At 32.4% G+C, this 72089-nt stretch overlaps 6 protein-coding genes across 8 annotated transcripts in view; 5 read left to right on the top strand and 1 right to left on the bottom strand.

Annotated features, from left to right (window-relative positions):
* Window positions 1-575, bottom strand: part of LOC11429865 (ferrochelatase-2, chloroplastic) — a 4219-nt gene extending 3644 nt beyond the window's left edge. The window contains exons 1-2 of the mRNA XM_003603087.3: window positions 323-575; window positions 1-86 (exon numbers count right to left, since the gene is read on the bottom strand). The exon at window positions 1-86 is cut by the window's left edge and continues 209 nt beyond it. Coding sequence (XP_003603135.1) covers window positions 1-86; window positions 323-396 — 160 coding nt within the window. The 5' untranslated portion in view covers window positions 397-575. The remainder of the gene's footprint in view (window positions 87-322) is intronic.
* A 642-nt stretch (window positions 576-1217) lies between these two features.
* On the top strand, window positions 1218-5080 carry LOC11435222 (uncharacterized). 3 transcript variants are annotated; one of them, XM_024779257.2, is made up of 3 exons: window positions 1220-2063; window positions 2336-2534; window positions 4322-5080. In XM_024779257.2, exons 2-3 carry the CDS (start codon window positions 2448-2450, stop codon window positions 4859-4861), a joined length of 627 nt encoding a protein of 208 aa, XP_024635025.1. In that variant the 5' UTR covers window positions 1220-2063; window positions 2336-2447; the 3' UTR covers window positions 4862-5080. The 3 variants fall into 3 exon arrangements, 2 of the variants coding, with proteins under 2 accessions (XP_024635026.1, XP_024635025.1); XR_003010378.2 differs by lacking the exon at window positions 4322-5080 and adding an exon at window positions 2910-3914 and having other exon boundaries at window positions 1225-2063; XM_024779258.2 differs by having other exon boundaries at window positions 1218-2534.
* Window positions 5081-40095: 35015 nt separating this feature from the next.
* Window positions 40096-46693, top strand: LOC11432331 (vacuolar-processing enzyme gamma-isozyme). The gene is made up of 9 exons (XM_003603073.4): window positions 40096-40455; window positions 40625-40789; window positions 40888-41044; window positions 41752-41837; window positions 41924-42123; window positions 43938-43986; window positions 44196-44405; window positions 45555-45761; window positions 46236-46693. The coding sequence occupies exons 1-9, from the start codon at window positions 40258-40260 to the stop codon at window positions 46416-46418; spliced, it is 1455 nt and encodes a 484-aa protein (XP_003603121.1). The 5' UTR covers window positions 40096-40257; the 3' UTR covers window positions 46419-46693.
* A 5222-nt stretch (window positions 46694-51915) lies between these two features.
* LOC11429864 (transcription factor ICE1) lies at window positions 51916-57278 on the top strand. Its single transcript, XM_003603071.3, has 4 exons — window positions 51916-52596; window positions 54892-55116; window positions 56344-56514; window positions 57204-57278. Exons 1-4 carry the CDS (start codon window positions 51916-51918, stop codon window positions 57276-57278), a joined length of 1152 nt encoding a protein of 383 aa, XP_003603119.3.
* Window positions 57279-59808: 2530 nt separating this feature from the next.
* LOC11435218 (ruvB-like protein 1) lies at window positions 59809-66531 on the top strand. Its single transcript, XM_003603069.4, has 13 exons — window positions 59809-59964; window positions 60664-60796; window positions 61035-61223; window positions 61298-61429; window positions 61550-61699; window positions 62847-63002; window positions 64383-64517; window positions 65002-65067; window positions 65153-65259; window positions 65596-65695; window positions 65792-65883; window positions 65959-66028; window positions 66118-66531. Exons 2-13 carry the CDS (start codon window positions 60707-60709, stop codon window positions 66205-66207), a joined length of 1377 nt encoding a protein of 458 aa, XP_003603117.1. The 5' UTR covers window positions 59809-59964; window positions 60664-60706; the 3' UTR covers window positions 66208-66531.
* Window positions 66532-68551: 2020 nt separating this feature from the next.
* LOC11435217 (uncharacterized) lies at window positions 68552-71389 on the top strand. Its single transcript, XM_039832110.1, has 6 exons — window positions 68552-68739; window positions 69048-69134; window positions 69917-70183; window positions 70636-70693; window positions 70775-70917; window positions 71006-71389. Exons 1-6 carry the CDS (start codon window positions 68575-68577, stop codon window positions 71387-71389), a joined length of 1104 nt encoding a protein of 367 aa, XP_039688044.1. The 5' UTR covers window positions 68552-68574.
* The last annotated feature ends 700 nt before the right edge of the window (window positions 71390-72089 follow it).

The following is a 72089-nucleotide window of genomic DNA, read 5'->3' as shown; positions in this document are numbered from 1 at the left end:
ACAAAAACAAGGATGCCTGAGATGTAGACTTGTTACAATCCGAGTAGCAAGTAACACGGGTAAGATTTTGAATATCAGAACATGACCTGAAAAGCACAAACCAAATATTTTAATTAGCACATACATATATTAGATTGGTAAATTGAAAACAAAGGGTTTGTTGAATTGCTGCTCCTGCAGGTATATAGATATTAAAAAAAGAACAATACAGACAGACACAAACACCATGCGATTTGGTCTAAAATTGAGAGAATTTGGAATGAAGAAAAGTAAAAATGAAATGAAATGCAGAAAGCGAAAAATGGTAAAAGTGTAGAGTTACAGTGAAAATCGGCGGCGATGAAGGGATTGAGGGTATCGGTTGGGAAGAAGAGAAGAATGTGAAAGTGCGTTCATAACTGAGATGGACGACGACGGAAAGAGTTGGTCGGCGTGCGTGAGGAAGAAAGGAAGATTAGGTGAAAGAAAGTATTATTAAAAGGAAAATAGTTTGCGTGTACGTCAAAGATGGTGAGCTAAACCAAAATAAAAGTCAATACCAAATCACGAATCTCTGTCCCACTGGACTGTATTATTGTTGGTTAACCACTTCTCAATTCTCGTAGAAAATTTCTCACTATATATTTTTGGGATTGAAAACGAAACTAGCCCCACTTTCCTTTTTTATTTCATTTTTTTTTTTTTGTTGAAAAAAGCTGAGTTATTCTACTCAAACAAACAATTAAGACTTTTTAACCTCCCACAATATTTCATGGCGTTGTCTTTCCCAGCACACTTGGTACCATTCTTGCTTCTCATTATGTCACTTTTTTTAATATCTACTTATTAAATTATTTTAGTCCTTGCAATTGAAATGATGTAAATAACTTTTGGTAAATTATTCGTAAGTAATTATGTAATTGTTTATTGAGTCTTCACGTCTATTCTAACCGTGATGTCAAAGATCTGATTCATACTCATCTAAACTATTTATTCATCGTTAAAAAAAATATTATACAACTTTGTTTTCTATCCAATCCTGACGTGAGATGAGCTAACTTGTAAAACAATTATGAATTAATTACATGTTTCTCACTAAAATAGAACGAAAAATACTAAAGAATTAAAGAAACCAGAGTGAAATCGAAAAAGAACTTATAGACCGATTTTAGTAAAAAAAAATAGCCTATATAATTTAAGTTAAGATTCATATTCTTCTTCACAACACTCAATAAATTCTAGGAAATTTATAAATGTACATGGAAGGAACACATAAAGTTGATGGTGATTTTCTCATTGCACTCGTCAGCCAACAGCTTTAAAAAGACTATGTCAATCCAGATTAGCATTTAATTATGTATAAATTTTGTAGTCATGGAAACAATGATTACAAATTTAAACAAGCCATGAAGTGACATTGAAGGAACATGTTACGTTGACCGCCACAAACAAAAACTGCACATCGGAGCAAGCAACATTGCTTCTCTTATCTCATCCATCCATGTCTTCCTTCATTAACTTCCCCCAATCTGCACAATCATTTTGGAATGATCACACATCAATGAAGAATGCCTCGAAAGAATTAAGGATTAATGAAGTGTTCCTAAGTTTTCGAGGCAAAGACACACGTGCTTCCTTTACTTCGCATCTCTATGCTTCTCTTCAAAACTCTGGAATTAACGTTTATAGGGACGATCACGCGCTTCCAAAGGGAGATGGCATTCCGACATCATTAAAACGAACAATCAAAAGTCTCAAATTTCTATTATTGTTTTCTCAAAGAACTATGTGGAATCAAGTTGGTGTATGGATGAGTTGCTGGAAATCATGGAGTGTCACAAAACCATAGGCCAAGTGGTTCTGCCGGTGTTTTACAATGTAGATCCATCGGAAGTACGTCATCAAATTGGTGAGTTCGGAATAGCATTTCAAAATCTTTTGACGAAGATTTCAAAGAGGGAACATAAGTTGCGTTTAGAGAATAAGAACTACAAATTGCAGCTTCGTCAGTATTTTGAGCAAGCATGGAGACTGGCACTTCGCGAGGCGGCTGGCCTTGTAGGATTTGTAGTCCTAAACTCCAAGTAATTTCATTCAACATTTACTGCTTACAATTTCTTTAATGTGTGTTTGAACGGGTAATTGAAAATTCTGTAAGATAAGAAAGAAATTTCAAATTCAATGATAAGTTGTGTTAAATAGTAACAATCTGTACAAGACTTTGATCCTCACAGCAACTTTTTGTGACTAGTCCAACTCTCTCTCACACACACGTCGGACTATAATTATTTTACGGAAATTTTCTATACTTTTGACATATGCATATATGCACCTTCTGTTTGATCAATTTTTGTAGGAATGAAAGCGAGGTTATTAAAGATATTGTTGAAAATATTACACGATTGCTTGACAAGACAGACTTGTTTATTGCTAATAATTCAGTGGGGATTGAATCTTGAGTGCGAGATATGATTCAGTTTGACTTATATCAAGAAAATTTGGTTTTCAGTGAGTTGGAAAACATCAATGTCAATGTTGTGTGGAAAGAGAACCAGGTATTAATTTTGATTTTGTTTTTTTGCACTTCATGAGTTGTTTACACAAGAACCTTCAGTGTAAAGTGTACCAAGTATTAAGTCTCTGAAGCATATAGTTTCCTATTATGTAATTTTAAAATTTGAAATTGTGAACTTTTTGTGAACAACTAAGAAATTAGGGGATGATTTTAAATTTGATTTATTGTGAAGTCTAAAATTATTTTACACTGATATCCACTAAAATCAACATATATTTGTCTTAGAAAAAATGACATTGCACTATTGTAAATATTCACTTTTCACTCTCAAGGTTATTGATACATTCTAAAATCTTTCATTTATTGTTCTAAGCTTCTTCCTTAAGTTTTGTCTATAAAATTCATGTTCTTGCAGAAGATGGAAAAGCTAAAAATTCTCAATCTTAGTCATTCTCATTATCTCACACGAAGCCTTGACTTTTCAAACATGCCTAATCTCGAAAAGCTAGTACTCAAAGATTGCCCAATGTTATCTGAGATTTCTCCTAGCATTGGACATCTCGACAAAATTCTTCTGATAAATTTGGAAGACTGTATTAGCCTATGTAGCCTCCCAAGAAGCACATACAAATTAAAATCTCTAAAAACTCTCATTCTTTCTGGCTGTTTAAAGATTAACAAGTTGGAAGAGGACATGGAATAAATGAAATCTTTAACTACTTTGGTTGCAAATAACACTGCGATAACAAGAGTGCCTTTATCAGTAGTGAGGTCACCTGTGCGGCTATGAAGGATTTTCACGTGATGTGTTTCCATCTATCATTTGGTCTTGGATGTCACCAACAAATAATCTCACATCACCATTTCATGCACCTGCTGCCAAGTAGTAGTTCCCATGAACTATCCTCCTTTTCTAACCACCTTCAAAGGCTTCGAAGTCTTTGGGTGGATTGCAACTCAGAATGTCAACTTTCTCTGGATGCAAAAAATATTTTGGATGCATTAATTGCCACAGTTTTTAAGGATTTGGAATCAATTGCAACAACATCACAGTTATCAAATATGACTACTTCTACAGTTTCAGGATCAAAATATTCCTTCAAATCTCTTTTAATTCAAATATTCTTTGTTGACATACATTCTCTTTGTCTCCACTTGTATGCCTGCTTGTGTGTGTACCACCTCATACATTTGAATTCTTTAGTTTATATGTCTATAAACAATACACGCAAGTCTACACAACAATTTGCTAAAGGGGTAAAATACTTAAAAATTTAAATAATGTTGAACTTCTGACAAATAATGTCGTCAGTTATTGACAGTTTACATGGCACATGTGTGGAAGATTCCCCACAAATTTCATAAGCGATTTTTTATATTAAACCTTACTAGATGCACAAGAAGTGGTCTGTTAAGAGCAGAAAGAACTTTTGTAACTTAAATGATTGGTCAGTTACTGCTCTTGATCATATCTTTAATACTAGTCTCGTATTAATAAATTGATTGGTAGTGCTTGTAATATACTCATGTTGAAGATAAACAAATATTTATTAATTGAAATTGGCTGATGAAATACTTTTACAACTAAAAATTTAGAGAGTGGTACAATTTGTCATTGCCATTATTTCCCCACACTATTATTTTGGTTGGGATGGAATTAAGTGGGACTAAAATTCTGTTTATGAATCAAGCAAATATTTTGGTGTAACTTCAAAAAAAATATTTAACCAAAATACAATTAATTATCTTTAATTGTGGAATAAATGATGATAAGGTGATACTAATATACTGGTCAATTGAATTTTGAGCATATCTTTACTTTTACAGAATATGGCTGTTAATGGGAGTGATTGTTGTTTGCTCCCTGGTGATAGTTATCCAAATTGGTTAACCTTTAATTCTGAAGGTTCTTCGGTAACTTTTGAAGTCCCTCAAGTGGAAAGGCATAACTTAAAGACAATGATGTGCATTGTCTATACTTCAACCTCAGATGACATAACATCAGATGGCCTTAAAAACGTGTTAGTGATAAATCACACAAGAGCCATCATTCAACTCTATAAGAGTGAGACATTAATCTCCTTTGGAGATGAGGAGGGGGAGAGAGTAGTATCAAGTATAGAATCCGGTAACAAAGTGGAGGTGGTTGTTGTTTTTGAGAATGGTTTCATTGTGAAGAGGATAGCAGTTTATCTTGTATATGATAATTCAATTGGCAAAACTATTGATCTGTATCATTTACCAGACCTGAATATCATTGATTGTAGCAGTGATGATAGTGAATGCATTGGCAAAAGGATCTCTACTGAAGAGGAGTCCATCGATGACTTCAATCAGACTAGAAAGAAGAAAAAACGAGTGGAATGAATCAATGAGGGGTAAAAATCAGTTTTTGTAGTGCATGCAAACTTTTGATTGGAAACAATTGTTTTCCAATTTTGGCTGAAGTTTCTAGATTTTATTCATGGTAAATTTTTGTAATCCTAAAGATAGGTGAAAGATTACAATTTGTTATGTTACAATTCTTCCACGTCATATCTAGTTTTTGGCCGTGACTCTAACATTATTTTCAGCTTTGAGAGAGAAGTACTCAATTTTGAATTTTAATTGAAATATCTTCGTCGAATATATGTGTTTGGATTCTCTCACCGGCACCACCACCGTCCAAAATCTTCTCATATCCACCTCTCACCGACCTCCACGACCGTCATCACCGTCTCTCTACAACCACAACCTCCTGAGCTTTCACCTCACAATACCGTCGTCATCAATAGTGTAACAGTCCGATTTCCGCTATATTTATTTTTTATTGTTTAATATGTGTTTATATGTGCTAAGTTGTTGTTGGATTGAGATGTGATTCATGTTCAATTGATGTTTTTGTTGTTAATTGATTTTGTTGTTGATGAATCATGACTTGGGTATGCATATTCATGAATTGATGATGAGAATTTGAATTGTTGCTGATGTTTTATGTAAATGGGTTGATTTGGTAAATTGGTTAAAAGTGAGATTGATTTTCATGTTCAATGTGTTTTTGAGTGTTCTTGTGAGTTATTTGACCTATAAACAATCTTTGGAAACATGTTTGGGTATTGGGAGATCAAAATTGGGAATTTTGGGTGAAAATGGGTTGAAACCCGTGATATTTTTCTGCAGAATTATGACTATTCGCTTAAGCGAACAACAGCTGTCTGATGACTGTTCGCTTAAGCGAACGGGTAAGCGAGCAGCCCAGAAGCTACTGCCTTGAGTTCGCTTAAGCGAACGGGTAAGCGAACGTGCCCAGTTTCAACACCTTTTGATTTTTGTTCCGAGCTTCCTAGGGCCAATCCGAACTTCTTAAAACACTTCTTTTAACTTGTATAATCACTGTTTGAACAATTAATCCTACTGGAACATCTCCTTGAATGAAATTGGACTTGGTTTGTGAAATTGAAACTTAACTTTGAAAATTCGTCCAAGAACGTCGTTTTTCCGAAATTTGATTTTCAAGGAATTGGAATGGGATTAAGGTAGTATAGTGATTACATGATTTCTGAAAATGGTTGTGATTGGTTTCTTGAGTTCTAACTAGTTTTGTTTTGAAAATGGAAGATTCTTGGAATAATGTTAAAGAGAGACGAACATTGATGAAAATATCCTTTTAAGCCAATCACCTTATAAATCTTTATTGGTTAGTTTTGTATGACTAAATGGAGATGTGTGAATGAATTGTTATATGATCGATATGATATTTGTCATGAGATGTTGTATGTTCTCTTACTTGGGATATGAGAAATATTGAAATGATGAAACTATTTGATATAGTGATGTTGAATGATAATGATGATTATTGATGATCATGGTGATAATGTGATGATGATTCTTATTTTGATTTATGAGTTGAATGTTGTGTGGACGTAAATACTTGATAATCCAATTGTTGTGGAGATGATCAATATATTTGGAAGGTGTCCTTTATATTGTTTTGAAAGTTATGAGATGATTTGCATTGATCCAGTCTTTGCTCGTATGTCCATGCATCATAGTCATGTTGAACTTTGTGGTTGTAAAAGAGATGATTCTTTTACTTCGGATATTATGTAAGACCGGGTGTGAAATCTTACATACGATCTGTTTGTTGCATCGAAGGTGACGACCTTGAGGTGATTCGGTACCACATGCATATATGTGTCGGTTAGGCGCATTGCATATTGACATCAGTCGTACTTGCTACTTGTGCATGATAATTGTTGAATTTGTGATGTATTGGAGAATGATAATTGTTGAATTTGTGATGTATTGGAGAATGATAATTGTCGAGGAATTGTGATGAAATTGTTGAATGAATGATTGTTGATGATGATATGTTTAAAGGGTAAAGATCTAAATTACCCATGGTGTATTTATTGTGTTTGAAAATTTGTGTCTACTTATCATTTTTGATGAATCCGGATTGCAGAAGGGCATTTTTGGAAAATTTACAGGGCACGCTAGTCATGCATAGGGTGGAAAAAGCAACACTCTTGAATGATTGCCCAGAAAACAAAACTCATGTAGACATAGAAGCCACAACAACAATCAGGCCCCTAATTAACTCTGTATTCGCGATAATATTGAAAACGCTTTTAATTTCATTATTTTTTTATCACTTTTTTATATATATATTTTTAAGTTATTTTTTGTGTTTTTTTTAATGAAATTATTGAGAAATGTGTAGAATATTGAAGAAGAAAAAATTAGAATTTTTTAAGAAAGCACGAATTAAACATGAATTTTTAACCGTAAAAAATATAAAAATTCATATTAAATTTTTTCGGCAAATTCCTATAATATTATGAATTTTTCGGCAAAATTTTATTAAAAAATATAGGTTTAAATATGCCTTTAGTCCTTGCACTTTCATCATATTTTGGCATTGGTCCCTACACTTTTTTTTGTTTGAAATTGGTCCATGCACTTTGTAAAAATATTGGTATTGGTCCCTCTATTAACTTTTAAAAAAAACACAAAACTATTGGTATTGGTTCTTGTACTTTGTAAAAATATTGATATTGGTGCCACGTGGCGTGAAATGATTGGGCCACGTGGCATTCCGTTGGTTTTGTGTTTTTTTTTTTAACAGAAAGTTAACAGAGGGACCAATACCAATATTTTTACAAAGTGTAGGGACCAATGCCAAACAAAAAAAGTGCAGGGATCAATACCAAAATTTGATGAAAGTGCAGGGACCAATGATACATTTAAACCAAAAATATAAATTCTACATATGAGTTTCTATAAACAAGAGATCAAAAGTGAGATAGAATTTTTGAGAGACTAAGTTGAAGAAATATTTTAGAAAAACTAAAAGGAAAAATTAACAATATTTATAGGGACTAACCCGGTATTTTGCCAAGAATTGCCTATTATATAAGCCCACGCACCCATAAGCCCACACTCCACCTCATTTTAACATTCAGTTTCGACTTATCGCGTTCACTTCTTCGTCCGTCCGTCTTCAACAAAACACAACGCCTGCTTCTCCTCCTTCTCGCTGCACCGTTTTCCAGAACAGAACACATGGCGTCGGTGCGACAGATATTGAAGGTTATTCATTCTTTCTTTTGAATCATTTTCTTAGATCTAGGGTTTGTACGATTAGTTTCTAAATCATTCTTTCTTTTGAATCATTTTCTTAGATCTAGGGTTTGTACGGTTAGTTTCTAAATCATTCTTTCTTTTGAATCATTTTCTTAGATCTAGGGTTTGTACGGTTAGTTTCTAAACGTATTTATTTAATCACGTTTGAATCAGTTTCTTGTTATGATTTTTTTTAATATTCTAATCGTTCTTAACGCTCTATCTATGAAATCTATTGTTTATTGTTGAAATATTTTGTTCCGTTTCGATCCGTTATATAAATATTTTGTTCTGTTTCGATCTGTTATTTACCCTATTTTTTCCGTAATTTTGTGTAAGCTTTATTAACAAATTCAAATATGATTTGGCATGTTTGTATTTGGAGTTACTGTGGATATCAATATGAATATGATGCCATCTTTTGAATCAATTATTTTTAAGTATTGTGTGTGTTGTGATTTTAACACATGGTTTTTCACGTCGTTGTATTAGTTGAAATATGAGATCCTGTTTTGATAATCTAAAAACCTTTGGAAATTTGCAAGATTTCTATCTCTCTCAGTGCCAATTATCTTACGTTGTATTAACACCAACTATTTTATATTGGATTACAGATTCCGAGGGTGTCATCTACCAATTCGGGCATGTTTTTTACACGGTTTTTATCAAGCTCAAGCAACAGAAAATGGACAGAAAAAGCACATCATTGTACATGCTGCACATGTTTGAATGAAATTGTAAAAACAAGTTAGTATCGCAAACCCTCTACAAATTTTGCATTTAATAATGATTTTAGTTCTTCAATTGTGGAATAATTTCTTTTTAATTGTTTGTAGGTAGCATGTCTAACAAAAGCTATATTTGGTATAAAATACGGGAAAGTCGCAGAGAAGTATTAATCCACACTATAGTAGTCATGGGCGTCGCATTTCTTGCTGATAGGGTTCATGAAATGTATCACTCTTAAGTTCAGGTTACAAAACTTGGCGTATTTATATGGATTGGATTAATAATTTTTACGGTGCATGTATGCTTTCGTAAATTAGATAAATCATCTCTCCAATAAGCCTACCCTAATTTTTCTGTCTAGGTTTTCTCTTGCAGTTTCTTCATTGAGTGGTGGTTTTGGGTCAATTTTTGACCTGAAATCACTTTATCTTTTTCTCTCAATTTCAATCCATTTCAATCTAAATAAGTGATTTTTCACATAAATCTAGGTCTTTTATTCGTGATTTCGTCATTCGATTGTGGTGGTTTGTTGTTCATCGTCTTATGCGGCGTTGAGCTTTGGGCATAACGTTGCAGATCCGAAGGCGTTGCTTTAATTTTATCATATATTTTTGTGGGATTATGTTGTTAATACTTGATGCTGTGAATTTGTTCAAAGCTTCATTATTTCAATAAGAATGGAAGAACGCGTCCAATAGAACAGGCTATGCAAAATTAAAGATTCGAATTTTGAATTAATCTGTCATACAGAATATATCCCAAATTCTATGAAGAAAAAAAATAGTGACATTATTGTTTTGTAAAATATAGTCGAAAATTGGATGGCTTGCTTTGTGAAGAAACATGGTTATGCCACAATGGTCATCAATGGAATAATACTGATGCAACAATCATCAATTCAATAATGGCAGGTGAACTTAAAGAAATATGCCATGAAGGCGATGGCACGGCGTAGACATTGATTGACGACAGATTGGCGGAGAAAACGGGTGGTGTTTCGTTTTGGGGTTGAAGTGGAAAGGGAGAAAGTGGGTTAGAAGACTGGCGCTCTCTCTTTTCTGTTCGGAATATCAGTTTTGGTTTTTCTTTAAAACAATAACACGTGTCAGGTTTTATACCATATACGACCTTTTCTCTTTCAGATGACGACAGGTATCTAACACAAATCTGCAGAGCACATAACTTGTTAGAACTTAGAAATTCAATTAAGTGAGCTAGAAAGCTGCTGTACATTTGTTACATGGACAAACAAGACCGTGACATTATGCTCACATTCAATTCACTTCAAGGTAGGTTGGGAAACAATGATGCAATTTTTGACTAAATAAAAAGGAATAGAAGAATGCAAAACTCTTAGGGTGTGTTTGGGTGGAGTATTTTGGAAGGGCGACTTACTTTTTTAAATTATTACTGACTATAAAATGTTTTTTAAAATAAATTAAATGTGATTGAAGCATTATAAAATTATTTATCATGTTATTATTTCAAAAAAAAAAAATTAAATATTTTTTTTTAAATAAAAAATATATTCCAAAATATAGATTAGCAGCCCTCCAAAGTCTCAACCAAACAGACCCTTGAATACTTTATTAAGGGTCTGTTTATTAAGCCATCAATAAGGTTTTTAAGGCTAGGCCAATAAAAAAGCATAAGACTAAGCTTGAAGTAGTTCATTACCAATGAATAGCAGATACTTCTCCATACTTGCACACAGAAATTGCATAGTTTGAATAACTGTTGTATTGCTATCAAAGCAAAATATAGTGATTAAATCAATAAAATAACGATGAATCCAGCCATCCCACAAAATAAAATAAAAAATCTAAGTTGTTCACTAATTCAAACAAACCAAACACAAAAAAGGCTAAAATATAATGCATTCCCTTTAAAGTTATCTCACATGCACCCCCAAACTTCAAACAAATTACTATACTCTAGTCTAATTTCAACTTAAGTTTCCAAATTTTGGAGATGGGTAAAAGTTTGTGAAAAGTGAAATGATATTTGTACAACTATTTTCTAACAACTTTTTGACAACTTTCTCTCTCATACTCACATTATCTTCTTATTCTCCCTCTTCCTTTTTCTCTCTCTATTATTTTTGACCAATCAAAGAAGAGAAAATCAAAGTTGTCCAAAGAGTTGTACCAAAAAGCTGTTCAAATATCACTACTCTTGTGAAAATGAATTTTGCATAATAATCTACAGTACACACCTTAAAGGGCCAAAGCATAGTTCATCCTAAAAAAAATATTCCGACAACCAAAACTCAATGAATGTAGGATGTTAAACCTGTCTATTCTTGACTTTAGGTCCTGAACCCTTTCTCTTTCTCTTGTTATTCTTCTTCTTCTTGCTAGCTCCACACTTTGAATTCTCACTATAAGATTCTTGATTTGCTTCATTGATATCTCCAGCACTGCTTTGTTCCAAAACATTTTGCAAATTGGGCTCCACTAACTCTCCTTCTTCAACATCAATCATGTCAACATCATCATCTAAATTATCATCGTCGTATATAACATCGAGAATGTTATCTCCCTCCTCCATGACAAACGGTCAAACACCAAACCTGCATCAAGGGAAATCTCCTCCATGACAAACGGTCAAACACCAAACCTGCATCAAGGGAAATCCAAATTGGTATTCATTCGACAGTATCAATAAGTTTATGTTACGCACGATACATTCAGAGTGAGCATGTAAGAACACTAATGCAAAAAGTAAGAAAATAACGACAAATGTGCATGGTTTTCGAATTTAATTCGTATCCGAATTTTATCAATGCACGTCGAAACCCTAATTGTAAGTGCAATTTGAACGTTCTGCACTGAATTTGAAACAATACGCAATAAATAAAGGAAAATACAATGATAGTGATAGGAGTTTGTGTTTACCTTAAAAGAGCTTGAGAAAATAAACGCAACAAAAAACGATGCTGATTCAATGTATGTAAACCGGTGGAATTACACGGTTCTCTACTTAATCCTCTCCCTGTCTGTCTCCCAATACTTCAAATTCTTGCATTTTATCAAACAAAACTAATTAAATGCACTCTTTGCTCTTATTAATGCTTAATTTAGCACTTTATCTCATGGTGAGGTGCATGCCTATAAGATTGTGAACTTTTTGTGAACAACTAAGAAATTAGGGGATGATTTTAAATTTGATTTATTGTGAAGTCTAAAATTATTTTACACTGATATCCACTAAAATCAACATATATTTGTCTTAGAAAAAATGACATTGCACTATTGTAAATATTCACTTTTCACTCTCAAGGTTATTGATACATTCTAAAATCTTTCATTTATTGTTCTAAGCTTCTTCCTTAAGTTTTGTCTATAAAATTCATGTTCTTGCAGAAGATGGAAAAGCTAAAAATTCTCAATCTTAGTCATTCTCATTATCTCACACGAAGCCTTGACTTTTCAAACATGCCTAATCTCGAAAAGCTAGTACTCAAAGATTGCCCAATGTTATCTGAGATTTCTCCTAGCATTGGACATCTCGACAAAATTCTTCTGATAAATTTGGAAGACTGTATTAGCCTATGTAGCCTCCCAAGAAGCACATACAAATTAAAATCTCTAAAAACTCTCATTCTTTCTGGCTGTTTAAAGATTAACAAGTTGGAAGAGGACATGGAATAAATGAAATCTTTAACTACTTTGGTTGCAAATAACACTGCGATAACAAGAGTGCCTTTATCAGTAGTGAGGTCACCTGTGCGGCTATGAAGGATTTTCACGTGATGTGTTTCCATCTATCATTTGGTCTTGGATGTCACCAACAAATAATCTCACATCACCATTTCATGCACCTGCTGCCAAGTAGTAGTTCCCATGAACTATCCTCCTTTTCTAACCACCTTCAAAGGCTTCGAAGTCTTTGGGTGGATTGCAACTCAGAATGTCAACTTTCTCTGGATGCAAAAATATTTTGGATGCATTAATTGCCACAGTTTTTAAGGATTTGGAATCAATTGCAACAACATCACAGTTATCAAATATGACTACTTCTACAGTTTCAGGATCAAAATATTCCTTCAAATCTCTTTTAATTCAAATATTCTTTGTTGACATACATTCTCTTTGTCTCCACTTGTATGCCTGCTTGTGTGTGTACCACCTCATACATTTGAATTCTTTAGTTTATATGTCTATAAACAATACACGCAAGTCTACACAACAATTTGCTAAAGGGGTAAAATACTTAAAAATTTAAATAATGTTGAACTTCTGACAAATAATGTCGTCAGTTATTGACAGTTTACATGGCACATGTGTGGAAGATTCCCCACAAATTTCATAAGCGATTTTTTATATTAAACCTTACTAGATGCACAAGAAGTGGTCTGTTAAGAGCAGAAAGAACTTTTGTAACTTAAATGATTGGTCAGTTACTGCTCTTGATCATATCTTTAATACTAGTCTCGTATTAATAAATTGATTGGTAGTGCTTGTAATATACTCATGTTGAAGATAAACAAATATTTATTAATTGAAATTGGCTGATGAAATACTTTTACAACTAAAAATTTAGAGAGTGGTACAATTTGTCATTGCCATTATTTCCCCACACTATTATTTTGGTTGGGATGGAATTAAGTGGGACTAAAATTCTGTTTATGAATCAAGCAAATATTTTGGTGTAACTTCAAAAAAAATATTTAACCAAAATACAATTAATTATCTTTAATTGTGGAATAAATGATGATAAGGTGATACTAATATACTGGTCAATTGAATTTTGAGCATATCTTTACTTTTACAGAATATGGCTGTTAATGGGAGTGATTGTTGTTTGCTCCCTGGTGATAGTTATCCAAATTGGTTAACCTTTAATTCTGAAGGTTCTTCGGTAACTTTTGAAGTCCCTCAAGTGGAAAGGCATAACTTAAAGACAATGATGTGCATTGTCTATACTTCAACCTCAGATGACATAACATCAGATGGCCTTAAAAACGTGTTAGTGATAAATCACACAAGAGCCATCATTCAACTCTATAAGAGTGAGACATTAATCTCCTTTGGAGATGAGGAGGGGGAGAGAGTAGTATCAAGTATAGAACCCGGTAACAAAGTGGAGGTGGTTGTTGTTTTTGAGAATGGTTTCATTGTGAAGAGGATAGCAGTTTATCTTGTATATGATAATTCAATTGGCAAAACTATTGATCTGTATCATTTACCAGACCTGAATATCATTGATTGTAGCAGTGATGATAGTGAATGCATTGGCAAAAGGATCTCTACTGAAGAGGAGTCCATCGATGACTTCAATCAGACTAGAAAGAAGAAAAAACGAGTGGAATGAATCAATGAGGGGTAAAAATCAGTTTTTGTAGTGCATGCAAACTTTTGATTGGAAACAATTGTTTTCCAATTTTGGCTGAAGTTTCTAGATTTTATTCATGGTAAATTTTTGTAATCCTAAAGATAGGTGAAAGATTACAATTTGTTATGTTACAATTCTTCCACGTCATATCTAGTTTTTGGCCGTGACTCTAACATTATTTTCAGCTTTGAGAGAGAAGTACTCAATTTTGAATTTTAATTGAAATATCTTCGTCGAATATATGTGTTTGGATTCTCTCACCGGCACCACCACCGTCCAACAATCTTCTCATATCCACCTCTCACCAACCTCCACGACAGTCATCACCGTCTCTCTACAACCACAACCTCCTGAGCTTTCACCTCACAATACCGTCGTCATCAATAGTGTAACAGTCCGATTTCCGCTATATTTATTTTTTATTGTTTAATATGTGTTTATATGTGCTAAGTTGTTGTTGGATTGAGATGTGATTCATGTTCAATTGATGTTTTTGTTGTTAATTGATGTTGTTGTTGATGAATCATGACTTGGGTATGCATATTCATGAATTGATGATGAGAATTTGAATTGTTGCTGATGTTTTATGTAAATGGGTTGATTTGGTAAATTGGTTAAAAGTGAGATTGATTTTCATGTTCAATGTGTTTTTGAGTGTTCTTGTGAGTTATTTGACCTATAAACAATCTTTGGAAACATGTTTGGGTATTGGGAGATCAAAATTGGGAATTTTGGGTGAAAATGGGTTGAAACCCGTGATATTTTTCTGCAGAATTATGACTATTCGCTTAAGCGAACAACAGCTGTCTGATGACTGTTCGCTTAAGCGAACGGGTAAGCGAGCAGCCCAGAAGCTACTGCCTTGAGTTCGCTTAAGCGAACGGGTAAGCGAACGTGCCCAGTTTCAACACCTTTTGATTTTTGTTCCGAGCTTCCTAGGGCCAATCCGAACTTCTTAAAACACTTCTTTTAACTTGTATAATCACTGTTTGAACAATTAATCCTACTGGAACATCTCCTTGAATGAAATTGGACTTGGTTTGTGAAATTGAAACTTAACTTTGAAAATTCGTCCAAGAACGTCGTTTTTCCGAAATTTGATTTTCAAGGAATTGGAATGGGATTAAGGTAGTATAGTGATTACATGATTTCTGAAAATGGTTGTGATTGGTTTCTTGAGTTCTAACTAGTTTTGTTTTGAAAATGGAAGATTCTTGGAATAATGTTAAAGAGAGACGAACATTGATGAAAATATCCTTTTAAGCCAATCACCTTATAAATCTTTATTGGTTAGTTTTGTATGACTAAATGGAGATGTGTGAATGAATTGTTATATGATCGATATGATATTTGTCATGAGATGTTGTATGTTCTCTTACTTGGGATATGAGAAATATTGAAATGATGAAACTATTTGATATAGTGATGTTGAATGATAATGATGATTATTGATGATCATGGTGATAATGTGATGATGATTCTTATTTTGATTTATGAGTTGAATGTTGTGTGGACGTAAATACTTGATAATCCAATTGTTGTGGAGATGATCAATATATTTGGAAGGTGTCCTTTATATTGTTTTGAAAGTTATGAGATGATTTGCATTGATCCAGTCTTTGCTCGTATGTCCATGCATCATAGTCATGTTGAACTTTGTGGTTGTAAAAGAGATGATTCTTTTACTTCGGATATTATGTAAGACCGGGTGTGAAATCTTACATACGATCTGTTTGTTGCATCGAAGGTGACGACCTTGAGGTGATTCGGTACCACATGCATATATGTGTCGGTTAGGCACATTGCATATTGACATCAGTCGTACTTGCTACTTGTGCATGATAATTGTTGAATTTGTGATGTATTGGAGAATGATAATTGTTGAATTTGTGATGTATTGGAGAATGATAATTGTCGAGGAATTGTGATGAAATTGTTGAATGAATGATTGTTGATGATGATATGTTTAAAGGGTAAAGATCTAAATTACCCATGGTGTATTTATTGTGTTTGAAAATTTGTGTCTACTTATCATTTTTGATGAATCCGGATTGCAGAAGGGCATTTTTGGAAAATTTACAGGGCACGCTAGTCATGCATAGGGTGGAAAAAGCAACACTCTTGAATGATTGCCCAGAAAACAAAACTCATGTAGACATAGAAGCCACAACAACAATCAGGCCCCTAATTAACTCTGTATTCGCGACAATATTGAAAACGCTTTTAATTTCATTATTTTTTTATCACTTTTTTATATATATATTTTTAAGTTATTTTTTGTGTTTTTTTTAATGAAATTATTGAGAAATGTGTAGAATATTGAAGAAGAAAAAATTAGAATTTTTTAAGAAAGCACGAATTAAACATGAATTTTTAACCGTAAAAAATATAAAAATTCATATTAAATTTTTTCGGCAAATTCCTATAATATTATGAATTTTTCGGCAAAATTTTATTAAAAAATATAGGTTTAAATATGCCTTTAGTCCTTGCACTTTCATCATATTTTGGCATTGGTCCCTACACTTTTTTTTGTTTGAAATTGGTCCATGCACTTTGTAAAAATATTGGTATTGGTCCCTCTATTAACTTTTAAAAAAAAACACAAAACTATTGGTATTGGTCCTTGTACTTTGTAAAAATATTGATATTGGTGCCACGTGGCGTGAAATGATTGGGCCACGTGGCATTCCGTTGGTTTTGTGTTTTTTTTTTTAACAGAAAGTTAACAGAGGGACCAATACCAATATTTTTACAAAGTGTAGGGACCAATGCCAAACAAAAAAAGTGCAGGGATCAATACCAAAATTTGATGAAAGTGCAGGGACCAATGATACATTTAAACCAAAAATATAAATTCTACATATGAGTTTCTATAAACAAGAGATCAAAAGTGAGATAGAATTTTTGAGAGACTAAGTTGAAGAAATATTTTAGAAAAACTAAAAGGAAAAATTAACAATATTTATAGGGACTAACCCGGTATTTTGCCAAGAATTGCCTATTATATAAGCCCACGCACCCATAAGCCCACACTCCACCTCATTTTAACATTCAGTTTCGACTTATCGCGTTCACTTCTTCGTCCGTCCGTCTTCAACAAAACACAACGCCTGCTTCTCCTCCTTCTCGCTGCACCGTTTTCCAGAACAGAACACATGGCGTCGGTGCGACAGATATTGAAGGTTATTCATTCTTTCTTTTGAATCATTTTCTTAGATCTAGGGTTTGTACGATTAGTTTCTAAATCATTCTTTCTTTTGAATCATTTTCTTAGATCTAGGGTTTGTACGGTTAGTTTCTAAATCATTCTTTCTTTTGAATCATTTTCTTAGATCTAGGGTTTGTACGGTTAGTTTCTAAACGTATTTATTTAATCACGTTTGAATCAGTTTCTTGTTATGATTTTTTTTAATATTCTAATCGTTCTTAACGCTCTATCTATGAAATCTATTGTTTATTGTTGAAATATTTTGTTCCGTTTCGATCCGTTATATAAATATTTTGTTCTGTTTCGATCTGTTATTTACCCTATTTTTTCCGTAATTTTGTGTAAGCTTTATTAACAAATTCAAATATGATTTGGCATGTTTGTATTTGGAGTTACTGTGGATATCAATATGAATATGATGCCATCTTTTGAATCAATTATTTTTAAGTATTGTGTGTGTTGTGATTTTAACACATGGTTTTTCACGTCGTTGTATTAGTTGAAATATGAGATCCTGTTTTGATAATCTAAAAACCTTTGGAAATTTGCAAGATTTCTATCTCTCTCAGTGCCAATTATCTTACGTTGTATTAACACCAACTATTTTATATTGGATTACAGATTCCGAGGGTGTCATCTACCAATTCGGGCATGTTTTTTACACGGTTTTTATCAAGCTCAAGCAACAGAAAATGGACAGAAAAAGCACATCATTGTACATGCTGCACATGTTTGAATGAAATTGTAAAAACAAGTTAGTATCGCAAACCCTCTACAAATTTTGCATTTAATAATGATTTTAGTTCTTCAATTGTGGAATAATTTCTTTTTAATTGTTTGTAGGTAGCATGTCTAACAAAAGCTATATTTGGTATAAAATACGGGAAAGTCGCAGAGAAGTATTAATCCACACTATAGTAGTCATGGGCGTCGCATTTCTTGCTGATAGGGTTCATGAAATGTATCACTCTTAAGTTCAGGTTACAAAACTTGGCGTATTTATATGGATTGGATTAATAATTTTTACGGTGCATGTATGCTTTCGTAAATTAGATAAATCATCTCTCCAATAAGCCTACCCTAATTTTTCTGTCTAGGTTTTCTCTTGCAGTTTCTTCATTGAGTGGTGGTTTTGGGTCAATTTTTGACCTGAAATCACTTTATCTTTTTCTCTCAATTTCAATCCATTTCAATCTAAATAAGTGATTTTTCACATAAATCTAGGTCTTTTATTCGTGATTTCGTCATTCGATTGTGGTGGTTTGTTGTTCATCGTCTTATGCGGCGTTGAGCTTTGGGCATAACGTTGCAGATCCGAAGGCGTTGCTTTAATTTTATCATATATTTTTGTGGGATTATGTTGTTAATACTTGATGCTGTGAATTTGTTCAAAGCTTCATTATTTCAATAAGAATGGAAGAACGCGTCCAATAGAACAGGCTATGCAAAATTAAAGATTCGAATTTTGAATTAATCTGTCATACAGAATATATCCCAAATTCTATGAAGAAAAAAATAGTGACATTATTGTTTTGTAAAATATAGTCGAAAATTGGATGGCTTGCTTTGTGAAGAAACATGGTTATGCCACAATGGTCATCAATGGAATAATACTGATGCAACAATCATCAATTCAATAATGGCAGGTGAACTTAAAGAAATATGCCATGAAGGCGATGGCACGGCGTAGACATTGATTGACGACAGATTGGCGGAGAAAACGGGTGGTGTTTCGTTTTGGGGTTGAAGTGGAAAGGGAGAAAGTGGGTTAGAAGACTGGCGCTCTCTCTTTTCTGTTCGGAATATCAGTTTTGGTTTTTCTTTAAAACAATAACACGTGTCAGGTTTTATACCATATACGACCTTTTCTCTTTCAGATGACGACAGGTATCTAACACAAATCTGCAGAGCACATAACTTGTTAGAACTTAGAAATTCAATTAAGTGAGCTAGAAAGCTGCTGTACATTTGTTACATGGACAAACAAGACCGTGACATTATGCTCACATTCAATTCACTTCAAGGTAGGTTGGGAAACAATGATGCAATTTTTGACTAAATAAAAAGGAATAGAAGAATGCAAAACTCTTAGGGTGTGTTTGGGTGGAGTATTTTGGAAGGGCGACTTACTTTTTTAAATTATTACTGACTATAAAATGTTTTTTAAAATAAATTAAATGTGATTGAAGCATTATAAAATTATTTATCATGTTATTATTTCAAAAAAAAAAAATTAAATATTTTTTTTAAATAAAAAATATATTCCAAAATATAGATTAGCAGCCCTCCAAAGTCTCAACCAAACAGACCCTTGAATACTTTATTAAGGGTCTGTTTATTAAGCCATCAATAAGGTTTTTAAGGCTAGGCCAATAAAAAAGCATAAGACTAAGCTTGAAGTAGTTCATTACCAATGAATAGCAGATACTTCTCCATACTTGCACACAGAAATTGCATAGTTTGAATAACTGTTGTATTGCTATCAAAGCAAAATATAGTGATTAAATCAATAAAATAACGATGAATCCAGCCATCCCACAAAATAAAATAAAAAATCTAAGTTGTTCACTAATTCAAACAAACCAAACACAAAAAAGGCTAAAATATAATGCATTCCCTTTAAAGTTATCTCACATGCACCCCCAAACTTCAAACAAATTACTATACTCTAGTCTAATTTCAACTTAAGTTTCCAAATTTTGGAGATGGGTAAAAGTTTGTGAAAAGTGAAATGATATTTGTACAACTATTTTCTAACAACTTTTTGACAACTTTCTCTCTCATACTCACATTATCTTCTTATTCTCCCTCTTCCTTTTTCTCTCTCTATTATTTTTGACCAATCAAAGAAGAGAAAATCAAAGTTGTCCAAAGAGTTGTACCAAAAAGCTGTTCAAATATCACTACTCTTGTGAAAATGAATTTTGCATAATAATCTACAGTACACACCTTAAAGGGCCAAAGCATAGTTCATCCTAAAAAAAAATATTCCGACAACCAAAACTCAATGAATGTAGGATGTTAAACCTGTCTATTCTTGACTTTAGGTCCTGAACCCTTTCTCTTTCTCTTGTTATTCTTCTTCTTCTTGCTAGCTCCACACTTTGAATTCTCACTATAAGATTCTTGATTTGCTTCATTGATATCTCCAGCACTGCTTTGTTCCAAAACATTTTGCAAATTGGGCTCCACTAACTCTCCTTCTTCAACATCAATCATGTCAACATCATCATCTAAATTATCATCGTCGTATATAACATCGAGAATGTTATCTCCCTCCTCCATGACAAACGGTCAAACACCAAACCTGCATCAAGGGAAATCTCCTCCATGACAAACGGTCAAACACCAAACCTGCATCAAGGGAAATCCAAATTGGTATTCATTCGACAGTATCAATAAGTTTATGTTACGCACGATACATTCAGAGTGAGCATGTAAGAACACTAATGCAAAAAGTAAGAAAATAACGACAAATGTGCATGGTTTTCGAATTTAATTCGTATCCGAATTTTATCAATGCACGTCGAAACCCTAATTGTAAGTGCAATTTGAACGTTCTGCACTGAATTTGAAACAATACGCAATAAATAAAGGAAAATACAATGATAGTGATAGGAGTTTGTGTTTACCTTAAAAGAGCTTGAGAAAATAAACGCAACAAAAAACGATGCTGATTCAATGTATGTAAACCGGTGGAATTACACGGTTCTCTACTTAATCCTCTCCCTGTCTGTCTCCCAATACTTCAAATTCTTGCATTTTATCAAACAAAACTAATTAAATGCACTCTTTGCTCTTATTAATGCTTAATTTAGCACTTTATCTCATGGTGAGGTGCATGCCTATAAGATTGTGAACTTTTTGTGAACAACTAAGAAATTAGGGGATGATTTTAAATTTGATTTATTGTGAAGTCTAAAATTATTTTACACTGATATCCACTAAAATCAACATATATTTGTCTTAGAAAAAATGACATTGCACTATTGTAAATATTCACTTTTCACTCTCAAGGTTATTGATACATTCTAAAATCTTTCATTTATTGTTCTAAGCTTCTTCCTTAAGTTTTGTCTATAAAATTCATGTTCTTGCAGAAGATGGAAAAGCTAAAAATTCTCAATCTTAGTCATTCTCATTATCTCACACGAAGCCTTGACTTTTCAAACATGCCTAATCTCGAAAAGCTAGTACTCAAAGATTGCCCAATGTTATCTGAGATTTCTCCTAGCATTGGACATCTCGACAAAATTCTTCTGATAAATTTGGAAGACTGTATTAGCCTATGTAGCCTCCCAAGAAGCACATACAAATTAAAATCTCTAAAAACTCTCATTCTTTCTGGCTGTTTAAAGATTAACAAGTTGGAAGAGGACATGGAATAAATGAAATCTTTAACTACTTTGGTTGCAAATAACACTGCGATAACAAGAGTGCCTTTATCAGTAGTGAGGTCACCTGTGCGGCTATGAAGGATTTTCACGTGATGTGTTTCCATCTATCATTTGGTCTTGGATGTCACCAACAAATAATCTCACATCACCATTTCATGCACCTGCTGCCAAGTAGTAGTTCCCATGAACTATCCTCCTTTTCTAACCACCTTCAAAGGCTTCGAAGTCTTTGGGTGGATTGCAACTCAGAATGTCAACTTTCTCTGGATGCAAAAAATATTTTGGATGCATTAATTGCCACAGTTTTTAAGGATTTGGAATCAATTGCAACAACATCACAGTTATCAAATATGACTACTTCTACAGTTTCAGGATCAAAATATTCCTTCAAATCTCTTTTAATTCAAATATTCTTTGTTGACATACATTCTCTTTGTCTCCACTTGTATGCCTGCTTGTGTGTGTACCACCTCATACATTTGAATTCTTTAGTTTATATGTCTATAAACAATACACGCAAGTCTACACAACAATTTGCTAAAGGGGTAAAATACTTAAAAATTTAAATAATGTTGAACTTCTGACAAATAATGTCGTCAGTTATTGACAGTTTACATGGCACATGTGTGGAAGATTCCCCACAAATTTCATAAGCGATTTTTTATATTAAACCTTACTAGATGCACAAGAAGTGGTCTGTTAAGAGCAGAAAGAACTTTTGTAACTTAAATGATTGGTCAGTTACTGCTCTTGATCATATCTTTAATACTAGTCTCGTATTAATAAATTGATTGGTAGTGCTTGTAATATACTCATGTTGAAGATAAACAAATATTTATTAATTGAAATTGGCTGATGAAATACTTTTACAACTAAAAATTTAGAGAGTGGTACAATTTGTCATTGCCATTATTTCCCCACACTATTATTTTGGTTGGGATGGAATTAAGTGGGACTAAAATTCTGTTTATGAATCAAGCAAATATTTTGGTGTAACTTCAAAAAAAATATTTAACCAAAATACAATTAATTATCTTTAATTGTGGAATAAATGATGATAAGGTGATACTAATATACTGGTCAATTGAATTTTGAGCATATCTTTACTTTTACAGAATATGGCTGTTAATGGGAGTGATTGTTGTTTGCTCCCTGGTGATAGTTATCCAAATTGGTTAACCTTTAATTCTGAAGGTTCTTCGGTAACTTTTGAAGTCCCTCAAGTGGAAAGGCATAACTTAAAGACAATGATGTGCATTGTCTATACTTCAACCTCAGATGACATAACATCAGATGGCCTTAAAAACGTGTTAGTGATAAATCACACAAGAGCCATCATTCAACTCTATAAGAGTGAGACATTAATCTCCTTTGGAGATGAGGAGGGGGAGAGAGTAGTATCAAGTATAGAACCCGGTAACAAAGTGGAGGTGGTTGTTGTTTTTGAGAATGGTTTCATTGTGAAGAGGATAGCAGTTTATCTTGTATATGATAATTCAATTGGCAAAACTATTGATCTGTATCATTTACCAGACCTGAATATCATTGATTGTAGCAGTGATGATAGTGAATGCATTGGCAAAAGGATCTCTACTGAAGAGGAGTCCATCGATGACTTCAATCAGACTAGAAAGAAGAAAAAACGAGTGGAATGAATCAATGAGGGGTAAAAATCAGTTTTTGTAGTGCATGCAAACTTTTGATTGGAAACAATTGTTTTCCAATTTTGGCTGAAGTTTCTAGATTTTATTCATGGTAAATTTTTGTAATCCTAAAGATAGGTGAAAGATTACAATTTGTTATGTTACAATTCTTCCACGTCATATCTAGTTTTTGGCCGTGACTCTAACATTATTTTCAGCTTTGAGAGAGAAGTACTCAATTTTGAATTTTAATTGAAATATCTTCGTCGAATATATGTGTTTGGATTCTCTCACCGGCACCACCACCGTCCAACAATCTTCTCATATCCACCTCTCACCAACCTCCACGACAGTCATCACCGTCTCTCTACAACCACAACCTCCTGAGCTTTCACCTCACAATACCGTCGTCATCAATAGTGTAACAGTCCGATTTCCGCTATATTTATTTTTTATTGTTTAATATGTGTTTATATGTGCTAAGTTGTTGTTGGATTGAGATGTGATTCATGTTCAATTGATGTTTTTGTTGTTAATTGATGTTGTTGTTGATGAATCATGACTTGGGTATGCATATTCATGAATTGATGATGAGAATTTGAATTGTTGCTGATGTTTTATGTAAATGGGTTGATTTGGTAAATTGGTTAAAAGTGAGATTGATTTTCATGTTCAATGTGTTTTTGAGTGTTCTTGTGAGTTATTTGACCTATAAACAATCTTTGGAAACATGTTTGGGTATTGGGAGATCAAAATTGGGAATTTTGGGTGAAAATGGGTTGAAACCCGTGATATTTTTCTGCAGAATTATGACTATTCGCTTAAGCGAACAACAGCTGTCTGATGACTGTTCGCTTAAGCGAACGGGTAAGCGAGCAGCCCAGAAGCTACTGCCTTGAGTTCGCTTAAGCGAACGGGTAAGCGAACGTGCCCAGTTTCAACACCTTTTGATTTTTGTTCCGAGCTTCCTAGGGCCAATCCGAACTTCTTAAAACACTTCTTTTAACTTGTATAATCACTGTTTGAACAATTAATCCTACTGGAACATCTCCTTGAATGAAATTGGACTTGGTTTGTGAAATTGAAACTTAACTTTGAAAATTCGTCCAAGAACGTCGTTTTTCCGAAATTTGATTTTCAAGGAATTGGAATGGGATTAAGGTAGTATAGTGATTACATGATTTCTGAAAATGGTTGTGATTGGTTTCTTGAGTTCTAACTAGTTTTGTTTTGAAAATGGAAGATTCTTGGAATAATGTTAAAGAGAGACGAACATTGATGAAAATATCCTTTTAAGCCAATCACCTTATAAATCTTTATTGGTTAGTTTTGTATGACTAAATGGAGATGTGTGAATGAATTGTTATATGATCGATATGATATTTGTCATGAGATGTTGTATGTTCTCTTACTTGGGATATGAGAAATATTGAAATGATGAAACTATTTGATATAGTGATGTTGAATGATAATGATGATTATTGATGATCATGGTGATAATGTGATGATGATTCTTATTTTGATTTATGAGTTGAATGTTGTGTGGACGTAAATACTTGATAATCCAATTGTTGTGGAGATGATCAATATATTTGGAAGGTGTCCTTTATATTGTTTTGAAAGTTATGAGATGATTTGCATTGATCCAGTCTTTGCTCGTATGTCCATGCATCATAGTCATGTTGAACTTTGTGGTTGTAAAAGAGATGATTCTTTTACTTCGGATATTATGTAAGACCGGGTGTGAAATCTTACATACGATCTGTTTGTTGCATCGAAGGTGACGACCTTGAGGTGATTCGGTACCACATGCATATATGTGTCGGTTAGGCACATTGCATATTGACATCAGTCGTACTTGCTACTTGTGCATGATAATTGTTGAATTTGTGATGTATTGGAGAATGATAATTGTTGAATTTGTGATGTATTGGAGAATGATAATTGTCGAGGAATTGTGATGAAATTGTTGAATGAATGATTGTTGATGATGATATGTTTAAAGGGTAAAGATCTAAATTACCCATGGTGTATTTATTGTGTTTGAAAATTTGTGTCTACTTATCATTTTTGATGAATCCGGATTGCAGAAGGGCATTTTTGGAAAATTTACAGGGCACGCTAGTCATGCATAGGGTGGAAAAAGCAACACTCTTGAATGATTGCCCAGAAAACAAAACTCATGTAGACATAGAAGCCACAACAACAATCAGGCCCCTAATTAACTCTGTATTCGCGACAATATTGAAAACGCTTTTAATTTCATTATTTTTTTATCACTTTTTTATATATATATTTTTAAGTTATTTTTTGTGTTTTTTTTTAATGAAATTATTGAGAAATGTGTAGAATATTGAAGAAGAAAAAATTAGAATTTTTTAAGAAAGCACGAATTAAACATGAATTTTTAACCGTAAAAAATATAAAAATTCATATTAAATTTTTTCGGCAAATTCCTATAATATTATGAATTTTTCGGCAAAATTTTATTAAAAAATATAGGTTTAAATATGCCTTTAGTCCTTGCACTTTCATCATATTTTGGCATTGGTCCCTACACTTTTTTTTGTTTGAAATTGGTCCATGCACTTTGTAAAAATATTGGTATTGGTCCCTCTATTAACTTTTAAAAAAAAACACAAAACTATTGGTATTGGTCCTTGTACTTTGTAAAAATATTGATATTGGTGCCACGTGGCGTGAAATGATTGGGCCACGTGGCATTCCGTTGGTTTTGTGTTTTTTTTTTTAACAGAAAGTTAACAGAGGGACCAATACCAATATTTTTACAAAGTGTAGGGACCAATGCCAAACAAAAAAAGTGCAGGGATCAATACCAAAATTTGATGAAAGTGCAGGGACCAATGATACATTTAAACCAAAAATATAAATTCTACATATGAGTTTCTATAAACAAGAGATCAAAAGTGAGATAGAATTTTTGAGAGACTAAGTTGAAGAAATATTTTAGAAAAACTAAAAGGAAAAATTAACAATATTTATAGGGACTAACCCGGTATTTTGCCAAGAATTGCCTATTATATAAGCCCACGCACCCATAAGCCCACACTCCACCTCATTTTAACATTCAGTTTCGACTTATCGCGTTCACTTCTTCGTCCGTCCGTCTTCAACAAAACACAACGCCTGCTTCTCCTCCTTCTCGCTGCACCGTTTTCCAGAACAGAACACATGGCGTCGGTGCGACAGATATTGAAGGTTATTCATTCTTTCTTTTGAATCATTTTCTTAGATCTAGGGTTTGTACGATTAGTTTCTAAATCATTCTTTCTTTTGAATCATTTTCTTAGATCTAGGGTTTGTACGGTTAGTTTCTAAATCATTCTTTCTTTTGAATCATTTTCTTAGATCTAGGGTTTGTACGGTTAGTTTCTAAACGTATTTATTTAATCACGTTTGAATCAGTTTCTTGTTATGATTTTTTTTAATATTCTAATCGTTCTTAACGCTCTATCTATGAAATCTATTGTTTATTGTTGAAATATTTTGTTCCGTTTCGATCCGTTATATAAATATTTTGTTCTGTTTCGATCTGTTATTTACCCTATTTTTTCCGTAATTTTGTGTAAGCTTTATTAACAAATTCAAATATGATTTGGCATGTTTGTATTTGGAGTTACTGTGGATATCAATATGAATATGATGCCATCTTTTGAATCAATTATTTTTAAGTATTGTGTGTGTTGTGATTTTAACACATGGTTTTTCACGTCGTTGTATTAGTTGAAATATGAGATCCTGTTTTGATAATCTAAAAACCTTTGGAAATTTGCAAGATTTCTATCTCTCTCAGTGCCAATTATCTTACGTTGTATTAACACCAACTATTTTATATTGGATTACAGATTCCGAGGGTGTCATCTACCAATTCGGGCATGTTTTTTACACGGTTTTTATCAAGCTCAAGCAACAGAAAATGGACAGAAAAAGCACATCATTGTACATGCTGCACATGTTTGAATGAAATTGTAAAAACAAGTTAGTATCGCAAACCCTCTACAAATTTTGCATTTAATAATGATTTTAGTTCTTCAATTGTGGAATAATTTCTTTTTAATTGTTTGTAGGTAGCATGTCTAACAAAAGCTATATTTGGTATAAAATACGGGAAAGTCGCAGAGAAGTATTAATCCACACTATAGTAGTCATGGGCGTCGCATTTCTTGCTGATAGGGTTCATGAAATGTATCACTCTTAAGTTCAGGTTACAAAACTTGGCGTATTTATATGGATTGGATTAATAATTTTTACGGTGCATGTATGCTTTCGTAAATTAGATAAATCATCTCTCCAATAAGCCTACCCTAATTTTTCTGTCTAGGTTTTCTCTTGCAGTTTCTTCATTGAGTGGTGGTTTTGGGTCAATTTTTGACCTGAAATCACTTTATCTTTTTCTCTCAATTTCAATCCATTTCAATCTAAATAAGTGATTTTTCACATAAATCTAGGTCTTTTATTCGTGATTTCGTCATTCGATTGTGGTGGTTTGTTGTTCATCGTCTTATGCGGCGTTGAGCTTTGGGCATAACGTTGCAGATCCGAAGGCGTTGCTTTAATTTTATCATATATTTTTGTGGGATTATGTTGTTAATACTTGATGCTGTGAATTTGTTCAAAGCTTCATTATTTCAATAAGAATGGAAGAACGCGTCCAATAGAACAGGCTATGCAAAATTAAAGATTCGAATTTTGAATTAATCTGTCATACAGAATATATCCCAAATTCTATGAAGAAAAAAAATAGTGACATTATTGTTTTGTAAAATATAGTCGAAAATTGGATGGCTTGCTTTGTGAAGAAACATGGTTATGCCACAATGGTCATCAATGGAATAATACTGATGCAACAATCATCAATTCAATAATGGCAGGTGAACTTAAAGAAATATGCCATGAAGGCGATGGCACGGCGTAGACATTGATTGACGACAGATTGGCGGAGAAAACGGGTGGTGTTTCGTTTTGGGGTTGAAGTGGAAAGGGAGAAAGTGGGTTAGAAGACTGGCGCTCTCTCTTTTCTGTTCGGAATATCAGTTTTGGTTTTTCTTTAAAACAATAACACGTGTCAGGTTTTATACCATATACGACCTTTTCTCTTTCAGATGACGACAGGTATCTAACACAAATCTGCAGAGCACATAACTTGTTAGAACTTAGAAATTCAATTAAGTGAGCTAGAAAGCTGCTGTACATTTGTTACATGGACAAACAAGACCGTGACATTATGCTCACATTCAATTCACTTCAAGGTAGGTTGGGAAACAATGATGCAATTTTTGACTAAATAAAAAGGAATAGAAGAATGCAAAACTCTTAGGGTGTGTTTGGGTGGAGTATTTTGGAAGGGCGACTTACTTTTTTAAATTATTACTGACTATAAAATGTTTTTTAAAATAAATTAAATGTGATTGAAGCATTATAAAATTATTTATCATGTTATTATTTCAAAAAAAAAAATTAAATATTTTTTTTTAAATAAAAAATATATTCCAAAATATAGATTAGCAGCCCTCCAAAGTCTCAACCAAACAGACCCTTGAATACTTTATTAAGGGTCTGTTTATTAAGCCATCAATAAGGTTTTTAAGGCTAGGCCAATAAAAAAGCATAAGACTAAGCTTGAAGTAGTTCATTACCAATGAATAGCAGATACTTCTCCATACTTGCACACAGAAATTGCATAGTTTGAATAACTGTTGTATTGCTATCAAAGCAAAATATAGTGATTAAATCAATAAAATAACGATGAATCCAGCCATCCCACAAAATAAAATAAAAAATCTAAGTTGTTCACTAATTCAAACAAACCAAACACAAAAAAGGCTAAAATATAATGCATTCCCTTTAAAGTTATCTCACATGCACCCCCAAACTTCAAACAAATTACTATACTCTAGTCTAATTTCAACTTAAGTTTCCAAATTTTGGAGATGGGTAAAAGTTTGTGAAAAGTGAAATGATATTTGTACAACTATTTTCTAACAACTTTTTGACAACTTTCTCTCTCATACTCACATTATCTTCTTATTCTCCCTCTTCCTTTTTCTCTCTCTATTATTTTTGACCAATCAAAGAAGAGAAAATCAAAGTTGTCCAAAGAGTTGTACCAAAAAGCTGTTCAAATATCACTACTCTTGTGAAAATGAATTTTGCATAATAATCTACAGTACACACCTTAAAGGGCCAAAGCATAGTTCATCCTAAAAAAAAATATTCCGACAACCAAAACTCAATGAATGTAGGATGTTAAACCTGTCTATTCTTGACTTTAGGTCCTGAACCCTTTCTCTTTCTCTTGTTATTCTTCTTCTTCTTGCTAGCTCCACACTTTGAATTCTCACTATAAGATTCTTGATTTGCTTCATTGATATCTCCAGCACTGCTTTGTTCCAAAACATTTTGCAAATTGGGCTCCACTAACTCTCCTTCTTCAACATCAATCATGTCAACATCATCATCTAAATTATCATCGCCGTATATAACATCGAGAATGTTATCTCCCTCCTCCATGACAAACGGTCAAACACCAAACCTGCATCAAGGGAAATCTCCTCCATGACAAACGGTCAAACACCAAACCTGCATCAAGGGAAATCCAAATTGGTATTCATTCGACAGTATCAATAAGTTTATGTTACGCACGATACATTCAGAGTGAGCATGTAAGAACACTAATGCAAAAAGTAAGAAAATAACGACAAATGTGCATGGTTTTCGAATTTAATTCGTATCCGAATTTTATCAATGCACGTCGAAACCCTAATTGTAAGTGCAATTTGAACGTTCTGCACTGAATTTGAAACAATACGCAATAAATAAAGGAAAATACAATGATAGTGATAGGAGTTTGTGTTTACCTTAAAAGAGCTTGAGAAAATAAACGCAACAAAAAACGATGCTGATTCAATGTATGTAAACCGGTGGAATTACACGGTTCTCTACTTAATCCTCTCCCTGTCTGTCTCCCAATACTTCAAATTCTTGCATTTTATCAAACAAAACTAATTAAATGCACTCTTTGCTCTTATTAATGCTTAATTTAGCACTTTATCTCATGGTGAGGTGCATGCCTATAAGATTGTGAACTTTTTGTGAACAACTAAGAAATTAGGGGATGATTTTAAATTTGATTTATTGTGAAGTCTAAAATTATTTTACACTGATATCCACTAAAATCAACATATATTTGTCTTAGAAAAAATGACATTGCACTATTGTAAATATTCACTTTTCACTCTCAAGGTTATTGATACATTCTAAAATCTTTCATTTATTGTTCTAAGCTTCTTCCTTAAGTTTTGTCTATAAAATTCATGTTCTTGCAGAAGATGGAAAAGCTAAAAATTCTCAATCTTAGTCATTCTCATTATCTCACACGAAGCCTTGACTTTTCAAACATGCCTAATCTCGAAAAGCTAGTACTCAAAGATTGCCCAATGTTATCTGAGATTTCTCCTAGCATTGGACATCTCGACAAAATTCTTCTGATAAATTTGGAAGACTGTATTAGCCTATGTAGCCTCCCAAGAAGCACATACAAATTAAAATCTCTAAAAACTCTCATTCTTTCTGGCTGTTTAAAGATTAACAAGTTGGAAGAGGACATGGAATAAATGAAATCTTTAACTACTTTGGTTGCAAATAACACTGCGATAACAAGAGTGCCTTTATCAGTAGTGAGGTCACCTGTGCGGCTATGAAGGATTTTCACGTGATGTGTTTCCATCTATCATTTGGTCTTGGATGTCACCAACAAATAATCTCACATCACCATTTCATGCACCTGCTGCCAAGTAGTAGTTCCCATGAACTATCCTCCTTTTCTAACCACCTTCAAAGGCTTCGAAGTCTTTGGGTGGATTGCAACTCAGAATGTCAACTTTCTCTGGATGCAAAAAATATTTTGGATGCATTAATTGCCACAGTTTTTAAGGATTTGGAATCAATTGCAACAACATCACAGTTATCAAATATGACTACTTCTACAGTTTCAGGATCAAAATATTCCTTCAAATCTCTTTTAATTCAAATATTCTTTGTTGACATACATTCTCTTTGTCTCCACTTGTATGCCTGCTTGTGTGTGTACCACCTCATACATTTGAATTCTTTAGTTTATATGTCTATAAACAATACACGCAAGTCTACACAACAATTTGCTAAAGGGGTAAAATACTTAAAAATTTAAATAATGTTGAACTTCTGACAAATAATGTCGTCAGTTATTGACAGTTTACATGGCACATGTGTGGAAGATTCCCCACAAATTTCATAAGCGATTTTTTATATTAAACCTTACTAGATGCACAAGAAGTGGTCTGTTAAGAGCAGAAAGAACTTTTGTAACTTAAATGATTGGTCAGTTACTGCTCTTGATCATATCTTTAATACTAGTCTCGTATTAATAAATTGATTGGTAGTGCTTGTAATATACTCATGTTGAAGATAAACAAATATTTATTAATTGAAATTGGCTGATGAAATACTTTTACAACTAAAAATTTAGAGAGTGGTACAATTTGTCATTGCCATTATTTCCCCACACTATTATTTTGGTTGGGATGGAATTAAGTGGGACTAAAATTCTGTTTATGAATCAAGCAAATATTTTGGTGTAACTTCAAAAAAAATATTTAACCAAAATACAATTAATTATCTTTAATTGTGGAATAAATGATGATAAGGTGATACTAATATACTGGTCAATTGAATTTTGAGCATATCTTTACTTTTACAGAATATGGCTGTTAATGGGAGTGATTGTTGTTTGCTCCCTGGTGATAGTTATCCAAATTGGTTAACCTTTAATTCTGAAGGTTCTTCGGTAACTTTTGAAGTCCCTCAAGTGGAAAGGCATAACTTAAAGACAATGATGTGCATTGTCTATACTTCAACCTCAGATGACATAACATCAGATGGCCTTAAAAACGTGTTAGTGATAAATCACACAAGAGCCATCATTCAACTCTATAAGAGTGAGACATTAATCTCCTTTGGAGATGAGGAGGGGGAGAGAGTAGTATCAAGTATAGAATCCGGTAACAAAGTGGAGGTGGTTGTTGTTTTTGAGAATGGTTTCATTGTGAAGAGGATAGCAGTTTATCTTGTATATGATAATTCAATTGGCAAAACTATTGATCTGTATCATTTACCAGACCTGAATATCATTGATTGTAGCAGTGATGATAGTGAATGCATTGGCAAAAGGATCTCTACTGAAGAGGAGTCCATCGATGACTTCAATCAGACTAGAAAGAAGAAAAAACGAGTGGAATGAATCAATGAGGGGTAAAAATCAGTTTTTGTAGTGCATGCAAACTTTTGATTGGAAACAATTGTTTTCCAATTTTGGCTGAAGTTTCTAGATTTTATTCATGGTAAATTTTTGTAATCCTAAAGATAGGTGAAAGATTACAATTTGTTATGTTACAATTCTTCCACGTCATATCTAGTTTTTGGCCGTGACTCTAACATTATTTTCAGCTTTGAGAGAGAAGTACTCAATTTTGAATTTTAATTGAAATATCTTCGTCGAATATATGTGTTTGGATTCTCTCACCGGCACCACCACCGTCCAACAATCTTCTCATATCCACCTCTCACCGACCTCCACGACCGTCATCACCGTCTCTCTACAACCACAACCTCCTGAGCTTTCACCTCACAATACCGTCGTCATCAATAGTGTAACAGTCCGATTTCCGCTATATTTATTTTTTATTGTTTAATATGTGTTTATATGTGCTAAGTTGTTGTTGGATTGAGATGTGATTCATGTTCAATTGATGTTTTTGTTGTTAATTGATTTTGTTGTTGATGAATCATGACTTGGGTATGCATATTCATGAATTGATGATGAGAATTTGAATTGTTGCTGATGTTTTATGTAAATGGGTTGATTTGGTAAATTGGTTAAAAGTGAGATTGATTTTCATGTTCAATGTGTTTTTGAGTGTTCTTGTGAGTTATTTGACCTATAAACAATCTTTGGAAACATGTTTGGGTATTGGGAGATCAAAATTGGGAATTTTGGGTGAAAATGGGTTGAAACCCGTGATATTTTTCTGCAGAATTATGACTATTCGCTTAAGCGAACAACAGCTGTCTGATGACTGTTCGCTTAAGCGAACGGGTAAGCGAGCAGCCCAGAAGCTACTGCCTTGAGTTCGCTTAAGCGAACGGGTAAGCGAACGTGCCCAGTTTCAACACCTTTTGATTTTTGTTCCGAGCTTCCTAGGGCCAATCCGAACTTCTTAAAACACTTCTTTTAACTTGTATAATCACTGTTTGAACAATTAATCCTACTGGAACATCTCCTTGAATGAAATTGGACTTGGTTTGTGAAATTGAAACTTAACTTTGAAAATTCGTCCAAGAACGTCGTTTTTCCGAAATTTGATTTTCAAGGAATTGGAATGGGATTAAGGTAGTATAGTGATTACATGATTTCTGAAAATGGTTGTGATTGGTTTCTTGAGTTCTAACTAGTTTTGTTTTGAAAATGGAAGATTCTTGGAATAATGTTAAAGAGAGACGAACATTGATGAAAATATCCTTTTAAGCCAATCACCTTATAAATCTTTATTGGTTAGTTTTGTATGACTAAATGGAGATGTGTGAATGAATTGTTATATGATCGATATGATATTTGTCATGAGATGTTGTATGTTCTCTTACTTGGGATATGAGAAATATTGAAATGATGAAACTATTTGATATAGTGATGTTGAATGATAATGATGATTATTGATGATCATGGTGATAATGTGATGATGATTCTTATTTTGATTTATGAGTTGAATGTTGTGTGGACGTAAATACTTGATAATCCAATTGTTGTGGAGATGATCAATATATTTGGAAGGTGTCCTTTATATTGTTTTGAAAGTTATGAGATGATTTGCATTGATCCAGTCTTTGCTCGTATGTCCATGCATCATAGTCATGTTGAACTTTGTGGTTGTAAAAGAGATGATTCTTTTACTTCGGATATTATGTAAGACCGGGTGTGAAATCTTACATACGATCTGTTTGTTGCATCGAAGGTGACGACCTTGAGGTGATTCGGTACCACATGCATATATGTGTCGGTTAGGCGCATTGCATATTGACATCAGTCGTACTTGCTACTTGTGCATGATAATTGTTGAATTTGTGATGTATTGGAGAATGATAATTGTTGAATTTGTGATGTATTGGAGAATGATAATTGTCGAGGAATTGTGATGAAATTGTTGAATGAATGATTGTTGATGATGATATGTTTAAAGGGTAAAGATCTAAATTACCCATGGTGTATTTATTGTGTTTGAAAATTTGTGTCTACTTATCATTTTTGATGAATCCGGATTGCAGAAGGGCATTTTTGGAAAATTTACAGGGCACGCTAGTCATGCATAGGGTGGAAAAAGCAACACTCTTGAATGATTGCCCAGAAAACAAAACTCATGTAGACATAGAAGCCACAACAACAATCAGGCCCCTAATTAACTCTGTATTCGCGACAATATTGAAAACGCTTTTAATTTCATTATTTTTTTATCACTTTTTTATATATATATTTTTAAGTTATTTTTTGTGTTTTTTTTAATGAAATTATTGAGAAATGTGTAGAATATTGAAGAAGAAAAAATTAGAATTTTTTAAGAAAGCACGAATTAAACATGAATTTTTAACCGTAAAAAATATAAAAATTCATATTAAATTTTTTCGGCAAATTCCTATAATATTATGAATTTTTCGGCAAAATTTTATTAAAAAATATAGGTTTAAATATGCCTTTAGTCCTTGCACTTTCATCATATTTTGGCATTGGTCCCTACACTTTTTTTGTTTGAAATTGGTCCATGCACTTTGTAAAAATATTGGTATTGGTCCCTCTATTAACTTTTAAAAAAAAACACAAAACTATTGGTATTGGTCCTTGTACTTTGTAAAAATATTGATATTGGTGCCACGTGGCGTGAAATGATTGGGCCACGTGGCATTCCGTTGGTTTTGTGTTTTTTTTTTTAACAGAAAGTTAACAGAGGGACCAATACCAATATTTTTACAAAGTGTAGGGACCAATGCCAAACAAAAAAAGTGCAGGGATCAATACCAAAATTTGATGAAAGTGCAGGGACCAATGATACATTTAAACCAAAAATATAAATTCTACATATGAGTTTCTATAAACAAGAGATCAAAAGTGAGATAGAATTTTTGAGAGACTAAGTTGAAGAAATATTTTAGAAAAACTAAAAGGAAAAATTAACAATATTTATAGGGACTAACCCGGTATTTTGCCAAGAATTGCCTATTATATAAGCCCACGCACCCATAAGCCCACACTCCACCTCATTTTAACATTCAGTTTCGACTTATCGCGTTCACTTCTTCGTCCGTCCGTCTTCAACAAAACACAACGCCTGCTTCTCCTCCTTCTCGCTGCACCGTTTTCCAGAACAGAACACATGGCGTCGGTGCGACAGATATTGAAGGTTATTCATTCTTTCTTTTGAATCATTTTCTTAGATCTAGGGTTTGTACGATTAGTTTCTAAATCATTCTTTCTTTTGAATCATTTTCTTAGATCTAGGGTTTGTACGGTTAGTTTCTAAATCATTCTTTCTTTTGAATCATTTTCTTAGATCTAGGGTTTGTACGGTTAGTTTCTAAACGTATTTATTTAATCACGTTTGAATCAGTTTCTTGTTATGATTTTTTTTAATATTCTAATCGTTCTTAACGCTCTATCTATGAAATCTATTGTTTATTGTTGAAATATTTTGTTCCGTTTCGATCCGTTATATAAATATTTTGTTCTGTTTCGATCTGTTATTTACCCTATTTTTTCCGTAATTTTGTGTAAGCTTTATTAACAAATTCAAATATGATTTGGCATGTTTGTATTTGGAGTTACTGTGGATATCAATATGAATATGATGCCATCTTTTGAATCAATTATTTTTAAGTATTGTGTGTGTTGTGATTTTAACACATGGTTTTTCACGTCGTTGTATTAGTTGAAATATGAGATCCTGTTTTGATAATCTAAAAACCTTTGGAAATTTGCAAGATTTCTATCTCTCTCAGTGCCAATTATCTTACGTTGTATTAACACCAACTATTTTATATTGGATTACAGATTCCGAGGGTGTCATCTACCAATTCGGGCATGTTTTTTACACGGTTTTTATCAAGCTCAAGCAACAGAAAATGGACAGAAAAAGCACATCATTGTACATGCTGCACATGTTTGAATGAAATTGTAAAAACAAGTTAGTATCGCAAACCCTCTACAAATTTTGCATTTAATAATGATTTTAGTTCTTCAATTGTGGAATAATTTCTTTTTAATTGTTTGTAGGTAGCATGTCTAACAAAAGCTATATTTGGTATAAAATACGGGAAAGTCGCAGAGAAGTATTAATCCACACTATAGTAGTCATGGGCGTCGCATTTCTTGCTGATAGGGTTCATGAAATGTATCACTCTTAAGTTCAGGTTACAAAACTTGGCGTATTTATATGGATTGGATTAATAATTTTTACGGTGCATGTATGCTTTCGTAAATTAGATAAATCATCTCTCCAATAAGCCTACCCTAATTTTTCTGTCTAGGTTTTCTCTTGCAGTTTCTTCATTGAGTGGTGGTTTTGGGTCAATTTTTGACCTGAAATCACTTTATCTTTTTCTCTCAATTTCAATCCATTTCAATCTAAATAAGTGATTTTTCACATAAATCTAGGTCTTTTATTCGTGATTTCGTCATTCGATTGTGGTGGTTTGTTGTTCATCGTCTTATGCGGCGTTGAGCTTTGGGCATAACGTTGCAGATCCGAAGGCGTTGCTTTAATTTTATCATATATTTTTGTGGGATTATGTTGTTAATACTTGATGCTGTGAATTTGTTCAAAGCTTCATTATTTCAATAAGAATGGAAGAACGCGTCCAATAGAACAGGCTATGCAAAATTAAAGATTCGAATTTTGAATTAATCTGTCATACAGAATATATCCCAAATTCTATGAAGAAAAAAAATAGTGACATTATTGTTTTGTAAAATATAGTCGAAAATTGGATGGCTTGCTTTGTGAAGAAACATGGTTATGCCACAATGGTCATCAATGGAATAATACTGATGCAACAATCATCAATTCAATAATGGCAGGTGAACTTAAAGAAATATGCCATGAAGGCGATGGCACGGCGTAGACATTGATTGACGACAGATTGGCGGAGAAAACGGGTGGTGTTTCGTTTTGGGGTTGAAGTGGAAAGGGAGAAAGTGGGTTAGAAGACTGGCGCTCTCTCTTTTCTGTTCGGAATATCAGTTTTGGTTTTTCTTTAAAACAATAACACGTGTCAGGTTTTATACCATATACGACCTTTTATTTTTCCGGATTATAGAATCTGAACACCCCCTAAACACTTTTTTTCAATGGAAAAACAGTCACAATTATATAATCCGAACTGTATCAGCACAAATTTTGAACATATTTATAACATAGATAGTCATTTTAAGGACAATATTAATCTTTCTAACTCTCATGGATAGTCATTTTAGGTCATTGTTAGTTGTTATTAATCAAAAAATCAATTTCCGGGCTACTTGATCAGATTGCTCCGAAACTTGGCATTGACCATAAAATCAGGAAAAAAAAATCAAGGATCATGACTCTCTTAGAATTTTTTTTGGAGATATTTTTAAATTTTTATGATTTTATTTGACATGTTTTTATCATTTTTTTACTTTGTTTTTTGTTGTTTTTAAAAGTAAAATTCAAAACTGCTGCAATGGAAGAGATTATGATTGTTTATTTCAGATTTTATAAGCCGAAAATCCGAGGACATTTTTGAAAATTCTACATGATGCATGAGAATGTCATAGGATAGGATGAAAAAATCAATAGTCTTTTTATTCTTAACAATAGAGGGTTAGAGGCCCAAACAAGTTTTATATTCCTTCTTTTTTTTCTTCTTTTGAAGGAGATATACTCTTTAGGGTATGTTTGGTCATGTATTTTGACAAAAGTTGATTTTGAAAATTGATTTTGAATAAAAGTGAGTTAAACGTAAAGTGGTTTATATTTAGATAAACTTATGTAAAAGTGAGTCGAAAAATAAATTTGAGAGTTAAAATCAATTATAGACTCGAGAGCTCCAATTTTCAAGTATTTTAATTTTTGGTTAAATATGTTTTTGGTCACTATAAATATATCAACTTTTCGTTTTAGTCCCTCTAAAATTTTCCTTCAACTTTTAGTCATATAAAATTTTCAATCGTTACTTTTGGTCCCTCCTTTAAAAGAAAACTCATATGTAGAATTCATATTTTTAAATAAAAATTTCCAGACAAATGTATAATATTATAAGGATCTCTCTCAAAAACATTTATAATTTTTGACCAAAACATGAATTAAATATGAATTTTTATATTTTTCGCGGTAAAAAATTCATGTTTTGTTAAAAAATCTAAATTTTTTTTTGGAGTGATTTTTACAATTTTCTATACATTTATGCATAATTTATTAAAAAATACAAATATAGACCTAAAAATAGTGATTGAAAATTTTATAGGGACTAGAAGTAGAAGAAAAATTTTAGAGGGATTAAAACGAAAAATTAACATATTTATAGAGACTAAAAACATAATTAACTCTTTAATTTTAAAGACAAAATCAATTCTTTTTATTTTTTTTTGGTACAAAAGACAAAATCAATTCTTCTAAGTAACCAAACATGTCACTACACTTTAAGAATTAATTTTGGTCCCTCTAAAACTAAATTCAAACATGCACTAAACAAAAATTTCATACCGATGTGTATTGAACTTCTAACATTGGAACACTGAAATCAATTAGCAATGATGACGAGTCTACACATAAAAATTCAAGATTTTAACCGGTTTAAAAACTTTTTTTTTTAAATAACCGGTTTAAAAACTTGAGTTCAGGGTTTTATGTGAATTGACGTCAACTTGGAGAATTTGTGGTGTGTGATACATACATCACCTCTAACTGCTTGACGAATCATCCCCCAAAAAAAAAAAGTACTTGACGAAGGGAGTATTTTAACCAATGTTACACAATTTTAGAGGGCAATTTGATATATTATTGGGAGACACTTACAATTACAAAACGTAAAATGGCGGTTTTCTCTTTTTATTTCTTTCTAACATCACTTTTGTGTGATGAATGTCTAATAAAATGAGGTAATCTTCTTTTGAAACTCACATTCTTAATCAATTTAGATGGTGCAAATAAAAGAAGGTAAGAAGAATGATCACTCTAAAATGAGAGAAGTATCTATATCAAATGTTCGATCCAATCACTTCTCAAATTTATTGCATAAGTAATGTATCTAATCTATATTATATTATATTTAATATAATTTAGTAGTCATTTTGGCCTTAAATATGAGACACAATTGGATCAACTAAAATTGATATATTTAAATTAAAACTTGAATCAGATTTATCAAATTTTGTTGATTAAATTGTATAAATAATATATCTGATTTATATTTTAGACAAGATACATTAATTATATAAATGAATTTAAAAAGTTAATTTTTTTTATAAATAGGATCGGATGGAGTATATAATTTGGGAGTTGTGTCAAGTACTTATACTAACAAGAAAGTGGGAAAGCCCCCGAACGACAGGATTCCTTGACGCTCTTTCCTATTGCGTCTTTTTCTTTCGAAATACGTACGCTTTACTATTGTTACCTTTTTTGGTTTTTTTTATTTATTAAGTGATGATGAGGTGACAGGGATCTGTTATCTTATAATCCCATTCTCCCCACCGACTTTACTTTACCAACCTTCGCTCTCATGGCTCGCTTTCTCTTTCTCATCATCGCCACACTTATCCCTATCTTCTCCGCTGCCACCGCCACCGCCGGAGATGATTTCCTCCGATTACCCTCCCAAGCTTCTAGATTCTTCCAATCCGATGACGATAACAATGAAGGCACCAAATGGGCCATCTTAATTGCTGGTTCTAATGGCTACTGGAATTACAGACATCAGGTAATTCATTTCCCCCTTTATTTATAAATTTAATTGTTTCTATATCAAAACATCAAATGTATGTTTACGTCAGTGGATGGATAAGCTCAAATAAGTCGATACAGAGACGCCTTAAATATTTATTAGTTAATGATGATGACTGATGGATGAGCTTTTGTTAATTTAACAGTCTGATGTTTGTCACGCGTATCAAGTGTTGAGGAAAGGTGGTTTGAAAGAGGAGAACATTATTGTGTTTATGTATGATGACATTGCAGACAACCAAGAGAATCCACGCCCCGGAGTCATCATTAACAGTCCACATGGAGATGATGTTTACAAGGGAGTCCCTAAGGTTTTTTTTTTTTTTAAATTATCTTTTTTGTTCTGTCTGTGTGTCCCTTTTCCATTTTCTGTTTCCAATTCTAGCTTATGTGGACTCTTATACCCCAGGATTATACCGGTGATGATGTTAATGTTAACAACTTCTTTGCTGCTTTACTTGGAAATAAGTCAGCTCTTACTGGTGGCAGTGGAAAGGTTGTGGATAGTGGTCCTAATGATCACATATTTATATACTATAGTGATCACGGCGGTCCTGGAGTGCTGGGTTAGTGATTATTAACATGTCGGGTTTATTTTATGTTTTTGTTTTTGCTTGATTATGACTATGTTTAGTGTAATATATTTTCCTCAAACTTGAGCTTGTGATTGTAGATACTTTCCTAGCTAAATTGTCTTTAGTTGTTGTGAATCTTGTGATAAAGACAATCAACCAAAAGCTTTGAACTCAAAAATGGGGGTGAGGTTGATTGTTTGAAAAAAATGTATTTCAAATTTTTATGCAAGTATTCTCAAGATTTTTGGATTTCTGGGATTGTCCTAAGTTTTGAATTTGGATTGTTATTTGAAGATGGATATGTGGAGCTTAGTATTATGCAGCATAGCTGTGAAACTATGTTAATATTTACGTGTTGATTTCAATATTTGATTATATGTTATCTTATGTTGGAAAATGTACTTGTTGAATTCGGAAACATTTGTTTGTTTGTTAAAAAGGATGAAGTTGCACCCTAAGAAAAAGAGAGGGAATGGAAAACACACACACAAAAGTAGAATATATGGTCATCAGTATCCTTATTGTTGAATATGTGTTGATTATTTTGGTGATTGACACTATTATCCGTGAATCTTATATTAACATTTTGGTTTTATCTTCATCCACCAAGTGTTTCTTCACACCAAATATATGTCTTTTCTATTTCTTACGTGGTCCTTTATTTCGGGGTGGGGGTATTACTGGGGTTTGGATTTCAGGGATGCCTACTGGTCCATTTATGTACGCGACTGATCTAATTGAAGTCTTGAAGAAGAAGCATGCTTCTGAAACTTATAAAAGCCTAGTGAGTTGCTAATACTTAGCATTTGCTTTCTACTTGCGTCAACCTGCATTCAAGCCGTTTACATATTTTATGTAATGGTTGTGCAGGTATTTTATCTAGAGGCATGCGAATCTGGGAGTATCTTTGAGGGTCTTCTTCCTGAAGGTCTGAATATCTATGCAACAACAGCCGCAAATGCAGAAGAAAGCAGTTGGGGAACATATTGTCCTGGGGAGAATCCTAGTCCTCCCCCAGAATATGAAACATGCTTGGGTGACCTATACAGTGTTGCTTGGATGGAAGACAGGTAATATCATATGAGCGCAACACGTAAACATTTAACATGGTATTGTTTGCTACTTAAAATTATTCATGATTATAAATGTATATTGTGATCATAAACAAGATGTATTGGCTGTAATTGGTTGTAATCAGGAAATCTCCATGACGTGGTTGAAATCCCGTGACTGTTGTGACACGTGAATATCACCGTTACAAGGAAAAACTATGTAGAGAGCTGATGGGATAAAACCGCAAGTGCACGGTTTTACCGAAGTAGTAATAAGAGTATCGTTCCAATAGGGAGTTTTGAATTCAATTAACTTTTAACAATGATTAGATTGAAAGTTTCAAAGGTCAAAAAGTTTGAATTTTTAATTAAAAGAAAATAATAATAATAATAATAATAGGAGCCTTGGGATTATTGGTTCATCATAATGATAAATCCTTCACAAACCAAAACCTTAAACCTAGAACCTTATGTTAGACCTAATTTCTAAAGACCGGTTTTCTTTCAGTCTAGTGAGAGTTTTCTGTTAGCAATCAAACCTATTTCGCTGATTTGATTACTAGAAGAAGCTTTTAAGGTTTGAAACTACTAATGTTTCAAGGATTGCAAAGACCTGGCTTTGTAATCCTTGTCTAAATTCACTTGTTCGAATATCAAGACTCCACTCTCGTTTTATGAATTGATATTTGACATTATGGATTAACAATTATCAAACCCTCCACTTTCGCTTCTACAGTTTGATAATGATTAATTCATGTTAAAACGGTGAATTTAGATTAGAAACTAGGGTTACATAAGATTATGGTTAAAGCTTGGTTTGATTAGGATTATATCATTAGACTTATCCAACAATCCCAAGACAAGAGAAGAGTCTACTCACTAACGTTCGTTGTAAACATAGAAGAGAAGAAGAAGTACATAAGGAAATAACAATAAAATATAGATGAACTTTTATTCCAAGAACAAAAGATGAATATTTGTGATGGCTAGCTACTCTATTTATAGTTTACATTCGACTTAAAACTTAAAATCTAAGCAATTACATAACTAGAATGTGCCAGTGAGAGCACGGGCCGTGTCAAGCTTCTGACTTGGGGGAGACATATTTTTGTCTCCAAATCTTCGTATTTTTGCTCCGAATCAGCTCCAAACCCCTTTCTTTTGCTCAAAGACTCAATCCATCAAATATATTCATTCCTGAAATATAATAATATGCAATTGAAGTAAAATAGCTCTAAAAGGAAATAATATTAAAATAAAATAAACTTAAATCTAATTAAAATGAAACTAAATATTATACTAAAACGACTAATTATTGACTCATCAGAGACTTAAGCCTAGATTTGAACACCCTAGAACTAGAAGGGTCATTAATAGGGTCTTGATTGTGAAAGTGCCCGGGTTTATTATCACAATCACAAAACTCTCAATTTTACCTCTTGGTGGATTAGAAATTAATTGGTTGGCCTATATAAGCTCGATATTGATTAGATTCATATCTCTATCATCTTAGTCTTCTTAAAATTTTAGGATGCTCTTATTCCAAGGGAAACTTTGCTAAGATTTCAAACAAAAATCATGTTATATATCTAGGTTTTATGATTAATATCATATTGGTTCTTGATGGGGAACAGTCCTTAGGGAAGACTTGCCAGACTAGAGGGTAGTCTATGTGCCAGTCACGATGTAAATCCAGTTGTGACCTATTATCTTGTATTTTGTTTTTTGCACTTAACATCTTTTTTTTATTTGTTCGAAGAAAGATACTTTTGTATGAGTAATGGTGTAAGGTTTTTATTTACTGATTGTTTTACGCATGAACTTTTGAACAGTGACATACACAATTTGCAAACAGAAACTTTGCACCAGCAATATGAATTGGTAAGATTCTGTTGCTAGCTCTGTTGTTTTACATGATCATCAACTGGTATAAAATGAAAAATGTAATTTTATTCCTTGGATGTTTAACTAGATGGGAGAAAATTTTAATTATTTTCATAAAATTTTCGGTCTAAAATTATACGGGTCAAACAAGGTATAAGGTGTTTTTGAATTGTGTGGCATATGTCTTATTGCTCTTATTCTCACAGGTCAAAGAAAGGACTTCAAACGGAAATTCAATATATGGTTCGCACGTGATGCAATTTGGTGACATAGGGCTAAGCAGGGATAGTCTATTCCTATATTTGGGATCAAATCCTGCTAATGAAAATTTCACTTTTATGGGTAGAAACTCATTAGTGCCACCTTCAAAAACGGTTAACCAGCGTGATGCAGATCTCATCCATTTCTGGGATAAGGTATCCTATTTGTGGGATGTAGTAGTGCTATATTTTACGAAATAAATGCTTAATCGTGTCCTCTTCATGTTTTACCTCCCAAATCAAGAAATATGACGCGGTATATGCATAGTAAGGAGATATTTATTATTTGACTCTGTTACCGTAGTTTACTTATTTAACATGCTAGAAGTACCCAGTAAGTGATTTCACAAAACACTGAAACATGGGTAATTGCAAAAGCATGAGCTCAAGTGGTAAAGCACAAAGATGCTTCCTTGTACTTAAGCCACAGGTCATGGAGAGAAATTTCTATGAGTGGCAGATTGGTAGCACAAGAGGGTGGCCAGTGTGTTACAATTCCCCTTAGCTCCATTCTGTATTCATTCCATGTACCAAATAATTGAATGCCATATTGCCACCCCATTATTGAAACTGCCAAGTTTTAGACTGGACATTATTATTCCATTTCACTGTTTTGCATGGAATCGCCCTTCCTTTTACCAAATGTTCCATAAAAATCAGACGTACTGAATTCCACTAATCAGATATTTTTGGTTACCGCTGAACTTATTAGCTAGTTATGAAATTGTTACGAGTTAGAATAGGGAGAATTAGTTAGGAAGTCTGTTCTCCCTTATCTTACTTAGTTGGGTTTTGTTTGTTAGTTGTCTATCAGTTTGTTTCCTGCTTTATAGTTGCTATTGATCCCTTTCCCTATCCTTGTATGTAGGAAGTCTATAAATATAGACTTCCAATCCCTTAGAAAGAATCTTATGCAGACTACTAGTTTTGTTTGGTTTTATAACCAGTGTAGGAGAGCTTGCTCTCTTGTTATTTCCTATTTTTAAAATAAAAAGTGTTCTTTCTTTGGAATCCGATATTTGGGTTCCTAAAAGAAATCTGCAAAAATAGTAATATTATAAATCAAATAAATCTGGAAATGTTGTGCGAATTCCGGTCTGATGATTGAGTGTAGTGGCTTTTTATTTCTTGAAATTTTTATTTTTTTACAGAATTTTTTATGAAATGTTAACAATAGGCATTAATGTACTGATGATAAAATTTGAAGGAAATAAGGGTTGTTATCTGCAGATACTTTTTCAGTCGGACTTAATTTTTGCTTATTATATTGTGTATTTTGACTTAATTTTCGTTGATCTTTGTCAGTTCCGCAAAGCTCCTCAGGGTTCTCCTAGGAAAGTTGCAGCTCAGAAGCAAGTTCTGGAAGCAATGTCTCACAGAATGCATATAGACGAGAGCATAAAACTTGTTGGAAAACTTTTATTTGGCATGAAAAAAGGTCCAGAGGTGCTTGCCAGTGTTAGACCAGCTGGGCAACCTGTTGTCGATGACTGGGACTGCCTGAAATCATTGGTACCGTTTCTATTAATTCATCACTCTGTTGAGATTGTTCTCTTGATGCCGAATGAATATGATTAAATAATAAACTTAATTTAAATACACTGTCAGTGTGAAACGTTTTTACACATGCATCCAATCAAATTACACTCAAATTACACCATGATGATATATATTGATATTTTGTTACATTAGTTTCTAAAATATTCTCACAAATATCTATACACTGAGACGTGATTGGATACATTTGTTGTAAAAAAATTCAGTGTCCGTGCTTGACAATAAATCTCAAATAATTTCATTCCTGTATGTTATAAATCGTGTAGGTCAGTCACATAATTACACCATGACGTGTCATCATGTCCAACAGTTTTGAATTCCAATATTTGATGTTGAATTGATATGAGAGATTAGCTTTCATTTCTTGATTACACTAGAGCTTTTGGATTTCTGAATGTATGTTTTAACTTTAATCTATTGTTGATACAGGTTAGGACTTTTGAGACATATTGTGGATCTCTGTCTCAGTATGGGATGAAACACATGAGGTCCTTTGCGAACTTCTGTAATGCAGGAATACACAGTGAGCAAATGGCCGAGGCCTCTGCACAAGCATGCATCAATATTCCAGCCAATCCCTGGAGTTCCCTGCATGGTGGTTTCAGCGCATAATTCCCGGTTACATATCGAAGATTAATGCATAATTGTTGTACGACTATGCTTTATATATAATTGTTATATTTATAATATATAATATAACGTACATGGTCATGATTTGTTGCACACCCCTCTGTAAATACAAATGGAACTCGTGAGGGACCTTCTTATTATGTGTATTAAAACATAAATATATTATAATATTAATGTACATGGTCGTGATTTGTTACGGACCTCTGTAAATAGAAACGAGATGTGTGACGCGGTGCGAGGTCATGTTTGTACCACAAGGGGCCTAGCTAGCAACATCTAATGTGATGCGGTGTGAGGTCATGTTTGTATGACAATGCTGTTTTATTTATACTTTATAGCAACCTGGTCGTGTAGTGAATTTCATGTAAAAATGGATTTTGACATTCAATTTTATGCTTTAAGGTACTACTGATTATTACTGTTGTTTCGAAGATAACATTTAATCGTGTAGGTCGACTTGAAATCCTTTGATTTTAGAAAGAAAACTAAGCACTGTCAAATTCAATATTCCTTCTCCCTACACCTGCAGGATCTGTATCATTTGGAATAAGGAACAAGAAGCACCTCATTATTTAAGATTTCATTCATTCATACTCCTAAATAGTAGTCTTTCATTGATTATTATGGACCAGACAATGATAACAGATCACAAAATATCAAAGTTGCTAAGAATCCAAAAAATGAAAGCATAAAATCTTTGAACACAATGCAGAGGAAGAAAAAAAAACTATTATATGAGTATGAAATACGCTGGAGGATAACACACTCAGATCCTGAGAGAAGAATGAAATACGAGAGCAGTGGCCGCTGTAACACATCCAACGATGAAGGAAGGAGAGATAGCGGTGGCAGGAGAAGCTGGGCTGGGTGCTGGAGCATCGGTGGCATGAACAGAGGTAACTACGGCAAGGAGTATAACTTTTGAGGAAGCCATTGGTAGGGCTTAAGCTTTTGTAGTTTCGGTGTTTTGCTAGGCAACTGCTACGAAAAAGAGAAGATGTAAAATTGAGGCGAATGAATTTGCACAAGAGTGGGTTATTATTATATAGTAGTGGGAAATGAGACTGGCTAACAGACTGGCTAACAAGAACAGTAACAATGTGAGTGCCTCTGCCAGCAGATTCTATGGTCAGAGATAGATAGTTGGCAATTATTTTGGCTAGATTATTACTCCATAGTTTTTGGGACACCACTTTTTAAGGTTCTGTTACACAACTTTTAAGGGAAAAAATAATTTAAATTTGAATTCTTAATAAATGACTAAGGAGATTTGTTTAGTATTAATTTTTTTTTTTTTTTATGGGCAAAGTGCACCTCAAACTTTTATACAGCTGTGAGGTTTCGATTCAAATTCAAAGAAAGATGTTCATATAAGAATATCAATATTTTAAGTTAAAATAATTTAAATAAACCAAAGGCAATTATTAACTTTAATATACTCTCACTTTATTCCTTGTATGCTTAGCTCGGTTGGTAGAAACAGTGCATAATATATGTAAGGTCCAGTGTTCAAACCCAAACCACCACAAAAAAAAAAAAAATACTCGCACTCTCAAACCACATACGCATATCTTTACTAAAAATCACATTTTTATATAGCAATCAATTTTTAGATTCATTGAATAGCTTATGTAAATTATATATAATATAGATCAAATACATCTGTTATTCAATTAACCTACAAATGATTTTTTTTTTTCCTTCTTATAGTAGAAATCAAATGGAGAAAATGCTTAGTTGTGTCAATTCAAAGAACTTGAAGAAGTCTTGTACCAAAAAAAAACTTGAAGAAGTCCCTTGGAACTAGAAGACACATGACATTTGTGCAACATATGAATGAGTTTATTTCTTGCATGTAAATCGTAAGATCAAACTCAATGTAAATAAGTTCATTTCTCTTCCAACAAACTACGCTACAAGATACACACTTGCCTTCACACAAAACATTCTTACTGAAAACATTGAAAGGATGATGCATGAAACTTACCTATTATTCAGATTAGTTTTGATTCTCTACCAAATCATTAGCATGTGGTTGTACTATAAAATTTATAGGAATTGGTTCAACAGTGTCTCACATACTTTGATTGAGATAAAACTCTCACAAGACTGGTGACAACGGGAACACTTTTCCTCCATGCTTAATATTTTTTTTTTTTATGTCTTACCCAAATTAAGGATATGAATTAAAACTAATCGATAAATTTTTTTTTTTCCATTTGTACTGGTATTTAATTAATTCCATACTTAAAATTTAATATTTTGGAAAACAACTCATTTGTCATTTTAAAAAAACACAAAAATATGGTTTAATTAAAGTTTCAAAATGAAAGTATATAGTCAAAAATAAAATAAAACTATATATATATATATATATATATATATATATATATATATAATTCTTTTGATTTCTTAAAAAATATAATTAAGTGAATTTTTTTATTACAAAATTATTTTTTGTTGTTTTATGAGAAGTATTCTAGATTTTATATTTTGGGTGAATGTTGCCGATGAAGGAAAAAGAAAATGTTGTTTGATGAATGTGAGTGTGACATTAATTCTTATATAATGATGTGTAAAGCGGTGATGGAGGTAATGTTAAATTAGGTTCAAGTTAGGTTATCGTTAATGATTAATAAGGTGTTTTATATGGGATTGAGTTTGATGACGATGGTTATGATATTGGCGAAGGTGATGGTGATGATGATGATGTTGGTGATTTTGATGATCAACAAGATTTTACACGATCTTTGGATGTTTGAAGTCATTAGCATATATATGTTATGATTTTTTTAGTATATGTACTAGCCAATTAGGAAGGAACTGGGTCATTATCTACTTGTATTTCTACTTTGCTTGTTTTAATATGGGGGTTATTTTTGTTAAAAAGTTTGTTATGGAGTTAGAAATTTTAGTTTTTATGTTAACCGGTGTTCTGATATAAACACTAGCGTTCAGGTGGGGACTCCGAGCTCGTTTGCTTGATCTTTTATCGTGATAATGCGTATAAATTATGAGCAGCAATGTTTTTATAAAATTTAAATTTTGATTAAAATTATAGGTATATATATTTCACACTTTCATATTGTAGCAAACTATATTTATCTTTTCATTTACACCAACAATATAACAAATGTAATATAAATTCTTATCTTTTTTGAAAGACACCAACGATATATCATTCTTATAAGTAAATTTGTGAAGGCTACAATTGAAAGTGAAAAAAAAAAAAAAAAAACAGCCCAAAACTATGTATTCCCTTGGTGCATCCACAATGGAGACCCTCAACTTTGAGGTCTTAAATGGGTCACACACGAACGCATCATTTTTTAATAATAATACTTAATAGGTACTCAACCACTCTAATGGAGATCCTCTAACAAAATGTCTAATAGGGTCCCACAAATATTATTTAATAGCCATGAAAATTATTATTTTAATAAAATGTGATGTGGGCCCATTTAAGAATGGGGGTCTTAAGTTAGACCTTGATCTTTTAAGACTCCCATTTTTTTTCCCACAATGGTGAAGATCTCACCATTGTGGATGCTCTTAGTAGAAGACATATGTCATTTATGTGTCACTTACATATTTTTAAAGTTAATTTTAATTTTTCATAAACTCATATGAGTCTACAAGTTGAGTTTAGGTGTCGAGTCTACATATTTCAAGTTTACACAGACTTGTCGGTCTAACAACCTTGGATGCAAGTTTTTATAGGAATTGGTGCAATATGTCACCGACTTTGATTACTATAAAACTTTAATAAAAGTAGTGACAATGGGATCACCATTTTCTCCACGCTTAATTTTTTTTTCGCATACCTTAAATATGACCCAAATTAAGGATGTCTTTTTTTTTTTTTTAGAATTACAAAAGAAAAGAAAAAAAAAACCTAAAAATAGGATTCAGCCTAGGACATTAAACCTCAACATTAACTTTAGCTCCGATGGGGGAGCCTGCCAATCCAAATTAAGGATATAAATTAGAGAGTTAACACCCAAAAAACTTATCGAATAAATATATATATTTTTTCCATTTTTAATGGTATTAAAATTAATTCTGTACTTCAAATTTAATATTTTGGTAAACAACTAATTTGTTATTTTTTTCCCTTCAAAAAAAAAAACTAATTTGTCATTTTAAAAAAACAAGAAAATGGTTTAATTAAAACTTTCAAAATTAAATTATATATTCAAAAATAAAATAAAACAATATATATATATATATATATTATTCTTTCTTAAAAAAACAATTAGGTGTTTTACAAAATTATTTTTTGTTGTTTTATGATAAGTATTCTAGATTTTACACTTTGGTCAAAAACATAAGAAAAACAAAAATTATTTTTATATTGTGTCATAATATCTACTCATTTGGAGTATTATTATTAAATTTATAAATATTTTGTTTGACTTCTTCTTGTAAAAAATATATATATTTTGTTTGACATAAACTATATATAAATATTAATGAGTGTTATTATATCTAACACTAGTGTCATTGTTTTTTTGTAAAAAAAACTAGTATCATTGTTATTGATTTTATAACGTATAATATTTTTTTTTTAAGGAATATAACGTATAACGTGTAATATATTGATTATTCATTTTTTATTTAGATAAATATAGGACTTAATTATAAATTTGATTCCTCTTCTTTCACCTACTCACGAAATTGGTTTGATCTTTATTTTAAACCCACCAATTTTGGCCCTTTAGTCAAATTTTGACTAAACGTGCTAATGTGATACATAATGACCAACACCCATTAAATTACAAGAAAATCATTTAAAAAACATAGGTTTCAACTTTTACAATGTAAATAATAATATGTAAAAAATTTGATTTGTATAGATGAATATGCGTCATTGGGTTGTATATCACGTCATGCGAAACATACTATATCATCATTCTTTAATCTAAAAATTTGAAAGAGAAACCAAAACTGATAGATTTTAAAATGGGGGATTAATCTCGTGAGAAAAATAAAATAAAAGGGATAAAAAAAAATGTAACTAAATCTAAATATAATTGTTGATTGTTTTTGTAATAAATATTTTTTTTTATAAACAAATATTGTTATGCTAATAATAATCATTATATGGTTAGTATTTTTTAAGATATATCCATTGTCTTAATAGTGTGAAATGAAATAATTGAATCACCTGTAAATTTGGTAATCATTCCAATTTCACACCATAAAGGTGATATTATCAAGAATATTGTGATTGCAAAATTGTAACGCATCTGAACGCGCACATAGAGAAATAGAGAGCACACTTTATTTCACGCCTCTCATACACACCACTCACTCCTCTCGTTTTTCTTACATAAAAATATTTTGACTTTTTATTTTATTATTTTAACAATCATAATACTAATACTTTTCTTTGAGAACTAAAAACTTATACTTAAAAGCCCTTAAACTTTTTCTCATTAACCATAACCAAAACAATCAAATCTTCATCTGTTTCTCAATGGAGAGATATATGCTACCTGGGTTGAAATCCCAAATCGAAGAAGAGTGTTACATGAACAATATACCACCTTTTACCGAAGAACTTATCCCAAATCTTCAAAACCACACTCAACAACAAAACATTGTTGGTCCTTCAGACCCAAATACTTCTGGTTTTAGGCACCATTTAGGTTCCTCATTTTCTTTGCCATCGCCCAAATCCAATTTCTCAAATCTACCGAATATTAATGACAATATCAACATCACTAGCACCACCATTACCAACAATCCATTTGGTAATGTCTTCAATTTAGATTCCCACGATGTTTTTCAACCTCCATTATCAGTTGAGCAATTAACCTCAATATGGTTGAAGGAGTTTGAGAATAAGGCGGAAAAAGATGGAAATGAAGAGGTTGGCGGAGGATCGAATCATGACTCCAATGAGAGTGTTGGTGTTGGAAAGATGGGGAACCATGGGAAAAACGAGGGAAATAATTATAATGCAAATAACAATGTTGGCGGTAGCAATAATAACATCATAGATAATAATGATGAGGAAAATTGTGTTATTAATGGGAACCGAAAAGGGAAGAAAAAGAAAACTCCATCAAAGAGTCTCATCGCTGAGAAGAAGCGAAGGCAGAAACTCAGTGATAATATGCACAAGCTTCGTTCTGTTGTACCAAAGATTACCAAGGTATCGTAACTTTTTTTTATCGTTCTTACTAGCGTCTTTCCGCTTTTTTGTTGCAATAACAGGTGTAAATTGTGAACGGTATTTTATATGATATTTTGATTTCAATTATAAGTATAAATATTGTGACTTTAAAATTATAAAAATAGAATAAACAGGTCATCTAGATCAAATCAAACGACTTGTGATTTTAATCTTGGGATTTGATAGTTTTTTGTCTCAAAGCTGAGTTAAATCATACCACAAACATCCCTAATTATTATGACTGTTGTGTGCAAGTGTGAGTTATATGTTTTACATCGGATAGAAAAGTGGAGGTTAAACATTATATAAGTGAGAGGGCTCATAAGCCCATTGCCTTAAGATTTTGGGTAAGAGTGTGGCGTCTCTCTCACTTATATGATTGTTCTGGCCTAGATGTGGACGTTCCCCCCAGGCTGCCCTTGTGACCTAACAATGGTATCAAATCTTGGTCACGAAGGGTATGACAAACTCCTTAGGTCTAAAGTCTTCCTGACAGGGTGTTCATGCGACCGGTTTCGTTGCGAAGAAAGCAGCAGCGATGGTACAAGTAAGTCATTGCGGATGAAAGAGTTTCCGCTTGAGGGGGAGCCAATGAATTGATGGACTCATGTGGATGACAAACTCAATTTTGAGGGCGAGTGTTGTGTGCAAGTGTGAGTTGTATGTCCCGCATCGGATAGAAATGTGGAGGTTGAACGCTATATAAGTGAGAGGACCCATAAACCTATTGCCTTAAGGTTTTGGGTAAGAGTGTGGCGTCTCTCTCACTTGTGTGGTTGCTCCACCTTGATGTGGGTGGTCCACTAGCTCCTTCCCTCGTGAACGAACAATGACAACTTTACCCTGATTTTTAACATCAACAATGTATTTTTATTCTTCTTTAAAACAATCCAAAAATATTTGAATAATCGATCATGAATGTCTTTCATAAAATTAGAGTATAATTTATTTTAAAAATCTTTTTCAGAATGACAATAAGAGATATGTCATATTTTTTTAAAACAAAATCACAACATATAATATACTCACAAACCCATATACTTGGCTTAATACAAATGTAAGCACACCATTTTCAAGTAGGATACCTTCTCTTTTAAACAAACATAAACTCAAAAATAAATGAGATATAACACTTAAATAAAAAAAACCTTAAGTCGGTATCTACTCTAAGTGTGAAAACTATTGGGTACTAAAAACCTGTTAGTGATGTCAAATCTTAAGGCATATAACCATTAATCCAAATTGCTATTCTTCTATGCCTTTGTCGTCATTGGAATCCTCTCGTAACTCAATTTAGTGAAGTACAGGGTATTAAGCTCAACCCGCAACAACAATAGAGGGTCATAATATAAATAAACACATATACATAAGCAAACAGATAGCATGCAAAAAATATAAAGCATAATAGCTAGCATGTTCTTAATTAACATAACACAGATTAAGACAATGTAAACACGATTGTAATGCAATGTCTATATGTAAGTGCATATCGTTTTCTCCATAATTTTGTTTAAGGAATGATTTTCTCCATAAATTATCATTCATATAAAACACTTAGGGAAAAAATTCTCCTTAATTTAAATATAATTAGCTATACACATAGATTGATAGGAAACACATAGTAAATCAACTACTAAAATCTTTATTTAGTTATTTAAAAGGGTTATACAACAACCGTGAAAACATAAAAACTATGATGTCATAACCACAATTATAGACTTCTTTTAGAAAAATGATAATAATGCTAATAATTTAGTGATTTATATTGAAATGTTTAAGGACCAAGTGACATTGTTTCCAATGGATTATGATTCGTTTTGTATGATTACTTTTTTTTTATCTGGAAAAATAATAACTTATTCATCATTTGCTTCTCTACCCCCAATTTTCAAAATAATATTTGAAACAATCTTTTAAATCATGTAGGGTATTAATATAATGTGAAATGAAATAAACATCTATGATTGAAAAAAATGATTTTTTATTTATTTATACATATATGACAATTTTATGGCTTTAAAATTTAACACGTGTTTTTTAGCAGCTCTTACTACGTAGACTATTAACAATATTCGGTCCCTTAGCGTGTGTATGAGACAATGCCAATTATATGTTTTTTTTAGTAGCAAATATTAGTATTTAGTTGTTAAACTAATAGTTACTCTTTCACCCTTGTTTGAACCCGCAACCTCTTACACATTTTCCCTTAGCTCAAACAAGTTGAGTTATGCAACCCTCCATAATACAAGTTTATGTATTTCATTTTTATCACAGATGGACAAAATTTCAATACTTGGGGATGCTGTAAACTACTTGAATGAGTTAAAAGAACAAATTAATGATCTTCAAAGTGAGATAGCGTCAAGTTCTCCAAGATCATTTATGCCACCGCCTACAGGAACTCACATTATGACATCTACCATGTCAGCCCTTCCAGTTCAAATGAAAGAAAAGTTATGTCCTAACAATGTGTCAGGTCTTAAAAACCAACCAACAAAGGTACTTATTTACTTTAATAGAAAGTTCTTATTCCATATCAATAAATGCTTACTACACTCAAAATATACATTAATATGTAAAATGAAGACATTTCATTCACTGTTTTGTTGACATCATTAGGAGTCTTATATTTTGGATTTTTTTGGTGTATTTTGTGCGAAATATTACATACACACACGCGCGCGCCCACGCACACACATGAGAATTGTATTTGCGTTTTTGTTCACAATTACAAAGCGTGTAATATAACTTACTAAAAAATCTAAAAGATTGGACAAGACATGCAATTGATAACTATAATTGAAAACTGAAGCATGTATGAAACTTTTTTTTGTTCATTTTGGATACTTTCACTTGATATCTAAATTCGATAAAAAATATTTATAGAAATAGGTTGATTTAATTGTATTGTTGACCCCATATTTAACTAAATGTGAAATCATCCCTTTTTTTTAAAATGAATTTTCTAGTTCTTCTATTTTCACATTTGTTGTAGTTTTTGTCTAAACTAATACTTGTTGCCACAAAATCGATTATTTTTATGTAAAAAAAAAAAAAAAAAAATTACTCCAAAAAGTGATACTTTATCTTGGAATTTAACATTTGAGCAATAAACCACCACCCTAGGGTAACAAATTACCTATTTTGGGGGCATGAAATATATGTTGAGACTAAAATTGTAATAAATGTGAATATTGAAGGACTAGATAGTTCAATTTTAAAAAAGATGGACTACTTTTGTGAATTTGATTAAATAGAGAAACCAAAAGTGTAATTAAGTCAAACACTGTGTCAATGCCAACCACACTTAATTTTAGTGTAACAAATATTAGTTAGCAAAAAGATGAGCACTAACATAACCGTCTGTCCGATTTTCTATCACACTTAATTTTATAGATAATTTGATATGTATAATGATCAATATTTAAAAAAAAAAATGATTAGATATTATAAAAATAAGATTGAAATAAGCTCTTTTTATAGTATTAAATATCGCTCATATATTGTAACGAGGTTGTTCTTATTTTAAGGGTATTCAATTATTGTTTTAAAAATTTGACAATTTTTTAAATTAACAATACAAGTAAAATTATAAAAAGGATAAAACAGTTTAAAATAATGATAAAAATGAAAGGAAAAACCACCCCAAATAAACAGTTTATTCACTTTATATACATGTATAAAACAAATATATAAGTATAAATAATACTATGATGGTATTTGCAGGTAGATGTTAGGGTAAGGGAAGAGGGAATTGTCAACATCCATATGTTTTGTGCCAACAAACCAGGTGTTTTGGCATCGATTATGAAGGCATTGGATAGCCTTGGATTGGATGTTCACCAGGCTAACATAAGCTGTTTTAATGATTTTTCTCTAGATGTGTTCAAAGCTGAGGTATACATTTATTTTTCAATACTATACTTTATAAAATTTCTTATTCGATTACCATGTCATTTATTTTATAATTTCCATTAATTATTCTTTCAAAATTTATTTTAGATGCTAACATGTGATCATGAGAACAATGTAATGAATGGTGTACGATCTATCTATGGTAACTTGACTTTTTAAAGCATACCAACAATTATTTAGTTCAGAGTTGCACTTACATTTATGTTTTTTTGCAATAATTTGCGAACTTAAGTAATCATATGGATAATGTGGATGTTTGTATTGACTATCATAAAATTATTTTCTGAGATTATATGAGTAAATTTTGATCATTAGATTTATAATTTCAAGATTTACTCTTGTCATTCTTTGTTTCCATTATTCCATGAATGAACATTAAAGCTTTTTTACTTCTTACAATAAAAATATATCTTTTAAATGAGAAAAAATCTCAATTTTAATGAGATAATATTTACAAAAGATCTTTGTAAATAATACGAACTAGCGAATCATCTTTGCTTTTTTCTTTCGAAGAAGAATAATACGAAGTAGGTCAAATGTCTTATGAGATTTTTAATTGGTTGTTAATAATAAATATTTGGTGTTTGAATGTGGTGCTCACACATTATTAACCCGTCATTGTCATCCTAAGTTTTGTTATATTGATTTTAATTTTTCATGTTTCTTTTCAGCAACACAGCAAAGACCAAGAATTGACCCCCGTACAAATTAAAGCATTATTGTTGAAGGCATTGGATTTTCATTGAATGATGTGAGTTAAGTTATGGACAAATTCTATCTTTACAGATAAATTAGTTGCCTTTGTTGTAGCATGAGGTTTCTAAATTATTTTACATTTTTATTATTTTGTATTGAAAGTTATGCCCAAACCAATATCAAAATGGTTTAAAGCTTATGGTTTTGTATTTTTTTTTTTTATGAATTTGAGCACATCATACTTTATTACTTTGAAGTCATTGAATAAATTTTTGTTTGCCTCATTTTCCTGTTGAGTGACGCTAATTTTTATTTTTTAATTGGTCTCGTAATTGGACCAAAAAATAACCAAAGTTCATAAATTTGAGGCGTTGTGGTAAAACTCCCTAATATTGCGTTAAATAGATTGAATTGGTTATTCACGTTGAAGTTGCCTCTATTGTTTGCTATTCTATGATGAATAACTTATTGACCTCCTGAAATGTATTTGTATTTTAGGAAATGTCTTTTTCCTAACGACACATGAAAATATTCAATTTTTTATTTGATATTTTTTACCATTTTAGTGCAATCTTATATGAAGTTTTTACCAGTTTAAAGAAAAATGCTTTATGAGCACAATGATTAAATGTCACACTTTTGTTTTTCAAAATATTTTTACATTCTATGCAATCTTGCATAAAATCTTTACTAGTATGAGATAAGAATCATTTAGATAGAGGAGGATAATTAATCGATCTAAATTGAATTAAAGTACTTGAAATTTAAGGTAGTTGATCCAAATATGTTCAGATAATAATATGGTTTTGGCAATCAGTAAAGTAGATAGACCTCACAATAGAAACTACTACATGTCCATTAAACACTAACGACACTTCTTAGTAAAGTTGATGACAATATGGTCTTTTGCCGTGACATGTATTGGGGATTTAAACCATCAAAGTGGTGAATAATGTGAATATTAAGGAGTATTCTTTTTACACCATCCTAAGTTCCAATGCTTAATAACTCACATACATTTTTTGACTTGCTTACATCGTGCACCTTAGACATCGTCTAATTGGCGTGGAGAGTGCTTTGGAATCTCCATGGAGTTTCAATTGGAACCAATATCTTGTGATGTGAAAGGTTGAGTTTTATGGCCAATTTTTCAAGTCCATAGTAAAAGACCTTCACATGTATAATGATTTTATCAACTGATTTCAAGGAGGTGCTTTATATTTATTTACATGATAAAAGGCCTTCATATTTGTTTACATGATAAATTTGTAATCTATAATATAATATATATATATATTATCATATCTCTGTCCGATGGTCCACCTTTTAAAAAAAAATGTGGTCTACCAAACACATAATATCATAAGTGACTATCCTATCACTATTATATCCAACTTCTTATCATATCACTTGTCTATCATATCTTGTGTACCAAGCGGACCCTAATATTGAATTCTCTCGGTTGACTTTCATGTGATGCGTTACATAATTTTTGAAAGAATGTGATACGTTACATATCATGTGATACATTACATATTTTGATTATAAGCTTAATTTAAATTTTAGTCCCTATTTTTTCATCGTCCCTCTATTTCAAAATCTAATCGTTTTGGTCTCTCCACCATACTTTTGAACTAAAAGATCGATAATTTGACATGTTTTGAATGACTTAGTATATGATAAGATAATGGAGAAAGATAAACATAAATGAAATTGTAAGAAAATTTTCTTAAAACAGGGGAATTTGTTCTTAGTTTCATACTTTAGTCGTAATATATGTATTCTATTATAATAATCATTCTTTCAATTTTAACTTTCATAGGGGCGGTTATATAAGAGAAACTTTCATAGGGGGTATTATAACAATTTATAGAGAATATAGTTAACTTTTAAAATTGTTCTTTGAACCCTTTTAATTCAATGGGAGTGATTAGCCTTCTACATTTGTTTCAATCTCAATCCTCTATTATACCCACCCTCCTTTTAATCACATGCGCCGCAAAACTATCACAAAATCGAGTTTAAGTATGTTTCATTTAATCTATTTAAGATACGCATGTAAGACATAGTGTGTTTGGTTTGCAAAACAGCAAGTACTGGACAGAACAATACAAGATAGAACACTACAATACAAGGCAGAACAGCATAGAACAAATTTTTTATGTCATTGAGTAATTTTTTGTTTTATACGATTTTTGAGGGACAAAATGCTATTTTGGTATTTTAGACAACTTGTACGTGGGACAAAAAGTTGTGCTGTAGTTTGGTGAGGGACAAAAATATGAGTTTTTGTCCTGTCCCTTGCCTCCAGTTTTTCCTGTACCTGAAACAATTTTACAAATCAAACACTGGACAACTAGAGTTGTTCTATACTGTCCATCGTTTTTTAGCAAATCAAACGCACTCTGAAGGTACCGAGGTAAGACATATGACAATTATTCTTCAAAAAAGTTTTTTGTTTTTTTGAGAGGAACTAAACATCCAAAGGGTTGATATTTTAAATTAAAAAAATGAACATTTGTTTAATAAACTAACCCTCTCTTCTTTCTCGTTTTGTTTTACACTCTCTCTGCACTCTAAACATTTTCTTCTTTCTCTCTCTACCCTTAAACCTAGCCGCTACCGCCGTAAGAAAAAGCGATTCCGGCGCCGAGAGCTCGCCGACGGTGCACTCACGGAACCCTCTCAGCTCACTGGACAGCGATTACGTCGCCATTGCTGTAGCTACTTCAACAGGTTCAAACTTGTTCATTTCATCGCTTTTTTTTTGCTCTTTTTTTTTAAAATTTTTTTTTTTCTATCGAGTTTTAAGTTATAAGCAAATGATTTCTAGTTTCAAGTTTTTATTTTGTTTCTCTGTTTCCAACATATAGGATTATCATTCATAACAGCTAAATGTTTTAATTGTTAATTGAGAATTTGTTCATAGTTTCATACTTTGTTTGAGTTCTGTAATGCATTTTATCTATGAGTTCTTTGTCATGTGTATATTTAGAAAGATGAGGGAAAATATTAAAATTTCTGTTGAATTTTTGCAATATATATTTCAAATTTCCTATATGTCCATATGCAAAGCTTATGAACGTTTATTATAGTATTTACATCACAATTTGGTTGTTATTGTTGTGAGTTATACTTCTGATTTTAAGTCTTTAGGCTTTTTGTCGGGGTCTGAGAAGATAAAGTAGGCACAATTCTGCGTGCTCTATGGTTCTGTTTGTTTGCTGAGTGTATCTTATTGTAGTATTGTGAAATTATGTTAATTTGATAGTATTGTGATTTTTTTTTTGGGTTTTCTAAGGTATGGTATGAATTTTTTGAAATTGTTCAATAGAATCTGTGTCACTTGGTTCAATTTCAACTAGTGGCTCACTGATTTGCAATTTTGTCGCCCCTAGTTCTTTAAATGTTACTAATCCTATCTTTGTGTCTCAGTCTCCATTGCAAAGTGAAAACTGAAAACCTTATCTAGAGAGAGATGGAGAAGATGAAAATTGAAGAGGTTCAGTCGACAACAAAGAAACAGCGTGTTGCTACTCACACTCACATTAAAGGCCTAGGTCTTGAGGTTTGTTCTCTTCCTCAATTTAATAAGTTTTTTTTCTCTGTTTTCTGTGTGTGAAAATAATAGCTAAATTTGAACCTTAACAATAGATCCAAATGAGCACAGATTTTATGTGTTACACATGCCTGTTTGTTGCGGGTGAAACCAAACCCTTTTGCTTATTTCTTGCCATGCTCAAATGTTTTGAATGCTTCAATTTTAAGTTAACAACTACTTGTTTTTTGGTTTGGTTATTGTTCAGGTCAGTGGAAAAGCAGTGCCTTTTGCTTCTGGGTTTGTGGGACAAGCTGATGCAAGAGAAGCGTGTGGCCTTGTGGTCGACATGATACGCCAGAAGAAGATGGCTGGGAAGGCACTCCTTCTCGCCGGGCCCCCCGGAACCGGAAAGACTGCATTAGCACTTGGGATATGTCAGGAGCTTGGGACCAAGGTTTTGCACCGAAAATCATTCTTGTATTCTTTTGTTTCTGTGACGTTATAAGATTTATTTATACCACTTTGTAGGTTCCATTCTGCCCAATGGTTGGTTCGGAAGTATACTCAACGGAAGTAAAGAAGACTGAGGTTCTTATGGAAAATTTTCGACGGGCTATCGGTCTACGTATTAAGGAAAACAAGGAAGTATATGAAGGCGAGGTGAGTTCGCTGTGATTCACTTGTTAAAAATGGGAATCTGGGATTGGTTTGTTGACTACTTCGTCTGCTGCAATTTTTTTTATATCAAGTTTTTTTGATGTAATTTTGGTCCTGTGCAAGGTGACCGAGCTCTCTCCTGAAGAAACTGAGAGTATAACAGGAGGTTATGGTAAGAGTATTAGCCATGTGATAATTGGATTGAAGACAGTGAAAGGAACCAAGCAACTAAAGTTGGACCCCACGATATATGATGCCTTGATCAAGGAAAAGGTTTGGTTTTGCTGTTATTCTTTTCTCTTTTTGAAAGTTCATGTGTTTATATTTTATAGGGTAAATTACACTCACCTCTCTTGAGGTCTTCTTAAATAGCACTAACACCCCCTCTAGTTTAAAACTAAACACTAATCTCCCTTAATTTTTAATCAAATCTACAAACACCACCCCTGTCATGTAACACCGTTGGTTCTCTGTTAACTTAGCTTCCTTGTCGAAAAAACTACTCCCCCTACCATTCATCTATGCTTTACAATTTGCATACAACGCCAAACAATAATGGCCACGGTGCCACACCAGGCTGTTCAACGAACTTCTTTATACTCACATGCTTCATACTATTTAGTGGAAAATGGACTAATGGAAGGATTACATGAAATATAAAAAATAAATAAATATGGAAAAGGAATAACAATGATTATCTTCTACCTAGTGAAAAATGGATTAATGGAAAGAACTGAAATAAAACCTCAGCTTTTGAGGCGTGAAGTTTGATGCTCAACATAAAAAATATTCAATTTTAGGATGAAGGAAGTGATTGTAATTCACATCAACATAATAAAATTGGATGAATTGCTTAACGTGGCTTTTGCAGAATTGGAGAAGGAATTAGATAGATTGAAACTGAAATTCTAGGTTGAAAAAATAGATAAACCAAATTCAAGAGGATGAAGAATAATTAAGTGCATCAATCAAAGAAATCTAAACAAACCGATTGAAAATCTGAACTGAACTCATTAGTAGAATATATTGTTGAAATCATTGCAAGATGTAAAATCAAGAGAAATTTGTTAATTTAGAAGAAGAAGAAAAAGGTGGGGATTGATGTGAATTGAATGAAGGTGTGAAATCAGTCGTGGGTAGCCAAATTATGGTAGCTAATCTCTAAATTCTTGTCATGAAAATAACAGAAAGCTAACGGTGTTACATGAGAAGGGAGGTTAATGTTTATTTCAAAACTAGAGGGGGTGTTAGTGCTATTTAAGAAAACTTCAAGGGAGGTGAGTGTAATTTACCCTATTTTATAACTTTTTGTTTTATATTTTGGCGGGAACTGGGAAGTTATTTTCATTTTAAATCTATACAAATATTGGTGTCAAACATTCTACAGCTTTGATACATGAGACTTATGAACATTGTACAGGTAGCTGTCGGGGATGTTATATATATTGAGGCAAATAGTGGGGCTGTGAAAAGGGTTGGCCGAAGTGATGCTTTTGCTACTGAGTTTGACCTTGAAGCTGAGGAGTATGTTCCACTTCCCAAGGGAGAGGTTCACAAGAAAAAAGAGATTGTTCAGGTATTTGATTTGAAAACCATAATTATATTTATATAATGTCTATAAAGTTTTTCTAATTTAGTAAATTATATCTGAATCCTTGGCGATAAACCGTACCATGAATCAGGTTTCATTTCTAAATGTAATTGTTAATTTCAGTAGTCTCACTTCTATTGATTCGTTTGAAGTTGATAATGGCGTCATCTATATGATAACAACTTAGGATATAGTTTGTTTGGGGCTTAACTCCTCCATAGCTCTGAAAAAAATAAAATAAAGCTTAGGATATAATTTGTTTGGGTAACATTTTGATTGTTTCCAGTTCAACTATTTGTATATGTATAGAGAATGGTACCATTTTGATTGTTTCCACTTCAACTATTTGTGCATGTATAGAGAATTTAAGCATTGCAAGGACCTAATATTTGACCATTGTAAGAAAGTTTTTCATCTGCATAGTTGCAGTCTAGCAGAGGAACTAGTTTGGTGGAAGTGCATCAAACAACCCTAAGATGTTACTCTGCAAAGGCTCTGAATTAAACTTGGAGTACTGTCTACTTTTAGTTCATTCATTCTAGCACCGCTATACCACTATTACATATCGGAATTTGGAGCAACTGTGACGTAAGACGATACACTATTGCGATTCTGCTACCATTGCAATAGCGGTGACGTTTTGCATATCTGCGATAGCGGTTGTTGCTTACATATCGGAAGTTATTGTTTTTTATGCTTTTTTCCCGAATGATAACATAAAAAATATCACGTGAGTTGCACATGACATATTTTTAAAAATAATAAAAATAAAGTAGTGTTGGGTCGGTGATGAGATGAGGTCATATATAACCCCTAAACCCCACGACCTAGGTAACCTCTCATCACTAAACCACCTCTGTCTCCCCATCTTCTCTCCTCACTTCATTTTTCATATTTTGAGTTTTAAGTCATTTTTAATTTATGTTTCTGGCTTTCTGCAACAATGCTTCATGCTTTATTAGTTGTTTTAACTATTGAATTGAGTTTTATGTCAGTCACTTTTTAAATTTCTGTTTAGGTAGTTTTTATTTCAACCACTTTGCGGCTTCTGCTAATTTCGCGCTATGCTGTCCGCTATTTCTCATATCAGATTTTTGGCGATCCATTATTTTCCGCAATCTGCTATTAATAACACTGGTTTTGAATCAGTTTGTTTTAATTACTAAATTGAAGTATTTTCATGAAAGATGATGAGGAAAACATTGAGCAAATTTCTACGGACACCGTACTTTTCTTCTAGTAATACACAAAAGCTTAAAGGTTTAAATAAAGTTTGTCAGAGGTCCAGACTCTGCAAAAATATTTTCTAGACACTTGCTATATACTGGTTTCTTATTGTGATTTTGATTTTTTTTGTTCTCAAAGGATGTAACCCTACATGATCTGGATGCTGCCAACGCGCGACCTCAAGGGGGGCAAGATATTTTGTCTCTTATGGGCCAGATGATGAAACCTAGGAAGACGGAAATCACTGACAAGTTGAGACAAGAAATTAATAAGGTATTTTTTTTATAACTTGCAATACATGTTTAATTGTTTAACTAGAAGGGGAACCTTTACATATCGGTCAGAGTTGTTGTCACGTAATCAGGTCATAAGTTCAAACACCTGGTAAGGCATTCTACAGCAGATCCACAAAGGACAGACTTTATGTGGATTCCATCATGAAGATGCTATTTAGTATTATGTTAACTTTTTTCATTTGGAAGAAACCAACAATCTAAGAAATGAGATTTTAATTGCAATTTTATAATTTTTTTTTATTGTCCCTGGGCGTAATAGTTATTCTTTTTGACGTTTCATTTATTAAAATGAAATTGGTGATTAAGTCAGACTTGTGAACAAAAAAGCAAAAGGTAAAAAATGTAGGAGTGATATAAAAGCAAGAAGGTATTATATGTTTATAAAATTGTTTTTTTTTTTTTTTAACAAGGAGGGTCAGCTTAACAAACCAACCCTATAAAAATGCTTGTGTTGGTGACAGGTTGTCAACCGATATATCGATGAAGGTGTTGCAGAACTTGTTCCTGGGGTTCTCTTTATTGACGAGGTGACTTCATCGTTAACTTTCTCCCTAATTAAAGCCTTGCAATTGTATTGCATCCATTTAATGAAGTTCTAATGCTTCTTTACAGGTGCATATGCTAGATATGGAGTGTTTTTCCTATCTTAATCGTGCTTTAGAGAGCTCGTTGTCTCCAATAGTAATCTTCGCCACAAATAGAGGAATATGCACCGTAAGGTATGATGAAACTAAAATTGTGTATTAAGTTTTGCTGAAGTGGAAAGTTTGAAGAAACTAGATAAATGAAGTTTGATTACTAGTAGCCCATCATTTTTGAGGTCTTAAGTTGATTAGTCTTCTTCGGTGCTCTATGCATGACCTAGAAGACACCTGATTTTGCAGTCTCTCAATGGGGCATGTCTCTGTTTTCATGATTTGTTGGGGCATAGAAGTTTCTTAACACAAAATGGCGATCATATTTGTTGGCAGTTATAGATTGATATGATCCCATTTTAATTATTTTTATCATGTTCAAAATCGAGTGTAAAATTGACCTTTTTTTTTTTTTTACAGAGGGACTGATATGACCAGTCCTCATGGCATACCTGTTGACCTATTGGATCGATTGGTGATCATTCGAACACAAACCTACGGTCCAGCTGAAATAATTCAGGTAAATGATGGCCCTTGACCTTCTTTCAAATAGCCTTTCAATATGCCAAACGTGCTAATTTTGGATGCTTCAACATACACAATTATTTGCATATAGATTCTAGCTATCCGAGCTCAAGTGGAGGAACTTGCCGTGGATGAGGAAAGTTTAGCTTTCCTTGGGGAGATTGGACAACGAACATCTCTTAGGTCTGAATTCTAGATTACTTGTTATGTAACATTTTCCTTTCATATGTGACTTATACGTGTTGTTTATCATATCAGGCATGCGGTTCAGCTTTTATCACCTGCGAGCGTTGTTGCCAAGATAAATGGCAGAGACAACATCTGCAAGGTAATAATGAATTGAACGTCTGCAGTTGAAGTAATTTGTTAACTTTATCCATTTAACTAGTTGAGTTGCTACTGTTTTGAAATTTGTAGGCGGATCTTGATGAAATTTGTTCACTTTATTTGGATGCAAAATCATCTGCCAAGCTACTTCAAGAGCAGCAAGAAAAGTACATATCATAATGCTATTTTCAAACTTTTGAACTGTCTGTTGCTAGAATCTGAACTGCTTAGTATTATTCTTGTATGGAAATAGTTTCCTACCTAGATCTGAACTGCTTAGTAGTATTTTTGTACGGAAATAGTTTCCTACCTAGGACAATCGCGCAATCCTTTGATCCATTTTGTTAGACCTTAGAAGTGCCTAATTGCAGCATTTCCTATTGAGCATGTTGTAAACCTAACGGATGTACTAATGCCTTGTTCAAGTCTTCTGCGAATTGTCCTTTTGTACCCATAGAATCGAATTTGCCATAAATATTTCATCGTACATTGTGGTGTTCTGGATATTTGATCAGCTTCTTATCATGGCGATCTTAGTGTCTGGTTTAGATGGGTCAAAACCACAATTCAGTCTACATTCAACAAATTTCATTTATAAAATTTTGATGGTACAAATTTCGTATTAGTCACCCACCAATGACGGGTCGGGAACCGGTGCGAAAGCCAAAAAAAATAAATTTCCTATCAGAATTTTTTTATGGTATAATAGAAATTTGGGAAACACTATATAAAGAGTTTATTTTAATCTCATTTTTCAAAAATATTTGAGGTGCACATCTCTACTATGATCAAATATTTTTTTCTAGGGTTAACTTTGACGTGAAATTATCCCTCCATTTTTTTTCCTTGAGTGGTTTTCATATATTTCTAGTATTTTTTGTATGAATTTGTGATTTTGTTGTCTAAACACGTCATTGTTTTTTTGTTGTTGAGGAAAACACGTCATCGTTTGTTTTGGTTTTCTGTCTTAATGTATTTCTTTTTTAATTTTATTGTTTTAGTGCAGTGTTTATTTGATTTAGATTGAAATATTAGTTTTGATCTATTGCAGATGCAATTAATGATTTTGGTTGTTGACATCAAAGATTCATAGGCATGTATATTTCAGACATTTAATTATTATAATCATATTTGTAGGCTTATCAACTTTTTTGTGTGATGCTATTAATTGTGTGATGCTATTAACATAGATATGAGTTTGTTCGGAGGTTTATCATTTTTAACGATTTTAAACTTGCGTGAGTTTGTTCGGAGGTTTATCTTTTTTAACGATTTTAAACTTGTGTCGTATTGGTGTACGATATTAACTTGAATGAATGCATTTTGTTAAAAAAAAGAGAGGAAAAAATATGTTCACACAAATATATATTAAAAATAATACTAATAAATAATACATTTTAAATTTGAAGGGATTTCCCATGAAAGGGAAGAGTAAATCCATTCAACGATATCTTAAATTTATGGCTAAATATTATATTTTTATTTTTGTTGAATTGAACAATGATAATATATCAGTATCATCTCCGTTCAAACAACAATAATTTGGTCAACATTTGGTCTATATTCTCGTATGGTATATTTTCTACTAATTTTTTTCATTGTAATATTTAAAGTATAATTTATATGCGTCAATGTAAATTTTTATTATACATACACATCAAATTAAAACTCAACATTTCAATGCATTAAAAAAAACTATGAGTGTCCCCAGCGAGCATAACTCAGTTTACAATATATTACATATTATATTCTCTCAAAAAAACATATTACATAATATATGTAGAAACTAGGATTCAAACCCCGATTTTTTCACTTATTCACCTCACTAAACTACTTAATAAAAAAAAAAAAAAAACTATGCACAAGCATAGAAAAAGTTACTTTTATGGACTGAATTAGGAATAAAATAAAACTATGGATAAGCATATAGAAAGTCAACAACTATTAGTTAAATCGATATTTTTGTCTGCTACTTTATTTTTGAAAAGGAAGGAGTAAAATAAATAAATTAATATAGCATGCATGAAGATGTTTACAATGGTTTTCTCGGGTTCGAATGGAAAATAGCATTTGGTAAACGCATGTTTTTGGGTTATGCATTCGCTAAAATAAATCGTCACTAATTTTCATTATGGAATGAATCTACCAAATAAATGCCGGTTTCTGGAATGGTTGGTTGGTTTGATACATGCATCTCAACCTTTTCTAACTTGGTTTGAAACCAGACATTGTAAAGAAAGATCCAAATTAAAAAATATCGAGAACTAAATATGGAACCATTTTTTTTCAATGCAAATTACTTCATAATCAAACTTCGGATTACCAAATCCTCTTCTAATGGAAATTGGGGATTGACAAAAACAAAATCTAAAAGTATAAATGTCATACTAAAAATATACACCCTAAAGTAAAAACATTAAAACACCCATTAATATTGACCCCCTTTTGCACCAAAATAAAAAAATATTGCCCCCCTCCCCTATAAATTATTGGTGATATTCATTTTAGATTTCCAGGGGTTTACTGAAAGGGAGATATCAAGGTGGAATGGGGAAATGCAAGGTTGCAATATTGTTGCTTTGGGTGTTCTTTGCCTTGTGTACTACCATTCTAGAATTGAAAGTTGAAGCAAGAGCAGCATCATCATTTTTAGAAAAAGAAATCGAAGCCAAATTAAAGCTTCTAAACAAGCCTGCCGTGAAGTCTATCAAGGTATGATAACTCTTTTTTATATTCGCATAAAAAAATTCTTTATATTTCGCCACTTGGTAAAAACTGTGCTAATTTCGCCACTGGGGATATCTGTACAACAATTTAGAACAACTTTTATGATAACTCTATCTCATACTTTCTTTCTCTCTTGATTGTTTTGGCTGAGAGAAAAAATGTTATTATTTCAATGTCTTTTTCAATATTTTGGTGAAAATATCGATAGATGAAACATTTTAAATGTTATTAGAGGTATGAATTTTGGATTATTGTGTTTGGATAAAAAATCTCAGAATATTGTTTTTCTACAGAGTGAAGATGGAGATATTATTGACTGCATCAACATATACAAACAACCCGCTTTTGACCATCCTGCCTTGATAAATCACACTATTCAGGTGGGCAAGTTCTATGATACACCCAACAATTTAAGTGCATTGGTACACCAAATCCTTAAATTAATAGTTAAATGAGTTATTTTTTTGTAGAAAAAAATTATTTTCTATCACCTATAATTATAATAACTAAATCTTATTTACCAAAAACGTCAACGCAATAAAATTTGATTTTTCTGAATTCTTATTACTCATACTATAGAATTTTGAGTACTTTTTACAATAAAATGTAAAAAAATTAGTATGATTTTTATAAAAAATAAAATGATGTTTTTTTTTCATATAAAATGATATTTTCTAAAATATATATGTCAACAAACACCTATTTTCTTCATAAAAAATGATAGTTAATTTATAAAAATTGTAAGCGAGAGTACCGGTACACCGTCATTTACGGGTGTACCATAGAAGTCCCCATTCAGGTGTGTTATTGATTACTACTAGGTCGATTATATATGATAAACAACTTTTTTTTTTTTTTTTGAAATATCTTTGATATTAGACTTAACATTGTTCATTGTGCTTTATAAGTTTAAATATTTCAATTTTTGACTAGAAATCTATTTGAAAAACTGTAAAATGATCAATCATAATATTTTATTATAAATTAGAATGGATTAAATTAATTAGTACTTCCTCCGGTCCATGTTATAAAAAAAATTACTTTTTAAATTCATTGAATGATTGATAGCTGATGTATCTATAAGATAAGATTAGATACATAAACTATTCAATGAATCTAAAAAATTGTTGTTTCAGACTAACAATCTTAACAATCTTTGCAGCGGATACCAGATTTTCTTCTTGAATCCCAGAGTTCAAGTACAAGAGGTGCTACCAATGCAAGCACTGATGTGTTTCAGACATGGCAGAAAAGTGGAAGTTGTCCAAAAGAAACTGTACCTATTCGTAGAATTCGAAAGGAGGACTTGTTAAGAGCTGTTTCACTTAACCGCTTCGGACAAAAACCTCCGGAACCATCTGTCAATTCAGCCACCAACACAAAACTTAATTTCTCAAACCTCGATTATGTTAATTTGGAAAATCGATCGGTACATATCACAACTATTATTTACATATTATGATTTTATTTAGCTAATTTATCGCAGTATAAATGGATTTATTGTTAATATTAATGTTATGAACATATAAATTGGCTATATGGAGTTTTAAAAAAAAAAAAAAAAAAAAAACGCGCAAAGCTTGATCATGCAGGATGCACATCTTGCGACATTAGGATTCAATTTTATAGGCGCACAAGCAAACATCAACGTATGGAATCCAAATGTTGAACAACCAGAAGATTTCACTACGGCTCAAATGTGGCTTAAGGCTAACAATGGTGAAAATTTTGCAAGCGTTGAAGCTGGCTGGATGGTTCGTGATCGCCCTACTTCATTTTCAAAATTAACTATGCACGCCTACTTTACTAGTTGTTTCTTAGTTATAATATTATATACATGATTAAACATGCCTAATCCTCTTTCTATATGTTATGGTTTAGGTTAATCCAAAGTTGTATGGTGACCACAACTCCCGATTGTTTGCCGCTTGGACTATAAGTTCCTATTTATTGAAAGCTAATCTTATAGTAGTTGTTTTTTTATAACCACAAATCCATATATTGATTGCGGTGCAGCAAGATTCATACCATACAACAGGTTGCTTCGATCTTACTTGCCAAGGATTTGTGCAAATAGCCTCAGAGATAGCACTTGGTTCTACCGTAGGACCTTATTCATCTCAGTTTAACCAACAATATGAAATCAACGTTGGAATATTTTGGGTAATAATTAATAACATGTGTTTTTGTAGTGTATAAAAGAACTATTAATTAATTTACTAATTCCTCTTAAATTGTTGGCTTGATTTAGGATCGTAATGGGAACTGGTGGCTTAGAATGAAGGATAAAATCATTGTAGGTTATTGGCCAGCAGCGATAGTGGGTAACTTACAACATAGTGCAACATTGGTTCAATGGGGTGGACAAGTGTTTAGTTATAATGTGAAAACAACCCCTCCTCACACAGGAACACAAATGGGTAGTGGAGAAGCAGCAAGTGGTCGATTTGGGTTCGCATGTTACATGACAAATGTGAGAATTAAGGATTATTCAGAAACTCTCAAGTATCCACAATTTGTAAGTACATATGCAGCAGAACCTTACTGTTACAGTGCCCTCAACGATGTTCAATATGGAAAAGATCCTGTCTTCTTTTTTGGAGGACCTGGGCGAAGACCTCCATATTGTCCTTGAACTAGATGTTAAAATGTGTTTGATCAACAATAAAATACATGCAATTATTTCTCAATTTTGCAATTTCTTGTTAAATCATTCATCATTTTCTTTTGTTTATGTGGCACCCACTACCCCATACAGTTAAGTAAATAAGCATGCCAAAATAATACTATAATAATATATGTAGTAGTAATTAATAATCAATTGTTCTATGTGATAATGGATTCGAACCCCTCACAACACTTCGGAGCTCCATCCAAAGCAACTTTTTTGAAATGCAATACTATATCTATATATACTACTAGGTGGTAATTTTAGATAGTTGATAAGTAATTTGTTTGTTTAGTAGCGGTCCAACCCATTATAAAACATCTCACCTCTTTAATTTTTCTCCTCCACAATCATTTTTTTTAATCAACAAATTTTATTAAAACCCAGATCCTTACTCAAGACGAATAGAGATTGGTAAAACATAGAATACAAACGAAGGCGTCGTATATAGGCGGAACACCTGAAAAATAAATACCATAAAGAAAAACCCTACACACAAAATACCTAATCAAACCTTATATGACACACCCACCAAAATAAACTCCTTCAAGGAAACCACCACCGAAAAAAACAAAGTCCAAAACCATCCATCGCCACTATACAAGCCAAAATAACCCCCTCTCTAAATGAAACACTCCAGCTGCATCCCCTAAACTGAGCCACTATT

The sequence above is a fragment of the Medicago truncatula genome, chromosome 3, assembly GCF_003473485.1.
Source record: "Medicago truncatula cultivar Jemalong A17 chromosome 3, MtrunA17r5.0-ANR, whole genome shotgun sequence".
In the NCBI taxonomy this organism is placed as follows: Eukaryota; Viridiplantae; Streptophyta; class Magnoliopsida; order Fabales; family Fabaceae; genus Medicago; species Medicago truncatula.
Note: the sequence above shows the minus strand (reverse complement) of the source record. Positions and strands in the feature narration are given on the sequence as shown.

What these genes read in the sequence shown, in the direction of transcription:
- LOC11435218 (XM_003603069.4), top strand. Translation starts at nt 60,707, where the DNA reads ATGGAGAAGATGAAAATTGAAGAGGTTCAGTCGACAACAAAGAAACAG. An exon ending in TTAAAGGCCTAGGTCTTGAG is followed by an intron (nt 60,797 to 61,034) that starts GTTTGTTCTCTT and finishes GTTATTGTTCAG; the next exon opens with GTCAGTGGAAAAGCAGTGCC. An exon ending in GGGTTCTCTTTATTGACGAG is followed by an intron (nt 65,068 to 65,152) that starts GTGACTTCATCG and finishes GCTTCTTTACAG; the next exon opens with GTGCATATGCTAGATATGGA.
- LOC11432331 (XM_003603073.4), top strand. Translation starts at nt 40,258, where the DNA reads ATGGCTCGCTTTCTCTTTCTCATCATCGCCACACTTATCCCTATCTTC. An exon ending in TTTACAAGGGAGTCCCTAAG is followed by an intron (nt 40,790 to 40,887) that starts GTTTTTTTTTTT and finishes CTTATACCCCAG; the next exon opens with GATTATACCGGTGATGATGT. An exon ending in TGCACCAGCAATATGAATTG is followed by an intron (nt 43,987 to 44,195) that starts GTAAGATTCTGT and finishes TTATTCTCACAG; the next exon opens with GTCAAAGAAAGGACTTCAAA.
- LOC11435217 (XM_039832110.1), top strand. Translation starts at nt 68,575, where the DNA reads ATGGGGAAATGCAAGGTTGCAATATTGTTGCTTTGGGTGTTCTTTGCC. An exon ending in TTAATTTGGAAAATCGATCG is followed by an intron (nt 70,184 to 70,635) that starts GTACATATCACA and finishes GTTATGGTTTAG; the next exon opens with GTTAATCCAAAGTTGTATGG. An exon ending in GTTTGCCGCTTGGACTATAA is followed by an intron (nt 70,694 to 70,774) that starts GTTCCTATTTAT and finishes CGGTGCAGCAAG; the next exon opens with ATTCATACCATACAACAGGT.
- LOC11435222 (XM_024779258.2), top strand. Translation starts at nt 2,448, where the DNA reads ATGATTCAGTTTGACTTATATCAAGAAAATTTGGTTTTCAGTGAGTTG. An exon ending in TTGTGTGGAAAGAGAACCAG is followed by an intron (nt 2,535 to 4,321) that starts GTATTAATTTTG and finishes TTACTTTTACAG; the next exon opens with AATATGGCTGTTAATGGGAG.
- LOC11429864 (XM_003603071.3), top strand. Translation starts at nt 51,916, where the DNA reads ATGGAGAGATATATGCTACCTGGGTTGAAATCCCAAATCGAAGAAGAG. An exon ending in TTGTACCAAAGATTACCAAG is followed by an intron (nt 52,597 to 54,891) that starts GTATCGTAACTT and finishes TTTTTATCACAG; the next exon opens with ATGGACAAAATTTCAATACT. An exon ending in TAGATGTGTTCAAAGCTGAG is followed by an intron (nt 56,515 to 57,203) that starts GTATACATTTAT and finishes GTTTCTTTTCAG; the next exon opens with CAACACAGCAAAGACCAAGA.